This window comes from Ananas comosus, linkage group 18 (genome assembly GCF_001540865.1).
Source record: "Ananas comosus cultivar F153 linkage group 18, ASM154086v1, whole genome shotgun sequence".
Classification (NCBI taxonomy): Eukaryota; Viridiplantae; Streptophyta; class Magnoliopsida; order Poales; family Bromeliaceae; genus Ananas; species Ananas comosus.
The window spans coordinates 2087801-2159889 of NC_033638.1; the positions used below are offsets into that span (position 1 = coordinate 2087801).

The 72089-nt window shown below is 36.9% G+C and overlaps 3 protein-coding genes and 2 long non-coding RNA genes across 7 annotated transcripts; 2 read left to right on the forward strand and 3 right to left on the reverse strand.

Moving 5' to 3' along the window:
- On the reverse strand, nt 8167-10452 carry LOC109724477. The gene is made up of 2 exons (XR_002219946.1): nt 10379-10452; nt 8167-8450 (listed from the first exon to the last, which is right to left on the reverse strand). It is a non-coding gene; the product is annotated as an uncharacterized LOC109724477 (long non-coding RNA).
- LOC109723967 (ABC transporter D family member 1) lies at nt 13766-34740 on the forward strand. Its single transcript, XM_020252520.1, has 25 exons — nt 13766-14176; nt 17707-17992; nt 20296-20520; nt 21566-21763; nt 21904-22358; nt 24793-24931; nt 25027-25105; nt 25948-26186; nt 26321-26625; nt 26716-26827; nt 26906-27064; nt 27252-27351; nt 27436-27544; nt 27928-28018; nt 29519-29643; nt 29751-29900; nt 29994-30066; nt 30670-30850; nt 30941-31099; nt 31552-31713; nt 31831-32037; nt 33585-33739; nt 33864-33916; nt 34015-34093; nt 34199-34740. The coding sequence occupies exons 1-25, from the start codon at nt 14115-14117 to the stop codon at nt 34283-34285; spliced, it is 3990 nt and encodes a 1329-aa protein (XP_020108109.1). The 5' UTR covers nt 13766-14114; the 3' UTR covers nt 34286-34740.
- On the forward strand, nt 42801-53305 carry LOC109723656 (DEAD-box ATP-dependent RNA helicase 57-like). 3 transcript variants are annotated; one of them, XM_020252085.1, is made up of 11 exons: nt 42804-42864; nt 42949-43194; nt 43297-43388; nt 46825-46921; nt 47043-47123; nt 47199-47431; nt 48089-48283; nt 48461-48551; nt 49253-49375; nt 50528-50678; nt 52841-53305. In XM_020252085.1, the coding sequence occupies exons 2-11, from the start codon at nt 43177-43179 to the stop codon at nt 53047-53049; spliced, it is 1290 nt and encodes a 429-aa protein (XP_020107674.1). In that variant the 5' UTR covers nt 42804-42864; nt 42949-43176; the 3' UTR covers nt 53050-53305. The 3 variants fall into 3 exon arrangements, with proteins under 3 accessions (XP_020107675.1, XP_020107674.1, XP_020107672.1); XM_020252083.1 differs by having other exon boundaries at nt 42805-43194; XM_020252086.1 differs by lacking the exon at nt 50528-50678 and having other exon boundaries at nt 42801-43194; nt 52841-53056.
- LOC109723874 lies at nt 54734-56117 on the reverse strand. Its single transcript, XM_020252366.1, has 4 exons — nt 55968-56117; nt 55607-55826; nt 55186-55231; nt 54734-55027 (listed from the first exon to the last, which is right to left on the reverse strand). Exons 1-4 carry the CDS (start codon nt 56092-56094, stop codon nt 54911-54913), a joined length of 510 nt encoding a protein of 169 aa, XP_020107955.1. The 5' UTR covers nt 56095-56117; the 3' UTR covers nt 54734-54910.
- LOC109724526 lies at nt 63109-64863 on the reverse strand. The gene is made up of 3 exons (XR_002219956.1): nt 64664-64863; nt 63938-64003; nt 63109-63263 (listed from the first exon to the last, which is right to left on the reverse strand). It is a non-coding gene; the product is annotated as an uncharacterized LOC109724526 (long non-coding RNA).

The window sequence follows — 72089 nt, forward strand, 5'->3', positions numbered from 1 at the left end:
ATGGGTCAGTGGCAGAAATGGACCCAAGACTACAATTAGAACCCAAGAAAATAGTATCTACTCGACGGGTCAGTACTCGGTTAGCCAAGAACTATTGTGAGTCAATGACTTGTTGTCACGCCCCAGGGCTGATTTTAAAATCCTTTTTAACATCCATTACCATGTTTAAAATCAGAGTTGCGAAAATCATGCCCCTTTTTTTTTCAACCTGACCCACGTGACGTATAGACCCGCCACAAATACAAAGTTCTTCTGTCCACTCGGACAGAGTCTCCTTTGTATTTGCACGGTGTACCAACAACATCAACAGGATCACAACCACAGTCTATATTTACCAATCAACAACCAATTCATGCCATACATTTCCATACAACTAACAATTCTTAGAAATGATGCATTCCTCTAAACACTCCTTAGGCACTGGGTGATGCAATGCACAATACAACAAACATTCTATTTAAAAGTGCTCCCCACCTGGAAGCTTTGTTTTTAAACTCTAATTCAATCATTCATGTAAATCATTCGAAAACCTTTTTAAAACTATTTCCCACTCGAAAACTTTATTTTGAAAATCGACTGCCTCGAGGGGTAGAAAACCACGATGCATAATGTACAAATCCAAAACCAAGAACCCATATAACTAATATCACAGATCCACAATCTCTAATCAGATGCATAATGGAAATCATCAACTCGAACAATTCACGAATATTCAAACATCAAATATGATCATCTAACTGAACCATTTATTATAAATTACTAAATACAGGAATAAAATATAACCCGGGTGACGGTCGCTGCTGCCGACTAGCTAGATCGTCCTCCCGTTGAGCCCAAATACCAACTTCTCGCCCGAGTCACCTGGGGGAATGGGGGGTGAGAAACCGCAATCAAGGTTTTCTAGTGGGTACGACAGAGCCACGAAGGCAAGTCGTAATCACCGGAAACCAAAGGAGATAGATAAACAAAGTACAAGTACTATGATACAAAAGAGAACTATAGTAGTAATAGAAATAGGATAATAACTGAGCAAGAACGAAACTACTACTGTAACAAAAACTCAACTGAACGGATGCCTTAAGGGTAAATAGTCCAAAGTCAAACCCAATTTGAAGCTGCTATATTGGCCAGGTAGACCTCAAGCGTTGCCTGTCACAGAGCAGACACTCCCAATGATTCACGCGTCCACCGACGACCTATCTGGATACGTACACCCCTTGATTGGTGGCCAAACCAACCTGGTGTCTAGAAAAATCACGCCGAACAGAACTAACCAGAATCCGTTGATCCAAAGTGAGCTGAGCACTGTGATCAGCACTGACACACGATCACTGTGCTCACCTTTGAAGGCATCGGAATAGCCTCGGATCATCGAAAAAGTGCCCGCAAACTCGAAATAGCAGCCAAAAAGGCCCTACAGGGGCGACACCGCCGAAACGGTGGAACGGAGCCTTCCCGACAGAATTTAAGGTGAGCACGATGATCAGCGATGAGTCACAATCATCGTGCTCCCTTCCACAGGGATAGGGGAGGCTCGGGTTGCTCGGAACAGCAAGCCGCCAAGGAATAGCCCTATTTCAGGCTTCGCCGGAGCAAGCTTGCTCCAGCCGGCTTCCGGCGGCACGATGAGGTGCGCACGGGCCAGAAGTGGCTGCGGGGGAGGTGGGGAACACCGTGCTCACCTTAGCTAGCGGCGGGGAGTGACGGTGGCAGCAAGGGATGTAACAATGGCCAAGCTGAACTAGGGCTCGGGTTCAGCGGCTCCTCCCAGCGACGGCGATGGCCAAGACAGGTCTAGGACGACGGCGGCGGGTCCCCAGAGGCCGGAGGAGGAGAAGGGAGGTAGCGAGCAACAGCGGCGATGGCCCGCAGCTCCGGCGCGTCCGCCCAAGCTAGGCTCGGTCTGGAGACCGAGGCGGCGGTGCCAAAGGCGTGCGGCAGTGGCGACGACCTCTTCGGCTGGGGGGCAGGGTGCCGGAGGGTCTCGGGGTTGTCGCCAGTGCGGCAGGAGGTGGCGGTGGCAGCGCGGAGTGGAGGCGGCAGCTGAGCTCGGCCCCAGGGAAGGCGGCGGGGCAGGGCGAAGGCGGCGGCTGCGCGCGGCTAGGAGGCTAGGGTTACCTCGGCTAAGGTTAGCCCGAGATGGCGGGGGGCAGGGTGCCGGAGGGTCTCGGGGTTGTCGCCAGTGCGGCAGGAGGTGGCGGTGGCAGCGCGGAGTGGAGGCCGGAGGTCACCTGGGCTCCAGGGAAGGCGGCGGGGCAGGGCGAAGGCGGCGGCTGCGCGCGGCTAGGAGGCTAGGGTTACCTCGGCTAAGGTTAGCCCGAGATGGCAGCAATGTGGTTGCAGCGCGGCGGCCACGTTAAGCGACAGCAGCAGGCGGCGGGGGAGGTCGCCGGGGCTACGGGGGTGACGCCGGAGAGGAGAGCAACCTCGGCCTCGTCCCCAACCCGAGATGAAAAGAGGTGGAAGGAGAAGATGCAGGGAAGAGAGATAAAGGTGGCAGGGGGGTGGGGCAAGGCTAGGGTTAGGGTTTCAATGGAAAGAACCCTAGAGTGCTATAAAATGGAAAGAACCCTAAAATGCGCAAATACACCTCCACAAGCGATTTCACACGAAACGGTACATAAAATGTCGCACTTTTTGCGCAATTACCATTTTTCCATCACCAACCTCTCCTCGAACAACGCGCAATCCGTTTTCTCTCTAATCAGATCCGCAATCCGTTTTCTCACGGATTGCACCAGTGCGATCAGCACGACAGAGATAACAAATCTACGCTTTTGGTTCGCCTCGATCAATCACGAATTTGCGACGAAATCCGTTTTCTCTCTAAAAAGGCCAAATGACACACAAATACATATAAAACATGTATTTTTAGATTTTCTCGAAATCTGTGCATCAAACCCAAAACCCGTCAGTGCCAAGAGTTCCAAAATAGCTGAATCGTTCGAAACGAGCTATTGGATCGCTATGAACGGAGTCCGATACGTGCCAGAAGCCAACTTCATGCATTGGCCTCTCCGAAAAATCGAGTTACTATTCACTTTAAGTGAAACTGAAGATCGCGTAAAATCTCCGTGCTTACTCGTTTTCTCCCGAAACTTGACGAGTACTTTTGTAATTAAATTACACACAAAAATATCGTCAACAGAGAATTTAGCTACACTGCCAAAATCTCAGTCCTTACACTTGTAAGGCCATGACAAGAAAAACCCGACAAAGAGGGGGAGGGACTGATGTCACAGATATTTTTCACAAGTTTGGAAAAAAGAAAATCAAGAAAAAGAGCGGGATGTGTCGGGTTCACTTGGGAGACGAGGACTCCAAGTCCTTCAAGAAGTTTCTCCGTGGGAGTGCATGACTGACGGATCTACATTCTATTTTTTGAGTTTTTATTTTAGTCTTCTCTCTTTTTTATGTTTCATATCAGCAGTTGGAACGTAAGGGGACTGAATGATCCCTCTAAAAGAAGAGCAATCAAGTGTGTGGTGTCTAGGTTGAGAAATGTTGTATAATGTTTGCAGGAAACTAAAATCGGTGTTGTATCTCTCACTTTTCTTCGTCACGTTTGCGGGTCCTTTTTTGACAAATGCCACTACATTAGCTCCAACGGTGCTTCTGGTGGACTCCTTACCTGTTGGAGCTCACGAGTTTTCTCTTATAGGGAGATGATCAAGAAAAACCTCTCCCTCACGCTCCAACTTTCCCATCTCCGGGGTGGAGAAAGCTTCTATATCACTAATGTATATGGCCCGCCAGCTTGGGAGGGCAATGAAGATTTTCGTACGGAGCTGTTGCTTCTACGGGATATATGTAAGGGTTGTCGGGTTGTTTACGGTGACTTCAATTTTACTAGAACCCAGGATGAACGCTCAGGTAGATTGTGGAGCAATAGGGTGTCACGTATGTTCAATGATCTTATTCGGGAACTTGCACTTCTGGATTTACCTATGGTTAACCAATCATTCACTTGGTCTAATATGCAGAGCATCCCTACTCTTGCGAAATTAGACCACTTCCTCACTTCGACTGAGTGGGACAGAAAATTTCCTTTTTCGAAAGTAGAGGCACTATCCAGAATTACTTCGGATCACTGTCCGATCCTACTCTCCTTGGGAGGTAAAATAGGGAAACGTGCTTTTAGATTTGAAGAAGTATGGCTGAAGTATGAAAATTTTCTCTGAAGTTTGCCAGCTTGGCGGAAGGAAGTGGGGACTCGTGGGACTGCTGTGCTAACATTCACGGCCAAACTACGCCACTGCCGTAAACAGATACATGAATGGTGTTAGCATAGCTTTTATAATATCATGAAAGAAAAGTCAGATATTCTGCAAGAAATTCAACGCATCGATAGAGTGGAAGAACATCTTGTCTTGTCAAAAGAGTTAATAAACAGGAGGGCGAATCACAAAGATAGGCTTTTAAGTGTACTCAAGGATGAGGAGCTGCTATGGAAAACTCGAGCCAAGCTTCGCTGGCTCCGAGAAGGAGACGGAAACACAAAGTACTTCCACACAGTTGCCAATAACAGAAGGCGTTCCAATAAAATTGGCGTGGTAGAGGACAATGGGAGAAAAATATATAACGAGGAGGAGAAGTTGTACTTCTGGAGAAAATTTAAAGAGCCTTTTGTACCTGAGGATTACAAACCAGCCGCGCATGGAGATTGGAGCGAGCTTTTCCAAACCAGACGAGTTTCTAATCCTGAACAATTAACTACTCCTTTTTCTTTAGAGGAGATTAAGAAGGTTGTTTTCCGATTAGGAGGTGATAGAGCGCCTGGCCTAAATGGTTTCCCACTTAGTTTCTACCAGAGTTTTTGGGATGTCATCAAAGAGGATGTGTTCAACATTTTTTCGAACTCTATGGGGAACGTATCTCCATACAGCCTATTGATTTTCCTATCTCTGCCTGATCCCTAAAAAGGAAGGTGTTGTACGAGCCAATGATTTTCGACCTATTAGCCTACTGCATGGTTTACAGAAAATAATTTCCAAAGTGTTGACGAATAGACTAGAAGGAGTTATTCAAGAACTTATCTCTACATCCCAGTCTGCTTCCCTTAAAGGTAGACTGCTATCTGATGCTTTTGTCATAGCAAGTGAGTTGGTTGCAAGGGGTTGTAAAAAATCTATAGAGGAGGTAGGAGTGAAGGTGGATTTTGAAAAAGCTTACGATAAGGTTAATTCGGTTTTTCTTTTAAAAATTATGGAACTGTGGGGCTTCAACGCCAAATGGTGTCGATGGGTACAAGAGTGTATATGTAATACAAAGGTGGCTGTAATGGTTAATGATTCGCCTACCCAGTGGATTAAAACAAGAAGGGGTGTGAGGCAGGGTGATCCTCTTTCTCCATATCTTTTCTTACTGGTTGCTGAGTGCCTAGCTAGGATGACAAATAAGGCAAATAAAAATAATTTGATCAAAGGGATTGGACCATCCGAGGATAGTTTAGTGACACTTATCCAGTATACAGATGACACTTTTTTCTTCTGTGAGGCAAAGATGAAACACTTGAAGAATATTCAATTCATGTGAGGCTTGTTTGAGTGGGCCTCAGGTGTGAAGGTAAATAAAGAGATAACTAAAATGTTTTTCTTCGGGAATAAGCAGAGAAAAGACAAAAGACTTGCCAAACATCTGGGATGCAGGGTGGAAAAATTGCCTACTAGATATTTGGGGTTAGCACTGTCAAATAAGATGCTCCGCAAAGAGGACTAGATGGGGATCATCGATAAGAATCAAAAAAGAATTGATGGGTGGCAAGCAAAACTATTGTCAAAAGGAGGTAGGCTAACTTTGGTAAACTCGATACTTACTAATTTGCCACTACATTTTTTCTCTATATATAAGGCTCCTAAATGGGCAATAAAATGGATTGAGGCATTACACCGTGATTTTTTCTGGAAAGGCAGGGCAACTGTTAAAAGTGGTACATGTATGGTAGCATGGAAAAGTATTTGCAGAGATAAGAAAGAAGGTGAGCTCAGGGTGAAGGATCTCGCCTCGATGAATGATGCACTCATCTCTAAATGGTGGTGGCGCTTATTTACTAAACGACAACTACAATGGAACACTCTTATTAGAATCTGATATTACAATAGAAGAAAAACGTTGGATGAAGGGAGGACATTTTGACTTTTTTTCTCAATGGTGGAAGAGTGTGCTATCTACTGAGGATATCTTTAAAAGTGGCACTTGTTTTGCTCTCGGAGATGAACAGTCTATTGACTTATGGTTGGATAGGTGGTGTGGTGATGCCTCATTGAAGACACTTTTTCCTGATATCTATGATTTAGTAACTTTGAAGGATGTTCTAATTATGGAGTGTATCTCTTCTTAAGGTTGGAGATGGAGAAAAATCTTAAGAGGGGCTGAGATTGGGTTGCCTAGAGGCGATAGCAGAATTAGAGAACTCAAAGAGTTACTTTCAAGATTCCATATTGCTGACACACCCGATGAACTACGATGGAGATGGAATGCGAGTCTGTGTTTCACAGTTAAATCTGTGTATAAGTTGATCAATGACGATGGCATTCGAGAAGTCCTTCTACAAAAAGTTTGGGTACTTAAAATATCGCTTAAAGTTAAGATTTTCATCTGGCTAGCCCTGAAGAAGCGCTTACCTACAATAGATAACCTGCTTAAAAGAGGTTGGTCCAGAAACCAACAGTGTGTTCTGTGCGGCAATGAATTCGAAACTGGCGATCATCTGCTTGTGGGATGCATTTTTAGCAGATATTTGTTATTCAATATCTTCAAAGGAGGAGTTATCTAGAGGTCGATGGATGGAGTCAGGGGACTATGGGAGTATATACTGGGGAACAGTACTCAAGGGCCAGCTGAGAAGGAGCTGGCTAGTTTGGCGGTTTGTTGGTGGATGATTTGGCGAGAAAGAAATAATGTGATTTCTAGAAATCAATCTTTCGACGCCTTAGTGGCTATACAGACAAATCCGTGAAATGATAAGGGAATGAGCTAAGTTTTGCAACTCTAAGTGACCTTTTATTTTTTTACTTTTATTTATTTATGTATTTATTTTCCTTTCATGTAACTGTTTGATCCATTCGAGGCCCTACTACCTCAACATTTGTAGAAATTCATTTTCCAAATGAATGAAGCGGGTAGCGTGCTACCTTTATCTCAAAAAAAATGGATAAATTGTATGCAAGAATTAATTTTTATTTTTAAAAAAATTATGTAAACTATAGATTATTTGTGAAGTGGAATAAAATAATGGTATTGATTATAAGTCATAGACAAGTTCTTAATTGGAATTTGAGCTTATTCTCATATACTATTAGCTCTCAAATTGGCCCATAAGTTTTAAATTACATTAAATTAAAATTTGTATTATAATTACTGAATTTTTCTACAAAAGTTACAGCTTTGTATGATAGTTGGTCAAGCTAAAGCCACTCGTTAGTCCTTTTATGAGCTTTGACACTAATCTATCCATCTGTCTTTTTACATGGCTTCTAAGCTATTTACATATAAAAATATTTTAAATTATAGATGGTTTTTTCTCCTTCTTTGTCGGAGACATAAAAAAGAGAGAGGAACTAACGGAACTTGCTTGGACTTTGCACCAATTTCGTAAGAGAAAGAGAGAGGGTGATGAAGAATGAAGAGGAGAAAAATATTGCCATATTGGGAGAAAGATGATAAAGTAGATATCATCGATCATTGCTCCGGCCGTTGCGCACGGTTAATTGTTGCCGTCTACAACCACTACCCTAGTCATCGCGCATGGCCAATCGACGTCGCCATCTACGACCACTGCCCCAACCATCACATATGGCCAATCGCCACATCGTTGCCGCTACTAACTTCTAGACATAGATCTCATACAGAATTGGTATTTATATAAATATATACATAACATATAAAATATCGATATAATCATATAAAATTAGTTAGCAATTGTATATTTCTAAAAATATATAATTACTATTTCTTCGGAAGCATAAAAGAGTTGGTTTTCGACTTTTTAGCCCTTGAATCAAAGATTGTAAGGTTGTAATAATAGTGGGTCCCTTTAGGGTTGAGTGGTCCTCATAGGGGAATAATATTAATCCAAAGGCACTCATAGTGGTCCTCAAATTGTCTTTAGTCCTCCCAGAAATATTCAATACAGTACCAATAAAATTATTACTAACATTTTTTTCGATATGCATTACATCTAGATTATGTCGAAGAAGATTATCTTTCCAATAGGGCAAGACAAAGAAAATACTTTTCTTTTTCCATAGTTGTTCTTCTGCATGTGTTCCTTCCTCATCATAATTATGAGAATCAATAATAAAATCATCAGCATCTTCAAAAATAGTAACTTGATCCGCATTATGGACTTCCTTGTGTAGCTGTTGATTCATTAAGCTCCCCACTTGCTCTCGTCCCCTTTTTCTACTAGACTTGGAGCTTTTTCCATATTTATTATTGAGTCCTTCTACCTGCTGAAAAATATCAATTCCTGATGGCGAATTTGGAGCAGATCGTAACTCTATCGAACCATCAAACTCATCTTTTTGAAATCTAAAAGGATGATTTTGTTCTAACCATCTACGGTTGCCTATATAGCAAAATTTTTCTCCATATTTTAGCCAACATGAATCAGTCAAAATGCCACAACAAGGACAAGCAAAAAGTCCCTTTGTACTCCAACCAGATAGATTAGCATAAGCAAGAAAATCATTAATAGTCCAAATTAGAGCTCCTCTCATATTAAAGTTCTATTTTGTGAAAGCATCAAATGCATCAACACCTTCCCATAACTTTTTCAATTCATGAATTAGAGGTTGTAAAAAGACATCAATATCATTGCCTGGACCCTTATCACCAGAAATAATCGTTGATAATATTAAAGATAACTACTTCATACACAATTATGGTTGTAGGTTATAAGGGATCAAAACAACCGGCCATGTACTATGAGTAGACTTGAATTATCTAGCAATGGATTCAATCCGTTTAGAACGTTGAGCTCTACTTATAGAAGAATCGTTAGCTATCTCATAGAAGAATCGCTAGCTATCTCATAGAAGAATCCATCGCTATGAAATGGCATGAAGAAGGATTGACTCCATCGCTAGCTAATCCATCGCTAGCTATGTGTCATCATCTTTATTTCCTAACCATCTTGAAGTTCCACATACATGATAGTTTTCTTTGTTTACGCTTTCATTCCAATACAACATATAATTATTAGGACACGCATGAATTTTCTCATATCCGAGTCCTAATTGGTTTATTAACTTTTTAGCTTCATATGAAGATGATGACAATGAAACGCCCATCGGAAAAGCATCCTTTAATGTTGGAGTAGCATAGTAAATGATTTTTCACACCACCCATTCAAACATTTGAGATGAAAAAGGTGGAGTAGAAAAGACAATTTTGAAAAATTTGTACATCCCGGGTAAAGTTCTGGATCACAATCTTGCATTAAAGTAGCATATGAAGTTGTATCAACATTTGGCAAATGTTGTTGCGTAGTTGTTTCACTTGAATTTTCAATATAATCTGTATCGTCTATTGGATCACTTAAAATTATATTGGAAAATCCAAAAGCATCTTGGAGCAATCCTCTCACATCTTCTTGTCCCGTGATATTTTCTTGCACATTAGTGTAATCTGTAATGTTTGGGGCATGTTGAGCAGCAACACTAGAAGAAGAAGTTAATGATTCTCCATGAAATACCCATTCCATATAACCTAATGAGAATTCCTTCCATACCAAATGTTTCTCCACAACTTCTGGAGTATGTGAAGAACAATTGCAACACTTCCGACAAGGACATACAATCTTTCCTCTAATAAATAATTTTTTGATAGCAAATCTAATAAAATTAGCAACACCGTCTAAATAAGCCTTATTATTTCTCTGCTTATTAATCCAACTTTTGTCCATTTTCTTAGGTTGCGAGTTCCTTACTATATAATAGCCTAAAGACAAAAAATGATGTTAATATAACTAAACTAAAGAATGTAACTTAATTAAGTAAGGATATTACAAAAAAAAAAGAACATCAAGATAAGGTAAAATTAAAAATCAATAGGTCACAATAATAGTTTTAGAATGGTACTGAATTATCTATTTGCATAAGAAACTCAAAATGCACCGTCAAAAAGTGAATTAGTTACGTTATTAAGCGATTGGATTGCAAAGGAATGAATTAATCTTTGTAGTGCCCTATATGAGGTAACTAGTAGTAGTAATACTACAATAACGGCAACAAAGAGCAAATTGTACATTAGAATGAAAAGTATCAAATCACTCATCTTAATATATCAGTATTTGTCCAATCATCTAAAAGTTGCATATATTAAGTTTTGTAAAGAAAAAAAACTAATGATCATAAAGTAGTCAGGGAGACATTACCTTTTGAGGAAACTATATGTCCAACCAAAAATACGCGATGGATGAGTGAATTAGCCAAGTACTTTGTTGCTACCTATAATAAGAGTCAAAAAGTTAAGATATTAGAAACAATATAATAAATACACTTTGTCTCAAAATGCACAGTCCAAATTAACCTAAACATTAGATGTGTAAATACTATAACTTCACTAGAAGTAATAGTAGTAGTAGTACTTAAAAAAAAATTATCTAAGGCATGTATGGTGTGCCTAATGGGAATACAAACAGTAAAAGTTGAATGGCTAAAAAATATACAAGCAGTTGGGAGACGAAGGTGGATACCATTGTTGCTAAACTTTAATGCTTAACTAAAATACTATTTTTTGGAAACAAAAAACCAATTTGATTTCCTACACTACTTATAATTAATTTTTCCAATTCTTGCAATACATTGGGAGAGGAAGGTGGATTAAACATGATATTTTCCTCTTCTCTTCATCATACTCTATTTAAATAAAAGAACTTAAGATACATTGTTTCATAATAATTGACTAATTGAGTATTAAAATGAAGGAAAAAAATTATTCTTAGCTTTAAATCTAACACATTATATCATCTAATATTCTATTGTTTACAACCCACACGGTTTGCTCGGGCCACCAGAGTTATGTGACATTTAAATTGAAAAAACACATTAAGCAATCAATGTCCTATAAAAGAAATAAAGTTATTTACTTTTCCTCTTGCACCCATCTAAATATACGATGTAAATTAGCAAACACTAGCAAAAGTTTTGTTAAAGAAATGTCAGCGGTAAAAGACACCTCCTCCAATGGCAAAAGACCACTGTTTCATTACCCTTTATCAAATCTGAGAAAATAAAAATTATTCTCAGAGAAGAGAACAACCCAGAGTCTTTTGCTCATGCTTAAGAACTAAAAATCAAATCAGAAAATAGTTGAGGGATTATCCTACAAACAACCAAATAATTTAAAAATATTTTAGGAAAATAAAATCTTGACATCTAATTTCTATATCCCACACTAGAAAATAGTGAAAAGAGGAGAAACAAAATATTCTCTTCTTCTTCAATCTTCATGCTGCCAATTAAACAAAGCAACTCAAATTTTTTCGAAATGCATTCTTCTCCTCTAAATCGAAACTTAAACAAAAATTTAATTTTAAATCTCACAGAAAAAAAAAATCCTAACCCAGACCACCACCCAATTCCAGGAAATGGGTTTGAATCATTCATTCTTGGTGATCCTAACCTTGGATTTAAAGATTGAGCCAAAAATACTGAATAAAAACAAAATCAAACTACAAACCAAATGGATTCTTCTCGAGGCGTCAGCGTCGATGTAAGGACTGAGATTTTTGACAGTGCTACTAAACTCTCTGTTGATGATGTTTATGTGTGTAATTTAATTACNAGTGGATTCCCTGTATTTGTGGCGGATCTGGCATACTCTGGGGTCAGGTTTTTAAAAAAAAAAATTTAAACGCTTTTCCGCTGTGTTTCAAACTAAAAGGGGACCCCGGGGCGTGACAGTCGAATCCTCCTTCTCCTCCGCTCGCCTTGCTCCTTCGTCACCGGAGATGGCTAGTTGTCACCTTCGAAATAAAGAGGAAATGAAACACCAGCGAGGTGGAGAAGGGCTGGACGGCGGCAGGTCGATCTGGAGGGCCGCGGTGGTGACGACGAGGCGAGAAAGGCGCATATTCGGGAGAGAGGGCCAAACCCTTGTGTGGGAGAGGGAGGTGCTGAGAAGGGGTTGAGCGGGAGCTAAAGAATGAAGATGAAAAGTCTAATAAAAAGAAATGGCAAATTTATTTTAATAATAATAAATTAATAAGGCTCCTTTTTTTTTGGCACGCTATAAATAGCGACGCTAAACCCTAGCGTCGGAAAAATTTCGACAGTGAAGAAAATTACCGACGCTTTAAAAAAGCATCATCATAAAAGCGTCGGCATAGGCATATTTTTTTTGTAGTGATATAGCTAGAATGGCCAAAGGAATTGATCCAATAGTTAAAAATTTAGAAGCACTGATTCTTTATGCTTCCGAAAGCACAATAGTCGGACTTTTTTTAAAATATAAAATAATATAAATATTTTGTAATCTTTTATTATTCCAATGCGAAATACAGATTTTACGCTACTTTATATAAAAAATGATGTTTGATCTTTATTGTAGTTTTGTATCTATTTTAACTTCAAATTATAAATTTACTTGTACTGTTTTTTAGTTTGACCATAAATTTTAATTTTTATTTATAATTAAAATGTAAATTTATTTTAGCATAATAAATTTATATTTTAAATTCAAATTGTTAATTTAAGTTATTATTATATATTTTTAACTTAGGATAAATTACAGTTTTGGTTCTCAAACTATGAGGCAAGTGACATTTTGGTTCTTAAACTTTAATTTATTATAATTTCTGGCTTGAAAATTTTGAATTATTGTAATTAAGTCTTATAACCTATTGGCTAACTGTTAATATATTTTTGATATATAAGTGATGTGAAAGTATTGTAATTGATGATGCGGCAATAATTATAATGTTACATTAATTCTACATTAGCGATTCATCAATATTAAACCAATTAAATTTAGATTGTGGGACTTGATTACAACAATTTTAAAAATTTGAGCTAAATATTATAATAAATTAAAATTTGAGAACCAAAATATCACAGAGCGTGTAATTTATACTTTAACTAATTTATATATAATCAAATAATCAAACCTACAAAACTGTAATATTTTATTTTTTACTTTATAATTGTACAATTAAACTAAAAAGTTATCTTACAAAAAGATATTACTTTTATAAAAACTAGAAAAGTTTTTCGAAAGTCATGCATTTATTAGTTTTTTAAAAAAATATTAAATGACACATTTTATTTTTAATATTTTATGCCACGTATATTTATCTAGTTAAGATTTTGTAAAGAATATTATTTAAAAAAAATGTGGAACATAGGAGATAGTAGATACCAAAAGGATAATTAAAAAAAAATTATACGAGATACTTTATTTATTATCTATCGAATAAAATCTTTTAAAGTAAAAATATCTGACGGTTATTAGATTTTCATCAAACAACCAGGGGGCCAGATGTTATTAGGAGGCGAAAAATCTGAAATTGAAAAAAAATAAAATTCGTTTTTTTTATAATAGTATAAGATATAAGATATAAATATAGATTTTTTTTATTTTTTTTTTTATTTCAGCCATATATGGACAACGCTCTGAAACGGACGGAACGGAAAGCGAATCGAAAATTTTTTGTTTTTTATCGTATTATTATTATAATAAAATAATAAAATATATTATTATAATAATATAATAATATTACCGCCAGCTAATTCAACCGTACCGATTTGGTTGAAATATATATATGTGAAGAACTTGTGTGTAGTCGATCTCCAGTTGCCCAGCGTTTCCGGTCAAAAGAAGACCCCTTCCGGTCGATCTAGGGCATCTCGGTCACGGCTCTCCCACCCGAACCCTCTCGACCTTCATTTTTCCCTTTCCTCCAACTTCCCCTTCTGCCTCCGTAGAGACCACTCCCTCCCTCTCTCTCTCTCTGTCAGATCTTCTTCTTCTTCACTATTTGGTTTGGTTTGGTTTGGTTTGGTTGGCCACGAAAATGAATCCTCGCTCCTGCTGCCTGAAGTGGCTTTCCTGTAGGTGTATGTAATCTTCATTAATTTTCATTTCATTTCTCGCGGAGGCCGTCTGTCAGGATGCGGTCTCTGCAATTGCTGCAGCTGACGGAGCATGGCCGCAGCCTTTTGGCTTCCAGGAGGTACGCCCGCTCGCGGAACTTAGATCTTCTATTTTTTTTGTTTTTTTCTTTTTTTTTAACTAGAATTATGTGATGCACAAGGATTTAAGTGCCCATTGACAATCAGCGCGGATCAAAACCCTCCCTTATTTTTTTTTAAAAAAAATAGTAGCTGAGTAGTTACATTAATAATAGTGTCCAAAGATTTGGTTAGAATATGTAATAAGCAATCAGAATCTATTTGTGCCGAAAAATATAAATATTTCTTGGAATAGCGTGTGTTTTTGTATGCCTTACCGTGCTGGTCAGTGCTGGGCACAATCCCGTGTGGCAGTACTTAAATCCTTGGCGTGTAAATTTGTGGTTTCTAGAGTACTTTGTTGGAACTTGATGTAGCAGATGAAGAAAAACTTCTAACCACCGAATTTAAGAAGATCTCGTCGTATTATGTCAGAATTATTGATGGAGTATATATCTAATCAAATTGAATAACAGAGCCAGCTGAATAGTTCTTGGGTCCTTGTACTCTAAATTTGTCTTAGGGATCTTTTAATGGGCTCACAATTAATGAAGAAGACCTCAGTTAACGATAACTTGTGCTTATGAAGGACCTTCTGCTAGATGTATTCCTTTAAGGTTGTGTATTGATATATTGGTTAGCACTTAGCAAGGTGCCGTTGATGACATTTCTTGCCACTTCTTCTGTATCTTCCTTACAGTAAGAACTTATTATATCTCAGTACCATCTTCACCAACATTTTCCTGTGATCTCTCTCATCACTGTGATCTTAGCCGTTGTTGTTAAGAGCGTGACCAGCACATAAGTTGTGGAGGACATCAAATTGGATAGACATGTGGATTGGACAATAGATCATGAGGCTTTTTGTCATTTCTTTGTATAGTTAGAAAATCGATAAGTAGACACCTTTTATATCTAAGTCGATGATGATATAAGAAATTATTTCATTTTGATATTAGATGCAAGAATCTTATTCTTTCAAATGGTAAAATAAACCCCAACATAATGACTTATTCGACGAAATTTTTTTCGGCCATTTAATTAAATAAACTTAATTAAATTATACTTTAAAGTTTTTCATTCTGGAACATGATTGTCTAAGCTTAACATCTGTTATTTTTATTGAGAATTTGAAATTAGAAACTGAGAGTTTGAAAGATTGAGAGTTGAACATGTTGGATAATATATACATTTTTAGTTCTTAACTTTTGAAATATTTTCATTTTTTCCTCTTGATAGTTAGTTAACCAAAAATGTTGATTTATGTGATAGAAAATTATTCTTGTTTTGCTATCGGGCATGGTCGGGCCCATTTACCACTTGCGCTGGCCCCAAACATGTTAAGCGCAGTTGGTAGGAAATGGAACTTGAATACTACCCATTATATATTTGAATAGGGTCTGAAGTTGGATAGGGTTGAAAGTAACGATATAGTTGTTATGTTGGATTGAGGTCGAAAAACCAGTCCATATTATTGGAGAAAAATAACATTATATAACCATTATAATTTGGAAGTATAAAGAGTTTAGTACAAAAATTAGCTTAAGTACTGTTTATGTCAAAGCCAATGAATTTAATAGTAAGGAAGAATATCTTGATAACTTGTTTCCCATTAAATAAAAGGAAAAAAGTCGAGAAAGCAATCTGAAAACAAGAAAGGAAGAAAGTACATCATGGAGAATAATTGTAGGAGAACAAAACTAGATTAGGCCTATAAGAAAGGGCCACTAAGGATCATGGAGAATAATTGTAGGATAACAGAACTAAATTAGGTCTATAAGAGAGGGCCACTAAGGATATTATTGTATGCAGAAGGCCTACCAAATACTAATAAATTATACCAAGAAAATAAATATTGTATGGCTAAAAGTACTTAAATATATGTAATAGAAGTATATCGGAAGAGAATCTAATATTGTATAGCTAAATGTATTTAAATATATGTAATAGAAGTATCTTGGAAAAGAATCTAGTTTGGGTGGGGTAGAATCTGCATCTTCTAAACCTTCACCTGGACCTCAAATCCTAGTGTCTTAGCATCCACCTGTACACAGCTCTGGGATTTCAACCTTGATTTTGTCAGATCGATGCTAGGTAATTGGGACAGGTAATAATTCCAATATCTGATATCATCGGACCTTGTGATTCAAGGAAAAAGGATGAGATCCCTATTGTTTTCTACTGCATTCTGTGCTACTCTGAGAACAGCCAAGCTTTGCTATGGATAGTGTATGGTGCTGCTTGTGCGAGCTAAGAACCACATATTATTATCGGAAGGAACAACAAACAAGTACAACCAGCTAACAGCAAGAAATAAAACAAACTATCACAACTGCCATCACCAAAATCCCATGAGTATGTTTGAGACAACTAACCAGGCGAATAGTATCCCAAAGGCTCATTGTCCTAACTTTTCCTTGATAAAGAAGATACTAGAAAATAGAAACTTCTAGGTTTTCATTTTTTTATCTTAAAAAATTTTCAGCAAAGGGAACCTGAGTGACTTATTGTTTAGGGCTGCCTAATGCTGTTAGAAAAAATAGAGGGGACAAAAGCATATAGGGATATACTTCTCTATTTTCTGGTGGGACTGTAGAAAATAGGACTGGAGGAAATTTATCATAACTGACTCATTGTGATATGTACAACATGATTTTATTTATGGAAACAAATGGACTTTTTTTCTATCATACTTCTTTTTCACTGCTCGTAGTGCAATCTCGCCACAATCCCAAATAGTCTTTATGTAATTTCTACCAATAGATAAATCACTTGCATCGCATGTAAACTTACGCGGAGAGTACTATTGGTGAATTCACGAACATTGGTTAATCTAATATCATTCCAGTCGGATTTGTAAATGATGTGTTGGAAAGAATTGCTAAGGCAACACAATCTCATGGAGACGATTGCGTGGTATATGCACCCGCTGAGATGAGATGATGCTTCTACTACATGAATTGTTGTAAACGTTAAGTCAAGATAGAGTATTGTAGATGTGAAACTTGGTAGCTTATAGCTATAGAAAAATAGAGGGCTGATATATTTATATATAAAGATAGATAATTTTGGGTAGCAACCCTAGGAGATCCATCTTTCAGAATGCGAAACTTCAAAGAAATTACCATGCTGGTTGTAAGAACTTACCTCACTAAGCACTAATTTACTGGGGACGGATGACAGAGTCCATGCTAAAGCAAACTTCTCCTGGATGTAGTCTTGCTATTTGTTTCTTGTAATTATAACTCAAACTTATGTTTGTCTCAGCCACGTTTCATTTAAAACTTGACCTTATCTGCTTACAATTATGCCTTTTTGGTTGGTATAACATTTTTGTCATCCCCAATAGGAATTAAGAGCATTTTCCTACTTGTTTCTCTTTAGGAGAACATCATTTGTGATATTTTTGTTCATATTCTTTTGCCATGTTATTGAGGGATCCTTGTATCATGCAAGCTATGGAGTTAAGTATTTTTCTTTTCCCCTTGAAGATATCATTAATTAATGAATTACATACTTGCTGGATGAACAGGAGAACGGTTGCACTTGTGTCTGGTGCCCTACTGGCTGGTGGAACTCTGGCATACATGCAGTCGCGACATCATAAAAGATCCTCAAGACCAAATTCTTCTAATGATGTCTCCACACCTGGTATAAATGAAGATAGCTTGAACCAAAACGGTGTAGATAGTAAGCCAATTAGAGCAGCATGGCGGAAAAAAAGTGGATTGAGATCTCTACATGTTCTGGCTGCTATTTTGCTCAAGCAGATCGGCCCAATGGGCATGCGATGCCTTTTGTCCTTGGTTACTACAGTTGTAAGCATCTTTTGTTTTCTCATTTTTGTGTTTTAATCCTTCATCTTTGTGCGATTCATTCATACAACAATTTGGTACTGATAGTTAGTGAACTCTAACTAGAACAACCACTCGAATACTCAATAAATATATGGGCAAATTTTGCAATATTATCCTCTCCAGAGTGTTTAAGCATATGAAAAATAACATGCAAATAGCATGATCATATTTCTTTCTTCTGTAAATAATTGGAATGACTTGGTTGCTGATGATCTAAAATGCAGAAGATAACTACTGTTGCTAGTTTATGCGGTAATTTTTCATTTGACCTAGATCCTACCCAGCTTCATGCAGTCTCAAGTGCTAGTTCATACTCTGTAACTCTTGAAACTTTACGGTCATAATGAATTCAGTGTTACAGTTTATTGATGCCACTTTGTTAACAAGATCTATGCAGGATATTTAATACTGTACCATGCTAGTCATACCCTTCTTTCTCTTTGATAAGAAATCAGGAATCTGTGAGATTACTGTATTTTATAGCAGTATGGAATGTATACCCTTCTTTCTGTTTGATAAGAAATGAGGAATCTGTGAGATTACTGTATTCTATAGCAGTATGGGATGTTTTACTGAAATAATTATTATGGTTGTGATTCACTTCCAATATTCCAACTGAACTACAAACTTTTGTATCATGGGAAATATTTAGGTCTTGTGTGGCTTAATAAATATATGCCTGGGGGTACTTAAGAGATAAATTTATTTAATATTTTGTAGAATAGCTGGATATTCTTGCTTACATATGTATACAGTTGGATATATATAGAATCAAATAAAAAGCAAGAATATCTTAATCTATTCATTTTCGACCAGATTGAGAGTTGACAACTAATAAAAGGATTTAAGTGCCCATCGGCCCAGACCGTGCCCATTGTGTCATTTTGTGTTGACAAGATATCAGTATGATATGACCCCCTTGATGGCATGGCTCGATACCCTCTGTTCTTTGAACTTAGCGAGTAATTACATCAATAAAAGGCAAAGATTTGATAAACAGTATATACTAAGCATTTAGAATATATTGGTGCCAAAGAAAATAAGTATTTCAAGCCATAGTGTGTGGGCACACATGTATTTTTTTGTCAATGCACACATCAGCACTCCGCGCGTCACTGCACTTAGATCCTTGTGTAAATACATGAATCACTATTAAGGAAACTTAAATGTGGGCTTGGAGAAATTTTGACTCGATAAATATCATGATGTTCCACTAAAAAATAAAGCCCCACATGTTTTGACCAGGAAAGATTTAAATCCTATCTAAGAATAGGGCGAGTATCAGGAAGGAATCAAGACACTTATGGCCGATAGAAGTAATATCCCTCGACACACCAGGAGCTCCCAAAAAGTCTTGGTAACTGCCTGGCAGCCGAAACAATATGGAGAGGAGAAAATACAGCTGTAGGAGTGGAGGGAAAAGGGGAGAAGAAAGCACAGCCATAGGCTTGAGGGGACAAAAAGGGCTGCAATGGTAGAAGCCATAGAAGGGGCTAGACAAGAACACTAGACAGGCGAAAAGGAGAAGAAATAGTGCTCAATCCAGGAACGAATGATAGAAGAAAAGGCGGCTTATTTTGGCACAAGGTGAGGGTTGAGCAGGGACCACAAAAATTCTAGGTAAATTGCTTCAATAGTTCAATACCAAAGTCTGTTTAAGAAAGAGAGGCTGGCTGGGTTAAATAATCCTCAAACAAATCACATGCAAGCAAACCAAGTACAGATTGGAGAACAAACAATCGTGCAAGACTTAGAAGTCAGAGAAGAGGGCAACCTGGTTTAGGAATATAAGTAATAGATGCTGGTTGAGATACAAGGCCCAATAAGTATAAAAACCCCAAAATAAAGAACCAGATAAAGAAAAAGGCCCAAAACTTGAATTAGATTCAAGTTGACTGACAAAACCAGCTGGAAGTTCAGTGGTAAAGGAATAATGGTTCTATAGGAAGACAAAATCCTCATTCGACCATAGATCAACGGGATGCCACGCCACACCAGAAAATAAGGAACTAATTATCTAATAATAATCATTTAATAGTTCATTACTTGAAAAACCATATTCATTGTTAAAGCTTCGACTGAAGCAGAGCAAATTTGAGCTGCGTTAAATATCCATTCCTTAAAATTTAACCTTTCCCTCTTATAAATGTTTCTGTTATACATTTGCTTTCTTATTCTCTAGCTTTGGGATTTTCAATTGTTTTCCATATACTTGAACTGTCATCAAGGGAGAATAACAACATCAAATATTGAATTTGTCGCAGGTGTTGCGCACTGCTTTGAGCAATAGATTGGCAAAAGTTCAGGGGTTCTTGTTTCGAGCAGCTTTTCTTCGGCGTGCGCCAGCCTTTGTACGCTTAATTGCTGAAAATCTACTACTATGCTTTCTTCAGTCTACCTTATTTTCTACCTCGAAGTATTTGACCGGGGCCTTAGGTTTGCGCTTCAAGAACATTTTGACAGATCTTGTACATACTAACTACTTTGAGGTAATTGTGTTATTTTCTATTGAGTTTTGTGGTTCTTATCAGGAGATATCTTTCTTTGGATCCCTCATGCTGTTCTGGTTGTATTTGTAACCACCCAACTAGCTCACTATTGTTTGTAACTTGTTGGACCTAAACCATTGACCCAAACCTAAGTCCATATTACGCATACGAGTTGGATACTGCTTATATATCCAAGTATGCTCTCATCATCTTCCTTTGTGGGACTATTGGGCGTGAAACATGTTTGAAACTAAAAAGAGTACAACTTTTAGTCCAGCGATCTACTAGAACAACCACATAGAAAATCACCATCATTAACTTGCTCTTTTCTTATGTTTGATGTGTGCATTGGACATGCAGCAGACTTCAGTGTATTCCATAGACAGTTTTCGGTTCCTACTGATGCAAATAGTACACAACATCTATTTTACTAGGTTAGGCAGTCCAAATACACATAAAACTTGCTTGAAGCATGAAAATCAACTCAAATAAGAGACTCATAAATTTGGATGTATCTCAGGACGCCTGTTTTATAGACTACTGGATCAGATTAAACCCATGTTGGTCAAAAGTAGGTGACCAAAGGCTAACTTTTGTTGTGGATGATTCCCGGTTCTTGGTGATTGATCACTAGAGCTAAAGCTAAGAGCAATCTACTAATGTCTAAACTAGTCAATAGCACTTGCATCAATGAATTTCTGATAGGAATAGTATGTCTTCTTTAGGAGGTCATTGGTTCTCCAATAGCATGTTGAATCCTTTTTCTTTGCGCCCTTAACTTTACTTAATTTGCTTGCCATAATGTACATGAATTCAGCATTGAGCTGTAATTGTTAAGTAGATATTGGGTTTTCCGATAAAATGTAATATGGCAGAAGATATTTGATTATAATATTTTAACCTCGACTGGACTCATATATATATATATATATATTGTATTATTCGATTCTATGCAATATTTGATTCTATGCAAACTTATCTGATATTTCTTTGGTAACTCATTGTATTTTTCTCCTTTCCTGGTGTATCTACCTCCTCTCTACAGAACATGGCATACTACAAAATCTCGCATGTTGATGGCCAAATTACCAATCCAGAGCAACGGATTGCTAGTGATATACCAAAATTCTGCACAGAACTAAGTGAGCTTATACAGGATGATTTGACTGCAGTTTCTGATGGCATTGTATATACCTGGCGCCTTTGTTCTTATGCTAGTCCTAAATATGTGCTCTGGATACTGGTAAAGTATTTTTCAATGAAATAAATGCTTATCATAAATGACTAAATATTATTTTTTTCCTCCTCTTTTAGAGGACATTAATTTCCTATTCCCATGATGACTTAATATTCAAAGATGCTCAATTATCTTGTTGCTTACAGGCATATGTAATAGGAGCAGGTGCTGCCATTAGAAACTTCTCTCCTTCTTTTGGAAAGCTGATGTCAAAGGAGCAGCAGCTTGATGGGGATTACCGACAACTCCACTCAAGGTTAAGGACCCATGCTGAAAGTGTAGCATTTTATGGGGGTGAGAACAGAGAAGCCTCCCACATCAAACAGCAATTCAAGACCCTTATTCATCATTTGAATCTTGTTCTTCACGAACACTGGTGGTTTGGAATGATCCAAGATTTCCTTTTAAAGTACCTGGGTGCCACAGTAGGAGTTGTCCTGATTATCGAGCCATTTTTTGCTGGCAATCTGAGACCTGATTCTTCAACAATAGGAAGAGCGGAAATGCTCAGTAATATTCGTTATCATACTAGTGTGATAATATCCCTATTTCAATCGCTTGGGACTCTTTCTATCAGTTCAAGACGGTTAAATCGTCTCAGGTTTGTTTGCGACCTATTCTTTAAACTGATAAAATGATGCCATTGCTGCTACTTGCTAGTAAACTACTGAGAATGTAAATTGCTTGTATTCTTCCCAGTTCCAAGTAACATTTTTTTTTGTCTTTGCGTAGTACACCTGATTATTTTGAGCGTACTGCTATCTAAAGATATTAGGTAGTGACGAATTTCAAGTTTGCATTAACCATTAGAAACCGGGAAACCGATAGTAGAATCGGCCATAGCAGCAGGTTAGATGTGCTATAAGTTACCTCATATTTTTCTTATGTTGACGAAGCCCACCAGATGTGAAATATATGAATTGGGTCTAGAATGCAGTTATCTCACATGTGATGTGGCCATCTAGAGGTTAGTTGTGTTTTGGTTAGAGATACAGAATTACAAATAGAGCACGCTAGAACTTCTATAATCAACAATGTTCCAAAAGATGGTATGCAGTATTCATGCAGGTACCTACCGCATAGCGCATATGCAGACGCATATGTGGTCCATCTATTAAAATATTAATAAAATATTTATAGGTATTAAAAATGTATATAAATGCTTTCTAACAATGCTAAATAACTAAAGTAACAAGTCATAATTCACAGATTAAAATAATTAATTTCAAGTAAAGGACCTCATATGCGCACATGTATGACTAAACTAATAATTAGTAATTTACTCTTAATTATTAAATATAGAAATAAATAGAATTTTAATGCAAAATCATAAAATATGTAAATAAAGATCAATGTTCTAAAAAGCGTTATGCTAAACTTTTATGAAGAATAACAATTTTTTCAATTCACATCATTGGAGAGGCCAACACTTGGAAAAAATCTAGCGTAATAACATCTAACAACTACAAAATTATTTGTCAATATTTGTAAACATAATTATTAGATAGACATACGTAGTCTGACCGCATACTGCACTGCATATTACCTATGCGGTGTGGTCTATGGTCTGAACCACATATGCAGCCGCATGAACGGCCTTTTGGAACATTGATAATAAATTGTAAAAGTTGGCGTGCTTATAGGTCCTCCATATAAAGAGTTTAGTGTAAAAGCTCATTGGAGCAGTTCCATTTGAATTTATGTTCTACTTGGGAAGATTTACTTCATCAAAATGTGGATATCATAGTGAAGATTGAGTGGTTGACTTAGTCCAAATCGTGGATTATCTTTTCTGTAAGAATATTGTTCAAACATTAAATCAAGGAGAAAACACTGCAAGCCAACAGTAGCAACTTAAAAAGAATCATAGCACTTAATTAATTGGAGGCTTGGTTCACTGTTGCTATAGGTTATTTATCTAATTGAATGTACGTGGTTTAAGGGATTATTTGCCATGTTAATGAGAAGTTGATATTGCGACATATTTCGATAGGGTGTTGAGTGGAAACAAACAAGTAGATTAATTTATGACTAGTTTGATCAGCCTGTGTCCTGCTATAGGCGGTTCCCTGATTGGAATCTAATAAGGACTTTTTATTGGTAAGAATTCTTCCAAACAATCCAATTCATCTCCACAAGGACCTAGAACCTTACTCTAACACAGGTATTTGAGTTCTTAGATTACAGGCTTGAGTTATTTCTCCTCTCTTGTCCAGTGCTGAAAGTTACTCTTCTGCTTAAAGTTACTCTTGTGCTTAATGTCTTAATTCTCTCTCTAGAAGTATTATGATCTTTTCAAAGGTTATATTGGTATCAGGATCAAACAACTTATTCCAAGATTGAGTAATTGTTGAGGAATTCAATCTCAATATTAAATTAAAATTCTGCTCTTGTTGCAAGATGTTTGATCACTTCTTGTTAGGCGAAGACCTATTCACATTCTCTTGCTTGAGATTTCTGATTGATCGATTCATGCAACTGACCAACTTTTCATCTTAAAATGGAAAAAATTGTCTAATGGTATTTATGCTTTCATAAGCTTCCATAAGTTGATTGACATGACCACCGGTTCGGTCAAAGTCCTTTATTTGTTAATTTTTTCGGTACAATATCCGTCCAACCATGTAAGTTTCAAGACAGGGTATTTTATGTCACATTGTCTTGCATGAAAATTGTGAATTACTCTGATATGTTGGTTGAATTGGACTTGCTGTAGTCTGAATATCTCAGATTATGACCTAGCACTAGATTTAATATTTTGCCCAATCGACTGAATGAGTGGTTGTTATTCTAGAGTTGTGATCTTCAAGTCTTCTTGTTCAGTATGACTTGTACTCGCTTTAAATTCCTAAACTTCCATCATGGTGTAGAATCTTTTTGTGTCAACTTGATGTGCCTTATTGTTAGTGTTTACCGTTTAGTGTTTACGTTGCAATGTTTTATTTTTGACCTTAGATATCTACCAGTTGCTTAATTTTTGTAGTTCATCTTTCTGCTATATGATGTTTTACATTTGTAAGCACTTTTGTTTACAGTGGTTATGCAGACCGCATTCATGAGCTATTAGTTGTCTCTCGAGAGTTATCTGCTGTTCATGACAAATCATCATTGCAAAAAAGTTCTATTAAGAATTATATCAGTGAGGCAAATTATATTGAATTTGCCGGTGTCAAGGTTTGTTGGACTTGCTGATTGTCATAGTCGCATTTTCAGTTCACCTGATTTTTATTGATCTTCATCTCTTTGATTCTGATGCCAACTGGTTTCAGGTGGTTACACCAACTGGAAATGTCTTGGTGGATGATTTGAGTTTGAGGGTAGATTCAGGATCTAATCTTTTGATCACTGGTAACTCTTCTACTATATACCTTTTTTTTTTTTATACACTGCTTGTTCATATGGAATTTTTAATTAGTTGTATGATCTGCTACTGTTTTATCACAGAAGCATTTAAGCATTGTGTCTGTAAGCATCTTTCGGAGACTGGATAAGAGCTTATTTACAGTTTTATGGTTGATTCAGCAACTATTGATATTTCTGAGCTTTATAATACAGATATTTCCATGTGATCAGACCATTAAACAAATTGGAAATAAGGAATAAAAAAAGTAGCACTGGGAATATTTTTTTTTGTCGTGTATTGAATTTTGTTCTGTCTGAGAAGCTTACCGTATTCATCTCGTTGAATGCCAGTGTTGCTTCTGTAAGTGAATTCTAAGACGCAATGATCCCAGTTTGTTTCCTCAGAAGCTTATGTATGCTCTGAAAAAGGAGGAAGATGAAAGATGAAGAAAGCTTGGTCCTTAGTCTGAAAAAGTCTTTTATGCAGAATTTTGTGTTTCTAGGAATCTAGTTACAAACAATTTCTCATCACGTTTTTGCTTTGCACTGAATTAGTTACCCTGTATCCTCTTAGTTTACTGATCAAACATACTTCATAGAGGTTCAGTGATCTTTGATCCATTATCGAGAAGTACAATGATTAGTACAACATGGGTCTTGACAATATGCTACCTGTAGTTGCACTGTGACCTTTAATATGTATGTGCTTCATCTGATGCATCTTTCCCTTTCTGCAAGATACTATATATGCTTTAAAGGGCATTTCTATGTACATCTGCCATCTAAATATTTTGTGGTTTGCTCATCAGACATCAAATTTTCTCCTTCAACTTTGTTGGTTTGTTCAGGTCCAAATGGAAGTGGGAAAAGCTCCCTCTTCAGAGTTCTCGGAGGACTATGGCCGCTTGTATCTGGTCATATTGTCAAGCCTGGGGTTGGTTCAGATCTTAATAAGGAAATATTTTATGTCCCACAACGACCGTATACAGCTGTCGGAACACTCCGAGACCAACTAATCTATCCTCTTACAGCAGATCAGGAGACTGAACCGCTTACTTACGATGGCATGGTTGAGCTACTAAAAAATGTAATACAATTTATATGTATTACCTGTCTCTTTACTTGCCTTTTCTTTTGATCAATGTCTGTTATTATTTCTAATGCTTGCCTGATCAATAAGTTGGTCCTTAAAGACTTTCTAAAGTATTGTACATTTGGTAGGTTGACCTTGAATATTTGCTGGACCGGTATCCCCTTGAAAAGGAAATCAACTGGGGTGATGAGCTTTCTCTTGGCGAGCAACAGAGACTAGGAATGGCCCGCTTATTCTACCATAAACCAAAATTCGCGATTTTAGATGAGTGTACAAGTGCTGTCACAACAGATATGGAAGAGCGCTTCTGTTCTAAGGTTCGAGCGATGGGTACATCATGCATTACGATATCTCACCGCCCAGCATTAGTTGCTTTTCATGACATTGTTTTGTCCTTGGATGGCGAGGGGGGTTGGAGTGTTCAGTACAAGAGGTTTTAGTCCATAAACTTTATGACTTATTTTCATTATTTCGAAATAGATCTGTGGAAATTATTTAAAACTCTTTAGTCTTGATAATGTAGGGAGGGCTCAGCATTTCCTACCGAAGAGGAACCCAATTCTTTAAAATCATCTGAAACTGATCGTAAGAGCGACGCACTGGCTGTTCAAAGAGCTTTTATCACCAGTGCAAAGGTTCGGGATCTTTGTAATTATCGTCGTATTATTGTTGTAATTTTCCACGGAGTCTTGTTTATGGATTTTATATGACAGGGAAATGCTTTATCAAAATCAAAGGAGCACTCTTATAGTACAGAGGTGATAGCATCATCTCCTAAGATGGAGCATGAGATTTCACTGCCCCATGTGCCACAGTTGCAATGTTCTCCAAGACCTTTGCCTCTTAGAGCAGCTGCAATGTTTAAAATACTGGTATTTCTTGGATTTCTTCACTCACCACAATTTTTGTTGTGCATAACCATGATTATTATCGAACTCAGCGATATGTACATTAAACTCACTCTAGTACTTCAATGAGACATGTCTGAAATCATAATCTGATTGATCAAGTCGATATTATTAGACCTTTATGTTCATTCCCCTCTCTCTTTTATTCCAGATTCCCAGATTGCTTGATAAGCAGGGAGCGCAGCTGCTTGCAGTTGCTTTACTTGTTTTCTCTAGGACTTGGATTTCGGATCGCATTGCGTCTTTGAATGGTTAGCTTAACGTCATTATTTTAACTATTAAGATACAACAACAAATGAACTGGTTCATCAGGTTTACTTTATTATACTTAACAGGTACTAGTGTGAAGTATGTCTTGGAGCAGGATAAAGCAGCCTTTATCCGGTTAACTGGAATCAGTGTTCTTCAAAGTGCTGCAAACTCTATTGTGGCACCTTCCTTAAGGTATGAATTTTCTTTTTGGGGAAAGGGCAACGATGGCTTCAATTCTTTTGTTGAGATTTAATTTGTTCGGTTAAATCTCCATTAATTTTCATGACCCAAGTCCCCTTTGTTCATGTTGCGACCGCTGCACCTCCATAAGATCCAAATTAAATATTGCTATGTTGTATTTCCAGTTTACTATACCATTTGAGCTATACCTTTGTATATTTTGGTAAGCTTACTTAAGGAATAAATTGAGAATAAAATTTCTAAGGTGGAGTTAACGAGTTTCTTTCTGTTGATTTTGTTGTAAAGAAATTATATTAAATTCAACCTGCTTGCCGTTGAAAAATACAATTTGCAGTTATTTCAGCTCACCGGCTGAATGGAATTTATTCGTACAGGCACCTCACAGCGAAGCTTGCACTTGGATGGCGAATTCGTTTGACTCACCATCTACTCAAATACTATCTAAAGAGGAATGCTTTTTACAAGGTACTATTTTCCTTTTTAAGTACTGCATTTTTTTTCTTTCTTTTAGGAACTGCCATATGTTTCTTCTTCCACCTGAAATTTGAGCAGAAAATCTTCTTTGTAAATTTTTCTCTATTGGAAATGCATTGAAATGAATCAAATTATAAGGGGCTAGTATAACAGCCTCTCAATCAGCGCTCTCTAAGATTGTTTAAGTAGATGTGTAAGTGTTAACTAACAAAGTTGTTGGAGATTTTAGTTAAACTTGATTTAGATAAATGTTGCTGGACTTTGTCATTGATTTTTATTGGAATACCGGAGCCTTATTGAAAACTACTAGTCTTTATACCCTTTATTTTCGTGAAAATGAAGAAACACAAGGGAATGGTTGTTCGGCAGTTGATTAGTTTATAGTTTTGGATGACGATATTTTACTCGGACAAAAGGAAAGGAGAAAGATGTAAAGATTAAGACATACTAAGGGCAGCTGATGGAAATGTGAACTGGCTTTATTGCACTTGAACATCAGATTCCAGAGAGCTACATTTGGTTGAATCTCTAACATTGGTGTTATTTGTTTGTTTTCTTTTTCTTTTTCTTTATTGGAAAGAAACCCCAGAGCAATTTCATTAGATTTGAGGAAAAAAAAAATAGTAGAAAAGATTTAGAAGGTGGTTCATAAAGATATACCTTTTAGGTTCATTGTGAATTCGTAGCCTTTTTATGAGTCAAAGCTGAGGTCCCCAGGGTTAGGATCAAGGACAACAAACCTCCATCCAATGTTTATTTGGGAAATTTTTGCAGCCAAGATTCGGAGGGCCCAGATGAACTTTTCTTGAGCCCCTGCTTTAGTTTTAGGGCTTTTTTTCTTCACTCGGCCGAACAAATCTACTGTGCTATTTTTATTATGAAGAAAAATTGGATTATCCTTCGTAAATAAAGTATACATGTCTCTGCAGTGGTGGTTGTTGGCCCCTTGTCATAAACAACAACTACAAGGTCAGTTACATGAGTTTCATAAATTTACCTTACAATCAGAGAGAGAGGAGGGAAAGATCAATTAGTATCTAAACCGTAAGGCCAGAGGACAAAACATGGGCTCTCTTCTCTCAGATGCCACTAAAAGTGCTGGAAAAATAGTTTGCACTTTGCCTGCGAGTATTTATTTTATTTTATTTTTTAAAATTAATGGAGCTTCAATTGAGATTCTTAGTGCACAAATTAAGAGGATTTAATTAATGATCCTTTCTGTTTAATCGAACTCCGTCTTCTCTTACTGGACTTTTAGCTTTTAGATCTTGAAGTGATTAAACATTCAGAAAGTGGGTAGCAACTATATCCTGTGTTTCTTTTTGTCTCTGATTCTTCATGCTGTCTTAACAGTAGTGTGCGCAAAATCTCAACTCTACAAGCCAACCATTACTTAACACCTGTGTGGAAGTTGAAACCATGCTTGTTCCTCGCTCATAAATTTTTCCACTTTATGTTACGGATGACTAAGCTGAAGCTTCTTCATTCCAGGTATTCCACATGTCGGGGAAAAATATTGATGCAGACCAAAGACTAACTCATGATGTGGACAAGTTGACCAATGATCTTGCAGGATTGGTCACTGGGATGGTAAAGCCATCAGTTGACATTCTTTGGTTAGTTAGTTTTCCTTCGTTTTATACGCATTGCTTAGCTACTTTCTGGTATCTGGTCAGTCCTCTAAATGTTCATATATCTCTATTATTCTGGTCAAACTCGGCAGGTTTACATGGAGAATGAAGCTTTTGACTGGACGAAGAGGAGTTGCTATACTGTATGCATACATGTTACTGGGTTTGGGCTTTTTGAGAACTGTTGCCCCTGAATTTGGTGATCTAGCAAGTCAAGAGCAAGAACTTGAAGGAACCTTTAGGTATTCAACTTCTTACTATATTGTAATCATCTCAGCAAGTTCTTTACTTTAAATTGTAACTGCTTAAACATCAAATGGAATGTCTTCTGTCAGGTTTATGCACGCAAGATTACGTACACATGCTGAATCTGTTGCTTTCTTTGGTGGTGGTTCTCGGGAAAAAGCTGTGAGTTTCTTGCGCATAGATGAAATCACGCTTATCTTGAGTTGCGAATTTATCAATGGCTTATTTCCGACTGTGGAGTTAATTTTTGTTTTACTCATGGAGCTTATACAATAAAGGATCCACTTATTTGTGGAAACGAAATGTAGTAGCTCCGGAAGCATGTTGTTTACTTGAACAATTCGGGGAGTCATAAGCGAAGTCGCTCTTCTTGTTCTCTGATTGTTTTATTCTTGTGTTTCTTCTCTTTGCCTTTGGATATATGCTCGTATTTTCCCAATGTTACCTTTTTGGTTGATTTGTCTTGTTCTTTGACTGTCTTCTACCTTTCAATTTTTCTTTATATTTCGCTTGGATTGCTATATTTGTGCATATATTTAGCAGCATAAAAGTTTAAAACAGACTCACTGCTGCCAAAATATTTGGATTTTCTTGTTTCCATTTTGGCCTAACAAGAACTAGAACTCTTCTTGTACATCTGGTAAATTTGTAATTTTTATTTTTTTCTCTCTATTTTTTGGGTCTAATTCATTTGCAGACATCTATCTATGTCAGATAATAGTATCTCGAACTTTAACTCGTTTACCTGTCTTTCATATCAAACAGATGATTGAAGCAAAATTCAGAAAATTGCTCGAGCACTCGAAGCTTCTGTTAAGGAAGAAGTGGCTCTATGGTATACTAGATGACTTCGTTACGAAGCAACTACCTCACAATGTGACCTGGGGGCTGAGCTTGTTATATGCTTTGGAGCACCAGGGAGACCGTGCTTTATCTTCCACACAAGGTTGAACAATTGTGACACTAAATTTGTTTGGTTAGTTATTTCACTTTGTCTGGGTTTTTTGCTTGAAAGTTCACTTTTGTCTTTTTCCAGGGGAGTTGGCGCATGCCCTTCGCTTCTTAGCATCTGTTGTGTCACAAAGCTTCCTAGCATTTGGGGACATTCTTGAGCTGCATAAAAAGTATCTTGAACTTTCTGGTGGCATCAACCGTGTCTTTGAACTAGAAGAGCTTCTACATGCTGCCCAAAGCGGTACACCTTATTTGATTAGAAATGTTTCAAACCTTGGATTTCTCGTTGTCATTTCCAAGTTCTTAATTTCGTCGATTCATATCATAACTTTCCTGTTTAGGAATACAAATATATATATCCCTTGCATTATCTATTTGCATTTATGTTCCGGCAAAATTTGAAATTGTGTCATTCAAGACATAATTTCAAACATATATCCGTTGTACTCATAAAAAATGTGCCTCTTTAAGAAACCCTTCATAAATTGGTTGACTCCCCCTACTGAAGGGTATTTTTGTAAGAAGCTGCACTTTCGAGGGTGTATATGTGAAAAATCATGTTTTACTAGCCTATATATTTAAATATGCGAATCTGCAGGGATGTGTAAAATGCCTCTTTTGTATATATTTGAATAACTGATCATGACATAAATTTGAAAAACTTAAAGACGGTTCATCTGCTGAAACGTGCAGAAGTTACTCTTCTTGATTCTCCTGTTCCTTCCAAAGAGAATGGTACACCTGCTGAAGATCGTATTTCCTTCCAAGAGGTGGATATCGTTACTCCATCTCAGAAGCTATTGGCTAGGCGGTTAGTATGTGATATTGTTCACGGAAAAAGCCTTCTCGTTACCGGTAAGTTCACTGATGATTCTATTTACATACAATCTATGAGACTCCAACAGAAAAAAAGAAAATGTTGATCTTAAAATGTTCCTATTGTCTTGAATTTGCTTGTTTTATCTCATCAAGGTCCTAATGGGAGCGGAAAGAGTTCTATTTTTAGAGTACTTAGAGATTTATGGCCCATCGTTTCTGGAAGGCTTGTTAAACCCTCTGAAGGAGTGTTTCACGTTCCTCAGCGACCATATACTAGTCTGGGGACCCTGAGGGATCAAATTATATATCCTCTCTCACGAGATGAGGCAGAGCAGAGAATGCTTACATTGTTCAATGCAGGTAAAATATTACTTTCCGAAATTTTAGTTGATTATGTCATACTTCGATTATCTAAATGTAGGAACATAATTTTGGAAATTGGTACATAGTGATTCAAGGAAGTTTACTTAGACTTAAGCATTGTAAGCAGCTTTCATGCTCTATGTGAAGATCTGCATATTTTGAGAGTTTTTCGTGGGCATCACTTCATATTCTAATAAAACCCTTTGTCTCTTTTGAACAATTTCTTTGAAATTTGTTTGAAATTAAGTGCAAACTATTCTCTAATACCATTTTAGGACAACTAAAGTTGTCATATGCCATAAGAACTTCAACATCCCATGGTAAGGTGTTTTTGCATTGAAATATTATGTTAGCGGCACGCCACCCCATGCCATATGTTGGTACATGTGCCGCAGCATGGAAGCCACATGCTCCCCTGCCATTCCAAACTATTCCTCGCTTCATTTAGATACTATATATCAGTTCAATAAAAAACAATTAGGGTGTGTTTGTTTGGGTGAAAGTGAGGGGGAAGTGGAGAGGGGGGAAATTGTTTACGCCGTAAACTATCACTTCCGTTGTTTGTTTTGCTGTAATTTTATTACGGCTGAAAGTTGAGTTCACCCAAAATAGGGTAATTGACTTCGCCCTCCCACGGGGCGAAGTCAATTCTGGTGAAGTGCAAAGAGGCAAAGGAACTTGTTAAATTTGGTTAGGTAATGTGATCAAATTTGGTTAGGTAAGTTTTAATATATTTTGTCTAATTTGTATATTTAGAAAATGATGAAAAATGAATTTGTTAAATGTTAATAATTTTTAACTTTAGAATTTTATTGTTGCATTATTATAATTTATATGCAAACAAATAATATAATTTTTTAAAATTTTATTTTATAATTATACATATATATAATTATATACATATATAATTATATTAATTTTTATTTATTATAATTTATTATTCACTAAGTTACAAAATAGACAATGATATCACTTCGGAGGTAAGTATATCGGGGGTGGAGAGCTACACTTTTTACGTCATCTATTTCCTACCAAACAAATAACAGAACTCGCAGAACTGCACTTCCACAGTTAGAAACAAACAGCAGAAGTGAATTAATTTTCACCCCAACTCCACTTCAACCCAAAGTCCACTTCCACCCCAAGTCTACTTACGTTGAAACAAACAGGCCCTTAAACGAAACAAACTTGATGCTTCGCTTTTTATTCAATTATATAATATTACCTTTCTTTACAAGATCACTATGAGGATTGCAAGGATCAAGCTACACTCTTGTAGCAGTCTTGTGTAAAGAATCTCCAGTTTGATATCTAACTCAAAAAGTTGAGGAGTCTTAAAAATCAGCAAACTATGCTGTCCATTTACAGATCTCATTATGAAGGTCGCTGACTCAAAATCCAAAAGTTAGTATTAAATTCCCATTTTGCCGCTTATAGAACTGTAGTTCATTTAAGCAGTTGAATATAGCAATAAAATTCAGTAGCATTTCAATTGGACATCTTATGGGGAGTGTGCAGTAACAGTAATCTCGTATTAAATACAGGTGACAAGTCCAAGGCGGCTTCTCTCTTGGATGCTCACTTGAAGACTATTCTTGAAAATGTTCGACTAGTTTATCTTCTTGAGAGGGAAGGTTGGGATGCTACTCCTAACTGGGAAGACGTTCTATCGCTAGGCGAACAACAGAGGCTCGGCATGGTTAGTCAAATTAATCTTTGGTTCAACTGTCTAAAATAGAGGAAGGAATTTTGTCTTTTACTGCTATAGCCTATCCAATGTTTAAAAACTGATAGATAAGTGATGGATTTTTCCAATTTTCCAGGCTCGCTTGTTCTTCCACCACCCTAAATTTGGTATCCTTGATGAGTGCACCAAGTATGCTACCTACTTTAATCTTGCTATGTGTGTGTTCTTTTTTTTTTTTTCTGAATTTGACTAGTATTTAGATCCTTACGCACTTCTTTTTTCTACAGTGCGACAAGTGTTGATGTCGAAGAGCATTTATACAGACTGGCAAATGAGATGGGCATAACAGTCATTACCTCCTCACAAGTAAGCACCAACATTACATCAGAACATTTTTCTCATTCCAATTCACTTTTAGTTGCAAGCTATTCTTTTCTTTTCCCATCTTACTAATTTTCACCTATTATATAGCGGCCCGCCCTCATACCATTCCATTCGTTGGAGTTGAAACTTATCGACGGGGAAGGGAAGTGGGAGTTATGCCTAATCAACCAATGAATATGCTAAAAACGCTGCTTAAGTCACATTTTCAGGTAGAGATCTGTCTTAAGAGTCCGACAGGGTGCAACCAGAGGTATAAAGCAATCCACATTCATGCCGAGAATAGAGCGTCTCCGCATGTTTGGATCTCACATTGTACTTTTAGAATATTTTTATTCTTTTCTCTTCTGCTGAAATGTTTTAGCTAGAAGAACAGCAGGTGCCGCATAGAGTCTACAGGATTTGCCGAAAGGCGACTACGGTGGGGCCATGTTTTAGTTTAGATGCGTGGCACACGCGATTGGAACTATGTTATACTCAGTGGGATAACATTGTAGATAATCTCATTTATATATGTAAACATTAGCATGTGTTTCGCGCGCGCGAATATAGAAATAAAGTGGCATAAAGTGAAAGTGTAATAACACAGTTATTTAATTTAAACTGGAAATCAGAAGGCGTATTGAAATTCTTGTGTTGGTGGTCTTTTTCTTTTGACGTTGCATATGATCATATGGTTTGTAAAGAGTGAGGTATTTTTTTTGTTCGAATGGTAAAACCTTGTTTTAAAGTTAAACAAGGGAAGCAATGTCGGGGTCGGTGATCGAATATATTTATTCAAGACGATTGATTCGTGTGATGATTCTAGTTACTGAGCTAGTTGTTTGCATCGTGTTTCTGGAGATTGTTTAGTTTAGTAGCAGTGTGTTTTTTTTTGAGAAAAAAATTATTTGTAGTAATAGTTAATATGTATGGAGAACCACTCTTTGAAATAGGGTTTCGTTTAGTTCGATTTATATTATCTGAGTCTATCGAATTAGGGATTTTATTAAGTTATCATATTCTTTTTAGGTAAAGAAAGGGGTGAGTTTTATTAATTTGATACGATTAATATCTGAGGGGGCCATCATCAATTTAAATGGAATTTTGTTTGAGAATGAAATAATTTAAATCAAAGCTCATCAGAATGTGTTGTATCAGTGAAAAAATGAATAGATGTGATTCAGCCTGGGTCTGAATTTTAACCATTTGTTTCAATTCAAAGTTTTTCAGTTGGAAAATTACCGATCGTATTTGTTGCAATCCAAATCTCCTCAATTCGAGTCAAGATTGCTGTACTTTCATAAAATTTAAATTCTATTTAAATTTGAAACTTACTGTTGATATCAAAATTGAGCCGACCTAACCCACGTATGAGCCAATAAGGATACGTGGTACACCAGGAGTCGGCAATAAGACGCCAGAAGAACAAGAAGGCGGGAACTGTTGAAGATTGGGACGTAACTTTCATGAGGAGTTAGTGTAACTTCCATGAAGAGTTAGTATAACTTCCACGATAATGGTTACAATTACTTCCCCCAACTACTTTCAACCAACTAATAATGTGGGCTATAAATAGTAACTTTGAAGCTTGCAATAGAGGTCTTCGCCCCTGCGCACAAAAGACCATCTTTATTTTCCTGCATCTTTCTATTCTCGCATTTACCGCTTTCCCTAAGAGTAGTTCTTGTAATTTAGCATACTCGGAGTCTATCTGCCCTACGGGCATCACCCCTCTGTTCCCATACTTGGAGTCTGTCTGCCCTACGGGCATCACTCCCCTGTTCGTGTATTTTTTTCCATTTGCTATTCAATAGAAAGCCATCTTCGGCTCTTCCTGCCGATCAGATCACGAGTTGTTTAGCCATTCAGCTCATTTCTTAGTCGAATTCTGGGCTTCTCCTCTCTATTCGGCTCATCCCGCCGAAACGAATTTACTGTGGAGGTTTTCGAACCCGACTGATTCGATCCCTCATCGGCCGAATCGCTTGATCCGTCGTGGGCGCAAACTTCGAGGGTCACTATCCGCAGCCGTTCTTCACCCCGACGCACTCCCCGAGGAGAATTCTTGACCAGGTCAAGGGTCGGGACATTCGGCATTCAACACTTACAAAAATACAAAACTTGTAGGAAGCAAAAGGAGACCTGCAATATTACATTACAATAATGCAATGAGAAGAAAAGGGAACATAGAAATACCAAAAAGTATTATTTAGTGATATCATAAAATAGCCCCTCGAACAATAAGATGAATTTGAGTTTACCATACGAACATGCAACTAGAAAGACTGTTAATACCTCAGATAATAGACTCAACACCACAACGCAGTCAGAATCATACTTTCCACCTCTAAACGTCGTATATCATTCAAGAATAGCTCGTCATAATATACCCGATCATTCAAGAGTATGGTATTAATTTTTGTTGGTACTATCTTTGCCTACCTCTCCGGTCATGATTATACTTGGGCATCCTAGTGTATATAGATCATATAACTGATCTGCTCGAGTGTTGTCCAGTATAATATTCCCACATGATGCACAAAACTTAGGATCAAATATAATCCTTTATCATGTTAGTGTTAGATCATCATGCCCCGATCTACTAAATTTGGCATACGTTGTCTAATGTGTGTGTCCTATTATAGATCTCCACCCCATAGACCATACTAACTTTACAGTCTCACATGAACACTGTATTGATTCCTTGAATCTATATAATCACATATAACTCGTATTCCAATGCTTGAATTCTCAACTCGATCCACAATTTCTTGGACATAGCAAATCCAATACGTGAGGAAATCCGAATTCATTGTTTCAATAAAAAAATTCACAACCATTATATATACTTGCAATTGAGAGACTTACGGACCTTATTAAAGTGACATATTCTCAAGTCAAATCATACTTACCGAATACTATATGTGAAGGTCCTAAACAAATTGTTATAGTATAATATGCCCAATCACAATACATGTCTGCCACCACGAATGACGCACCTCGCACGGTCGATGGATTTTTGGTGCGTGAGGTAGTATTCATGATTCAGATTGGTATTTATATGTATAAGTGGGTATCAGGTTTTGCGGGTCCATGGCTTCCAATAGATGCAAGCATCTACTATTAATTACCCCCTTGAGATTGGGGTACCTTCGATTAGGAGACCTTCATAGATGGGATGAGTTGAATCGCGTCTCGGTTTATTGAATCCTAAGTATATGTATTAGGATTCAGTTGGATTTGAGGTTGATTAGGCCCTAAGTATATGTGTTAAGACCTAATCGATATTAAACTCTATGTATTAGAGTCTAATTGGTTCATGAGATATGGGTATGAGATCTCGGTATTCGTTCATGGGAATTAGGTATTGGTTTATGAGATTTGGGTATTGGTTCATAGGATATGGGTATTAGGTTGGATGTATGGTTCATGGGATTAAAGTCCATGAGGTTTGGTGTATGGTTTATGGGGTTTGGTCCATGAGGTTTAGTTGTGGTTCATGAGATTTGGTCCATGAGGTTTGGTTGGTTCATGGGATTTGGTCCATGAGATTTTGTTGGTTCATGGAATTTGATCCATGAGATTTGGTTTATGGTTCATAGGATTTGGTCCATGAGATTTGGTTTTGGCTCATCGGATTTGGTCCATGAGGTTTGGTTTTGGCTCATGGGATTTGGTCCATGAGGTTTGATTTTGGTTCATAGGATTTGGTCCATGAACTTGGTTTTGGTTCATGGGATTTGCTCCATGAACTTGGTTTTATATGTGAACTTGGTTTGGTTTGGGTTTGGATTTGATTCTGGAATGGGTTTGGGGTTCTTTATGTGGACTTGGCTTGGTTTCGGTTTATTTTGGTTTTGGGTTGGATGTTTATTTGGACTTTATTTGGTTAGGTTTTATTTGTGGATTTGGTTTGGGTTCTTATGTGAACTTGATTTGGGTTTGGGTTTGGATTTAGTTTGGGTTTTGGGTTTGGGTTTATTTGGGTTCAAGTTTGGGTTTATTTGTGGGTTTATTTGTGGACTATGTTTGGTTTGGATTTGGGTTTATTTGGGTTCAAGTTTGGGTTTATTTGTGGGTTTATTTGTGGACTAGGTTTGGTTTGGATTTGGGTTTATTTGGGTTCAAGTTTGGGTTTATTTGTGGACTTGGTTTGGTTTGGATTTGGGTTTATTTGTGGACTTGGTTTGGTTTGGATTTGGGTTTATTTGTGGACTTGGTTTGGTTTGGGTTCTGAACTTGACTTGATTTAGGTTTGTAGGTGAACTTTATTTGCAATTTGGGTTCGCATATGAACTTAATTTGCAATTTGGGTTCGCATATGAACTTAATTTGCAGTTTAAGTTCGTGTATAAACTTGATTTGCAATTTGATTTGGGGTCCGAAGAAATCCCCTTTTGATTTTGCCATTAGATTTGGGGTCCGAAGAAATCCCCTATTGATTTTGCAATTGAATTTGGGGTCCGAAGAAATTCCCTATTGATTTTGCAATTGAATTTGGGGTCCGAAGAAATCTCCGTTTGATTCTCCAATTGGATTTGATTTGGGGTCCAAAGAAATTCCCGTTTGATTCTCTGATTTGGATTTGATTTGGGGTCCGAAAAAATCCCCGTTTGATTCTCTAATTTGGATTTGATTTGGGGTCCGAAGAAATCCCCGTTTGGTTTTAATTTGGTGTCCGAAGAAATCTCCGTTTTGATTCCAATTTGGAGTCCGAAGAAATCCCCGTTTTAATTTTGATTTGGGGTCCGAAGAAACGGGGAATCAAATATTCCCCTCCCCTCTTCTTGCGAGGCTGTAGATGACGTCGACGAAGTTGATGACGGTGGCGTGGATCTGTTCGGCCATCGGATTTGATTTGACATTTTCGAAGAAATGTTGAAGGGTCCGAAGAAACAGGGAATCAAAGATTCCCCTCCCCTCTTCTTTCGAATGTATCAAACCGTCGGTGTTGTAGATGATGTCGATGAAGTTGATGACGGTAGTGCGGATTTGTTTGGCCGTCGGATTTGATTTGACATTTTCGAAGAAATATTGAAGGGTCCGAAGAAACGGGGAATCAAAGATTCCCCTCCCCTCTTCTTTCGAAAGTATCAAATCGGCGATGTTGGGGTGGTCGCGGCAATGTAGATCACCCATTCCATCATCAACAACTTCGAATGGGGTATTAAGAGGTCCGAAGATATGGGGAATCAAAGATTCCCCTCCACTCTCCCATCGAAGCCATCTAGATAGTATGGATGGCTACAATCGCAGGACCAAAGAAAAAAAAATAGAGGGGGGGAAGAAGAGAGATCATTTTTTTTCTTTTTCTTTCTTTTTTTTTTTTCTTTTTATGTTNTTTTTTTTTTTTTTTTTTTTTTTTTTTACCTGTTGATCAAATGACGGATTGGATGAATCAGCTCGACGATTCCTCCACCTTTTCACGGCTCAGCGATCTCTCCTCATTTTCGCGGCTCGGCGATTTCTCCTCCTTTCCGCGGCTTGGCGATATCTCCTCCTTTCAGCGGCTCGGCGATATCTCCTCCTTTGAATACTTTGAACGTGGAAATATGTGTAGCAATCTATCTCTCTTTTTTTTTTATCTATCGTCTCTGTAAAAAATTCCTCAAGAATTTGATTTCGGTTCCCGTATTTATAATGAGAGGGGAGGAGTTAGTTAGGAATTCAAAATTCGAAATTCGAATTTTGAATTATTTGTTGGATGGTTGGAGGATATTTGGGGTGTGGTTGGGAATTGAATTTTCAATGAGTTGTTGGATAGTTGGAAGATATTTTGGGAGTTGGTTGGAGGTTCGAAATTCGAAATTCGAATTTTGAATGGATTATTGGATGATATTTTGAAGTTGGTTGGGAATTCAAAATCGAATTTCGAATGGATTGTTGGATGATGTTTTGGGAATTGGTTAGGGAATTCGAAATTCGAAATCGAATTTTGAATGAGTTGTTGGAAGATGTTTTGGGAATTAGTTGGGAATTCGAAATTCGAAATCGAATTTCGAATGGGTTGTTGGATGATATTTTGGGAAATGGTTGGGGGTTCGAAATTCGAATTCGAATTTCGAATGGGTTGTTGGATGATATTTTAGGAAATGGTTGGGAATTCGAAATTCGAATTTCGAATGGGTTGTTGGATGATATTTTGGGAATTGGTTAGTGAATTCAAAATTCGAAATCGAATTTTGAATAGGTTTGTTGGAGGATGTTTTGGGAATTGGTTAGGGATTCGAAATTCGAAATCGAATTTTGAATGGGTTGTTGGGTAGTTTGGTATTCAAAATTCGAATGGATGTTGGTTGGGGATTCGAAATTCAAAATTGAATTTTGAATGGGTTGTGGGATGGATAGGTATTCAAAATTCGAATGAATGTTGGTTGAGAGATATTTTGGGAGTTGATTCGAAGTTCGAAATCGAATTTCGAATAAGGTTATTAGGATAACAGATATTTTCTGGGGGTTTAAAAATTTAAAATCGAATTTGAATATGATATTCGAAATTGAATTTTCAAAAGTGGGTGAAAATGTGGGCCATGATCCCATGAATTGGGCTGAAATTGGGCCCACTTTGATGAGACTTGTTGGGCACAATTATTCATTGAGCTGAGACGAGGCCCGAATTATTGTATAGGCTTAAAATTTTAAAGGGCTTTCATGAGGCCCATTAATTCATATTTATGAATGGGCCTATTGTAGAAATTATAATTATTGGCCCCAAAATTTTCTGACCAACATGAGACCTATCAAAATTGTTTGAGTCTGAATCTAATCGGTTTCGATTATGATTAGGATTTTTTTTTTTTTTTTCACTTCAAACAATACAATATGACTATATCATAGATTAGCGAATGTGACAATTTCACGGTTCATACGATATATCGGAAATGACAATCAATGTACTATGATACTAGCTAGTATTCATGTTCAGAGGTATCATTTGGTTCAAGAATAGGCAAGAATTGCTTAGTCTTAGAACAAGTTCAAGAATAAACAGGAACAACACCAAATTTTTATTTGAATAAAAATTAGGTTATTTTTGGGTACAAGAAAAATAATGTTTGAATGAATGAAGAGGAATAAGGTCCTATTTGGATGCATAGTTAAAAAATTCTATGGACTTTTTATTCTGTGGTTTTGGTCTAAATGAAATACGGAATTCTGTGACTATAAAAAGAATTCCACACCTTCATTTTTAAGCTGTTTGGATACATATGGTACAATTCCACAGGATTTATAATAATTAAAGTTCTAAAATTTAAAATTCAAAATTCAAAATTTAAAAATAAATAAAATTTTAAAAAATTAAAATTTAAAATTCAAATATTAAAATTTAAAAATAAACTTTTATAAATTTGAATTTCAAAATATAAAATATAAAATTTAACATTCGAATATCAAATTTAAAATTAATTTTAAAATTTTAAAGTTTAAATTAAAATTTTAAAAGTTTAAAATTAAAATTAAAAATTAAAAATAAAATATAAAAATTAAAATTAAATATTAAAATATTAATATATTTGAATTTTGAATTTTTAAATTTGAAATTAGAAGTTTGAAACTTGAAATTTGAATTAGAATATGAAATCTGAAACCTATATCTTAAATTTAAATATTGTAATTAAATTTAAAATTTAAGTTTTAAATTTAATTTTAAATTTTAATTTAAGATGTACAATTTAAACTTTAAATTTGAAATTTAATCAAAATCTATATTTAATATTTTGAATTTTAAATTTAAAAATGAAAAAATTTTAAATTAGCAAATTTATAAATTTGAAATTTTGAAATTTATTGAAATAAATTTAAAATTTAATTTAAATTTTAAATTTTAAATTAATTTAAATTTTAAATTTCAAAGTCAAAATTTCAAATTTATAAATTTGTAAATTAAATTTAAAAATTTGAAATTTGAAATTTTTAATTCAAAGTAGAAATTTAAAATTTAAATTAAAACTGAATTTTAAAATTTTAAAATTTGAAATTCTAGATCGAAATTTTAAATTTTATGTTGAAATTTAAAATTTAGAACTTGTTACATCTTTGGGGGTAAGGGTGCCTAAAAATGGTGGAATTTTCCCACAGTTAAAGTATATTGTAATTTTACTCGGTTTTTATGATATGGAATGAAGTATACTTAAAAATTACGTGTTTTATTCTTTTTTTTTTTTTTTTTTTTTTCAAACGCTTCATAGGATATAAATTCATTATGACAAAAATACTCTTCTCCTTAAACCAATCTTTGTAAAGTTTTAATTATTAAAATTGAAAATATATCATCACAAAATTAGCATTTTAAATTTGATTAATAGTTTTAAAATAATTAAAAACACATTTAGTAGAAAACAAATTAAATTAAATTAAATTATCTGCATTAGATGTAATTAATATTATTATATTTTAATACTATCATCTATTAAAATTATATTCTCTTACAAAATTAGTATTTTACTTTCAATTATTTTAAATTAAATAAAGATATAATTAATTACGCACATCTATATAAAGAATTTTAATGGCATCTATGCATAGTGTACTATAGTAATTAATTAAGCCATCTATATAAATATAAGGAATGCTTGAAGATTAATTTCATCTGAAAAAAGGATAATTAATTAAGAACCTCGAGCAGAATAATTAATTAATAGATTTTACAAGTATTGATAGATTTTACAGAACTTTTATATAGAGGATTTTGAAAAGAGGAGAGAGAGGGAGAGAGAGAGAGTAATTAATCGTCCGCTTCAAGGCAAAAAAACAAAACCCTAACCCTAACCTTGGTAGCCCTTTTCCACCCCCGGTTCTGCTCTTCATCTTCTTCTTCGTCTTCGGTAACATCGCTTTCTATGTATCTTTATCTACAGCCGAAGGAGCCGCCGCCGCTTCCGGAGGATGCCAGAAAAGGAGAAGCAGAGCCGCCGGGGTCGCCGGAGAAGAAGGAGAAGAACAGGAAGCGGAAGGGCAAATCCTCCGTTTCGGCGGAGATCGTCGAGGGTTTCAGCGTGTTCGGGTGCTCTGAGTCCGTTTCTTCTGTGAGAAACTCTAGTTCCGGGGAAGCGGATGGCTCTAATACTCATAGCAAGGAGGTGGCAATGGCAAGGGAGATCGAGGTCGGCCAAGTTGCTGATTTGAGTTTCTTGTTTAATTTCTATTTTTTGGGCTAAAGATTTCATTTTAATTTGGATTTTGTTGTTGTTGGTGTGGGGTTACAGAGAGCTTCGATTCTGCGGAAGAAGCATGGGATTCATATTTCAGGTTATAATGTTCCTGCACCGCTTGAGAGTTTTGAAGAACTGAGTTCAAGGTTGGCCTTTGTTGTTCATCACGTTAGCTGCAGTGTTGCTGATTTACTAATTTTGGATATTTGTGATATGTTTTGGATTGATAATGTTTTTACTAGATTCCATAGGAGGAACAAGTGCAATGCTGATCTAATACTAGTAGGGACTTTTTGTTTTGCATAATATTGCAAAGATTCTTTTATATGTAAGAATTAATGGTCTATTTATTCAAGATAGTTATTTTGCACTATATATTGGAAAATAGAATTATATGCTAGAACTCGACTTTTTCGTGTTGCTCTACTGAAAACGGCATTGACAATTGACATTTTTGGGCTTGCATTTTTTGTTGGCTTTATCTTTTGTGAATATTTATTTTGGGAGCCTTAGGACTGAGGTAACTTAGGATTTCTGTGATGCCTGAACCCAATCTTAACCATTGTCAACTGCATCTGTGTCACGTATCTTATATCTTAATTCATATGCATAGGATGTTATCAAAGTAGTTTATTATTGAGTTGTAAATCAAAGAGGGATTCAAAATCATGAAATCCAAAAAGGTTCTGATGACCTTTTGAGACCTCTGATATTTTTTAAAAATGTGGAAAATTTTCACATAGTTGGAAATATAAACCTAATTAAATTCAGATATGCAAAAGATTAATTGGTCATCAATTACATAACGCTGGTAGAAAATATGTTTTTTCTCAAATGTGATAGTTCAAAACTGTATGGTAGTTGCTTCTGGAAGTTAGGAACATATTACCGACCAATTCTTGTCTAAAATATTTTTGACATATGGTCAAGGATTGCCATTCCAGTCGGCATGATCTGGCATAGTCGGCATGTGCTGCCTGTGCCGACTGTGCCAACATATAAAATGGGGCGTGCGTTGGCGTGCCGTGCCGTGCTGTTGGCACATCAGATGCCCGTACAAGTGGCTCGACAATCCTTGCATGGGGTTGTAGTGAGCTGGTCAAGGTGGATATTATGATTCAAGGGTTGGTATTACCTGTGGTGTTGATTTGCCTCTCTCTCTCTCTCTCTCTCTCTCTCTCTCTCTCTCTCTCGCTCTTTTTGGTTCAGGTTGTTATCGGAAGTTTCTTTCTAAACCATTTTGGGTCATTTCCAACTTTCCATCTACATTAGTATTTCTAATTCTCTACAGCATAAAATTGTGACAACACACCTATGTAAGAATCTTATATGTTGCAAATGCCATTAGCAAATCAACTGAATATTAAGAGATCCCATGTTATGTACACTTTTTGGAGACCGACCTTTCATTTTTTCCAATTAGCATTATTGAAGTGTCTGTTGAAGCTTGAAAAGTGAAAAATTGAAAGGTTTTAGCATGGGTATAGATATGAACTAAGAATTGTAAAGAAAACATCATTTTTTAAATTAGAATAGTTTGAAAGAAAAACAAATTAAAAATTTAAAATCTTACCTTGTAAATGGTAGAGACAAACTCATACAACTTAGTTTCTTTCTCATAGGATTACCTTAATCAATATTTTAGTATGCTTTACTATAGTAGCGCATAAATGAGGGGTCTTTGTACTCTTTTTCCTTAAAAAAGAATTATTGAACGACGAGATGTCAACCAAAAGAAAAAGTTTTAAGCCCTTCATAGAAATGGCATATAGTAGAGGGGTCCAAATACAATTTTATATTTATAAAAATTTTTTTAATACACTTCGCAGTAGTTGATAGCATTTCAACAGAGGTTTTCCAAACATCTTTCTATACCAAATATAATAATGCGAAACAACAGTTTTTCTCTAAAAGCTTAAGCCGGTAGAGAATGGTGTTCTTATATTTTTTATATTTAACATTCCGGCTCACATTTGGACTCGAGACTTTTTGATAGGCCATGAAGTGGACTCGATTTAAATGGAAGGAAACCAATTATGCAAGGAGCCTGGTGTAACTCGAACTCGGGATCTCTTGCTTTGATACCATGTTAAATAATGCGAAACAACCGTTTTTCTCTAGAAACTTAAGCTGGTAGAGAATGGTGTTTTTATATTTTTATATTTAAAAGTAGACAACACTTTTATAGCTGAATTAGACAAACCATCTACATTTGTTTCAATAACATCGCACTATTCTATATAGCACCTTTTCAACCACACTACAGTCGATAGCTTGGCTAAACGGGCCTTCTACCGTCTTGCTCTGATAGGCTATCAATTCTATCAATGTTATTTTAATCCTTATATACTCTACCACCCGTGTCAACGTTATCAATTTATTGTGGCTCTATTCTATCCAAAAATAATTATCAGGAATATTACCGAGTTGAAAAGTAGACATAAATCAAATCTATAAACACCAAATTTTGTAAGAAAATCAATGAACCTAGTCCGTGACAAGCATACTATAGTATTTGGTGGTGACAGACTCAAAACCCACATGGTGTTGCAAATTTATTCAGAATGTTGCATATGGTTCGGCATGATACAACCCCCGTACCGATCGCATAGCTCACAATTCCTATTTTTTAAATTAGTAAGTAATTTTCTCAACAAAAGATATGATAAAAATACATAATAAATAGTTAGAATATTTGTTGCTAAAGAAAATAAATATTTCATGCCATTATGTGTCGGCACATATGTATTTTTTGTGACCTGCACGCATTGGCACTGTCTAGCGCTCACCGTGTCGTGCCGTACCGTACTGGCAAGTTTTCGGTACAACCATGTGCCACGGCACTTAAATTCTTAGTTTAAATGATATTTTGCAGACTTAGGATTCAATTTCATAGGAACTATTGGGTTTTTTGATTCAGTTATGTTGCAAACAATCCAACAGTCTTTGAATTTGCTAGAGAACAATTTTAAGTGTAAGATTGAAAACACTGTTGATCTATAGATGCATGTTCGCTAAATGAAATTTTTGTTGAGACGAAAGAATGCTCAAAACTCTTGTAGCTTAATTTATTCTGATGTGCTAGTAATGCAACATTGACACATAAAACTTACAATTTGGATGAATTGAAGTAATGAAGCTTTAGCAGGCTACAAACATTTCAGGACGAGCGACAATGTTGGATCTTCTACATACATCTTCATCGCCATTTACATGGGAGAGATGCATACTGAGATCAAAAGTCTGACTCAGATTTTTTTCTTTTAAACTGAAGATTGCAACTCATAATCAAATTTTGTTTAGTGACCAGTGGCAGCCTGGTATATATTTCAATGATGATGAATCAGTAATATTATGTGTTCTTATTTGGTTATGTCGTTGTTTTCATTTTTGCCATTTTATTCTTTAATATTTGTACCTCCATGGAGCTCTCTATTATATTCTCTCCCTTTCCACTGGCTCTTGTCCACTTGCAGTATTCAATGCAGGAAATTTCATTCTTGGGTATGAAGTTCCTAAATTTAGTTTTCTAACTTGGTATGCTACAAAGCTTGTTAATTTCATAATTTATTACATGGACAGGTATGGCTGCAAATCCAAGTTGTTGCAGAACTTATCTGGACTTGGATTTAAAGAACCTACACCTATTCAAAGGAAGGCTATTCCAGTGCTCCTCTCAGTAAGCTCTTTTACTTCACTGGCTCCCTTGTGCTTAATATTCGAGTCCCCCGTTCCAAAGAAAAAGGGATAATTTATGTTTATTGTAGAAAACTAGCTTGACTTTATCTGATATATTGCAGGGGCGAGAGTGCTTTGCCTGTGCTCCAACAGGTTCTGGAAAGACATTGGTTTTTCTATTTCCAATCCTTATGAAAATTAAGGTGGCATTTTTCAGTTTGGGTATTATCCATAAGAGAGACACTGGGCATACTCTAAGACTAATTTGCTGCTAACAGCCAAGAACTAAGGATGGTGTAAAAGCTGTGATTCTTTGCCCTATGCGAGAATTAGCTGCACAAACTACAAGAGAGTGTAAGAAGTTGGCTAAAGGAAGGAAATTTTATATCAAATTAATGACTAAGGAGCTATCTCGATCTGGTGATTTTGAAAAAATGCATTGCGACATTCTTGTTTCAACTCCACTGCGGTTGGACTTTGCTTTGAGGAAAAGAAAGCTCAATTTAAGTAGGTTTGTGCTAAAAGTATCAGTTCTTTGAAAGATCCTTTCTTAGTTTTTCTTTTATTTGCTGTATATAAAAGATTCAGGAACAATCTACATATGATCTCTTATGCTTCAAAATGCTAGAACGTTTAGATTTTCTCTTACCTGTAGTTTATCTTGCTTTGAAAGGCAAACTTTCTATTTGTAATTCGGTAACTATTTCCCTTGAATCTTATGAATCATGCCTGGTTCTTTTTGTGTACAAGCAACCTAACGATATTCTTGCCATATATGCCTAATGGTACAGTTCTTTTGATGTTGATCATTAATGTCATTTTCTATTACTTTGTTTCGAAAGTGAACTTGTTGTTCGAGTCATTCAAGTATTTCAAACATTTAAGAAAAATCTACACAGTTTATTGAGTTCGAAGTGTAAGGTCGATTACCGTATACTCATATATTATTTTGAATTCAACTGTGAAACCAGCATGAATATTTAGTCGATAGATGTTGCTGAACTTCTTTAATTTGTCAAAGTTACTCTTTCTTGTAAATATTCTTGGTAAATCACATCTCTTATGTTCTAAGTATTTTTGACCTTATGGTTTTTGATCATATTAGAGTTGGATGAAGAAAAAGGGATTTGGTCAGAAAATTTAATCCTTTATTTGTTGCTTGCTGCAGGGTGGAGTACCTTGTCTTGGATGAATCAGATAAGCTATTTGAGCTTGGATTTGTTGAGCAGATTGATTCTGTTGTTAAAGCTTGCTCGAATCCTTCGATTATTTGTTCTTTATTCAGTGCCACCTTGCCTGATTCTGTTGAAGAACTTGCGCGTTCAATAATGCATGATGCAGTTCGAGTCATTGTGGGTAGAAAGTGAGTATTTCCATCAAGACTCACACCTGAATTCCATTCTGTTCATCATTTATGCATGTCTTCATAGCATTTTTCTCACAATATAGTTCCTCCTGATTGTAGAAATTGAGTACCGTCTATTTTGTACTTTTCTGCTCAGTTGTTTATTTAAGCCTTATATTTGAAAGATTCTAACAGAAATTCTGCTTCCGAGTTGATCAAGCAAAAACTGGTTTTTGCTGGAAGTGAGAAGGGAAAGCTTCTTGCACTTCGTCAAAGCTTTGCTGAAGTATGCTTCTTATAATTGTCTTAGTTTTTTTCCACATTTACTTCTGAAGTAATGCTCTAGTGTATTTTGGTATTTTATGCTCATACTTAAGACCAAAAAAATGATGTATTTCGAATGAAGTAATTTTGTTATTCTTCAACAACAACCTTTTCTGCTGCTTTTTCTGTTTGGATAGTTTGTGGTTGTTGAATATCTGGTCTTGATGGACCCTCTAGGGCTGAATGCGTACGAGAATAACTTTTATGGCATAGCTCCTGTTGTTTATTAAGGGACCATTTGGTAGTTGAATGTCGAGAGGCATGAGAATTGAGAAGTTGCCTAAACTTGATATGAAGGAATAGCGAGCACGAAAGCAAACACTATACAACACAAGTTATCACCATGTAATATATGCCGATGTCCAAATAGGCCTTTAGTAAGTAATATGAGATCATTTATGTTATTGTCTGTTATTGGTGTGTTCTTTAATTGCCCGATCAATGAATTCCTTTAACTCATATAAGACTCTTTTATTGAAGCTGATGTTAAGTTCTGTTCCACCTAAATCTTTGACGAACACGTGGAGAGTTTTAGCATCACTAATGCAGCATTAGGAGAAGGCAGTTTCTATTTTTATTTTATTATTTTGCTGTTTGCTGTTCAAAGTTTCATTTTACGAAATGCTAATTAATTTTTAATTTTTAATTTTCTTTTCCATGTAGTCTCTAAATCCTCCGGTATTGCTGTTTGTTCAAAGCAAAGAAAGAGCAAAGGAACTATACAAGGAGTTAGCATTTGATGACATTAAAGCTGATGTGATTCATGCGGACCTCACTCAGCAGCAGGTACTATTTATAAAAAGAAAAATTACATTTTAAAGCATATCCCGGAGTTGATTATATCTGTGCAAAAATGCCTCTAATATTTATTATTTGACCACTTGAATTTACCAATATCTAGTTAAAGAACATTCTACCCTTTCAAATGTGTGTCCCTCTAGGTACTTTGATGATCATTTTTGTCCCCTCACCTGTTAATTTCTTATGCTGCCCCTATTAACTTAGTTCCTAAGTTTTTCATTCTAGTTTATATATATATTTGAAAAGGGTACAACCAGGGTTTCCAGTGTTGTCCTGTGCTGTCTCCCAAGATAGGGGCCACGGTACAGGGGGGGAGGGGTCTCGCAGGACCCCCATGCCGCAATACCCAGTGGGTATTGCACGAGACAACGCGATACCCGCTAGAGTATCCGGCATAGTATTGTGCCAGTTTTTTATTTTTTATTTTTTTGTGATTTGTTATCAAATCTAATCTAGAATGTCTATTACAGTATTAAATATAATAGAATATAACTAACTAAATTCGATTTATGTAATTTTTACCTAAATTAATCTAACCTAGTTTAAAAATTCTAATCTAAAATTACCTTATTTAATCTACTTTGATATCGAATCTAATTTAATCTATATTTTATATTTAAGTTCCTAACCTAATTTAGTCTATTCTAATCTTATGAAAAAACTAATATAATCTAGAATTACTTAAGCTCTTCTATTCCAATTAGAATTTGTAAATTAGCATAAATATAAAATAATTTTGATTTACTATTATTAGATATATTAGAATATATAGTTGGTTATAGTAGATTATATAGCCAATTTAATTTGACAACATCAAGAACATCTGTACCAAAATTGTCAAATAAATCTTGTATCTGCAAATGACGATATGCTATATAATCCACCATGACGATCTATGTGGAACTAAACAGCAAGGATTAAAATACCCATCGGCACAGGCCGTATTCACTGTGTTGATATTTAATGTTTTCTAATTTCAGATTCTTCAATAGACTCCAATGTTTTAATGTTAGCTGGTATTTTCTTTTGTATGATGACTTAACAGTATATTTGATCAGCATTTTTTCGAGTTGAAAATATCACTGCTGGATAATTATGCTAACTTCTTTCCATGAATTTATTGTTTTATTTACTAAGCGAGAAGATGTCGTCGACAACTTTAGAGCAGGAAAGACGTGGGTTCTGATAGCAACTGATGTCATTTCACGTGGCATGGACTTTAAGGGCATCAACTGTGTTATAAACTACGATTTTCCTGAGTCAGCTGCGGCTTATATTCACCGGATAGGTATGCAATGTGACTGATAATCCTTAGGCTTGCTCTTCTATCGTTATAACGCCTAGGAATGTTTAGCCAGTTAGACCCTTGATATGATTTTGACTGGCGGTTACGCATAATGGTAGGCCTGATCAGTCTTCATAAAGTTATTTTTGTTATTAGAAATCCCAAGGTCATTTTTCTATAAAGAGTTAGATTTAAGGATCAAATACAAATTTAGTGACTGAAGTTTTACCTTGATTCCTAGTTTGTCCTCAAAGGTTTTGTAATGACCGAGCCACTACTACTAACAACTTACTACTAACAACTTGTTGGGCCAAAATTGTCTGCTGAAAGTACTTAAGCCCCGTTATTAATAATACAGTGATAGCCACATATAAGACCGTCACATCTCCCACATTATCCACACACAGTCACACACACACACACACACACACACACACGACATCCTTGTCAGGCCTAATTGTACACAGTCCAAACTTGCCTGCGATGTGAGAATTATTTTACACTTTCGGTTGGCAATCAATCTTGCTATGATGCCGATGTTACAGCCCAGCTGCTATCACTAGTAATTTATTGAGTTCAAACCACTTGCTCAAAATGCTTAAAATTTCAATTGTTAGTAAGAGAGTTCTGGCCATCTTTAAGACTCTCATACTCTTTCACATTATCCGATGTGTGATTATTGTAGTGTTATTGTTTTAATTGTAACAATTTAGCCAGCGAAGTTTGGCTTCATTCTAAATTTTACCCGGAAAATTTAAATTCTGACAAATTCAGTTCATATAGTTTTGACTCCCTATTTCATTTTTGTCCAAAATCTAAAGTTGCTGATGTGGCAACTTTTTAGAATGGTAAAATAGCTGGACTTAATTGTTATGTGGAAGAAATTCACAAAGTAAAGTGCTACTATTGAAACCATAAGAACTACAATTTGAAATATTATGCTGGAGTTACTCGAACAAAGTAAAATGCTACTATTGGAACTATAGGAACCAAAATTTGGAATTTAAACCTAGATTTTGGCCACTTAGAATGATGTTTTCACAAGGGATAGATTTTGGTCTATGTATAGTGTCTATTAAATAAGGTTTAAAGTGCCGTGGCACGGGGGCGTGGCGTTATGTCCTTGGCACGGTACGGCACGGGCACGCTTGCGTGCCAACACGTGGCACGCTTGCGTGCCGACAGCGTGCCGATAGATACGCACGACCTCCTACTGGCACGCTTTGGCACGGATTTTTTAAAGTTTTTTTGGTTCCAATAAGCTTTTATAATGTTATTTTGAAAGATTTAGACAAATTATTATTAATTTTTGCTATGTATAGCTTATTATACTCATCAATTAACATGCATGTAAGCATTTTGTATATAAAGTACAACTATACCTGATGTAGAATAGAAATTAAAATTCTTTTGTTTTTATTTTTTTGTTTTTATTTGAAAAGTACAACTATACTTGCTGTAACATTTGAAAATTCTTTTGTTTTTAATTTTTTTAGAATTTAAAAAATTATAACAGATAAAATGACAGAAAATTTTATTTTTTCTAAAAACGTTTCAAAATCTATATATTGATTCGATTATGAAGTATAATAACTAGAACAACCAGAATAGTACCGCAATTACATCCATTTTTTTTTTTATTCTTTTAAAAAATATCTTATCAAAATTTGTTTAGGAGATCGATTTTTGTTCCCCTAATTCATCGAAAACTTCGCGGTGCGATAAATTTTAACAAAATAATTTGCGAAGAAAAAATGGATGTCTGTGGTGGAAGTGGAGGGCTCGGGCGAAGTGAAAAAATAAAAGAAAAGTAAAAAAAAGGCAATATAGATGGCCGGGCGAAGGCTCTGTATCCCAGAGAACAAAAAAAAAAAAGAGAAAAAACCAAAAAAAAAAACCAAAAAACCAAAAAAAAATAAAAAATAAAAAATAGGGCGGCACGCGGCACAGTGCCGCGGCACATGGCCGTGTGCCGCTTTGTCTCGAGCGGCACGCGGCTTGTGCTGCGGCACCCAGGGGGGGTCCGAGACCCCCCCTGTACCGTGCCCCCTTCTTGGGGGCACGGTATGGCACGCCCCGTGCTGTACGGCACGGGGCGGCACCTTCATCTTTGTCTATTATACTATTATAGATATAATAACTTAGCCTGTTATTTATACCTCTAGGTCGGTCGGGAAGAGCCGGTAGAACTGGGGAGGCAATTACGTTCTACACTGAAGAGGATAAACCATTTTTACGGAACATAGCCAATGTGATGGCAGCTTCGGGATGCGAAGTTCCTTCATGGATAATGGCGTTGCCGAAGCTCAAACGCAAAAAGCATCGTCCAAAGAGAGATTCAATCTCAACCCTTCCCGAAGACAATGAAGAATAAAGATGCAGTGTGCTAAGTGAGCACCAAATATAATAACATATTTTCCACTTCTCCCTCGTCAAAAATTTTGTATCTTAGCCTATTACATTTGTATTTTAACACATGGCCGCAGAATAACCTCCCCTGATTGCTGTGCTTTTGCTTATATCCGTCACATTGATTGTTGGTGATGCTATGTGTATTCTTATTTATTGTCTGAGTTATACATGCATGTTGATCTATTTTTTCATGTAAAGCATTTGAAAGCATTCGAGAACAAGTACTTTCACCATTGCAATGGTCAATTTTTTCAATGTCGTCAAATACTCGCTTTTGTAGTATTTGTTTTTGTTTTTGTTTTTTTTTTTATTTTATTTATATGCAAGTATAATACTTTCCTAACAGTATTATTTCTAGCCCTTGTTCCCTTGGTTCTCATTAGGGCTATTGAACTTTGAATTTGCAACTTTATGTCCATATCCTTCATATAATTTTTTGCCTTTGGTCCTAGGATCAGCTGATGTTTATGCATGGTTATGGAGAATCAAGCTAATATTGTAAATCTGATTTAATCAAGATTTTGTCTGTTGGGACTACCCTTNATTTCTAGCTTAGATTATTTTTAATAAAGGAGCAAAGCGAATAGCTTGCTACCTTTCTCGTAGTATATATATATATATACCTTTCCCTCAATATATATATATATATATATATACATATATATATATATAGAGCTAGGCTGGTATACTATCGGTAGCACGGAGGCCTCCGTGCCACCAAGTTGTTTTCAATGATGCGGCTTTCAAATCGACGATCGGCTCCGTTAGACTTGATCTATACCATTAAAAGTATTTGGAAACTAAATTTCATAATTTTTCGACATCATTTGGCTAGTGATCAAAAGGTCTCAAAATTGACAATTTTAATGGTAGATGTGATGCGTTTATTAATTTAACGGTGTAAAACAATTCAAATTTGATGAAATTTTTATAGAAAATTCTTTTCACTATTTAAAGTAAGATCAGCATTTCTGATCTTAAATTTAAATATTTTATCATCATTTTTTATGAGATTTTTATTTTCAGCCGTTCATTTTTAGACTACTTGTTTGATAGGTAAATGATGCCAAAAAATTATGAAATTTAGTTTCCAAATACTTTCAATAGTGTAGATCAAGTCTAGCTCTATATACCAGCCTGGCTCTACATATATTATATAATATACTATAATAATATATTATATCACTATAAATTATATATATATATGAGACTATTTTAAATTTTGGGGGTGTAGCATTTCTCCTCCCTTTTAAGTCTTAAGGTTCTCGTCAAGTTCAAGCACATTTACAAGCACAAAACAATGTGAGATTTGCTAGCCATGTGAGATGATGTGAAACTGTCTCGTTAGTCATGTCATTCAGACTCTAATTTAACATGTCATTTTTAGGCTATGGGTCAGTCGAGGCTGATCTCGTACTTTCAGCTAGAGATTGTTTCTGATACCAACTATAATGACTTTGCGGCCGACTAGTAATAATTTGTTCAGCCTAAATTAATGGCCCAAAATACTTAATCATAATTATTATTATTATTATTAAGGTCAATGGTCTCTTATATTTTCAATCACAATTTCGTTATCATCCGATATGGGAAGACAGAAAAATGGGTCGACACAAGGAGTTTATGCATTTTGTTCATCGTCAATGTAAAACTCGCAAAGATTTATTATTTCAATTTACAATCAATTAATTACAGAAAACTTGTTACAACTTAATTAGAAGTTCACACAGCATATTTATATATATGTTCAACGTTTAGAAGAATGTAAACAACTGAAGCAATCTTGGAGACATTGGATTTCACAAGGCGGATTTTGACGAGATTTAGACTCTTCCGATGATGGGGCCATCGAATGAAGCAGCGGAAGCTCCTGCATGAATAGCTCCCGCGCACAGCAGCTGGGTTCCAGATAATATGATCGTCAGAGTCTCCAGCGTCCTCTGCGTAGAAGAGTACATAGAATCAAAGAATTGATCGTCTTTATTGTTGTTGTCGGATTGGATTTGGTTTGTATCGTTTGGCTTGGCGAAAAAGTTTAATCTTTTAGGTTTGATTAGTCAAATTAATAAAGTGCAGGTTTGAGTTTAAGGGAGCTTACGAGGCTCGCGGGACGCCAGCTGATGCTTATCTCTTTACATGCCAACCTGCAGAAGGAAATGGTGCTGGCATCGTAAATGAACCATGCAATATATATGACCAAAACTACGCAGGTATGTGTTTTCCTTTTATCTTTTGGAGTTCCACTTATAATGTGTGGCTGATGGATGGATGATTCATTATGGATGAAAAGGCATGGATGGAGCTTTGAAATTTTGATTGTGCTATCCAACTGTAAAATATATTTTGATTTATGCATTGCTCATTTAACATTTTTTGACGGAATATTACTTTTAGAAACACGGAAACTATGTTGTTCTCGAATGATAGATTGTTTGAATCGACGTTGGATCGATATTGTTAAACATATATATGCCGAGTCCTTTCTAAGTGTTTTTGCTCGAGGGATTTGAAGTGCTTACCCCATTGCCAGAAGGGTGAGGGCCCAAGTAATGACTGAGAAAGCTGCGGCGGACAGCAAGCTTGCCGGTTTCGACCGTGAGACGTCGAGTAAGCCGGTGAGCGAAGTTGCGGTGCCGACGACCCCGGCGATGAGCGAGAATATCACGAAGAATCCAGTGGAGAGGTTGCCGATCGGAAAATATATCGGGAACAGCTGAGCCGGCGGAGTCAGCCCGGACACTGCATGCATGGCAATTCAACGTGAAATTAACTGATGATACAAGAAGAAGAAATGATTCAAGAAGCTTCTTTCGGTGCCATTTCTAAAAATGAGAGAGAGAGAGAGAGAGAGAGAGAGAGAGAGAGGGACTCGTGACTTACATGCGTGAGGCGTCTCGTCGACGCCGTAGTTGAGAGCCCAGCCGGCGATGATGGCGACGATGACGTACATTATGAGGTTGAGGAAGAGGAGGGTGACGGCAGCAGACTCTGGGCCTGCTGCGGCCATGACAGCTGATGATACAAGAAGAAGAAGAAGAAGAAGAAGAAGAAGAAATGCAGAATACTACGTGTGATGCATGATAGGTTCTCAAAGGACTTGTATACGATATATATATATATATATATATATAGAGGGAAGAAATTAATTAAAGTAGTTAACACGTTATATATGATGGTCCATTACATAATTAAGAATCTGATTCCCCAGCAAAGTGATTGTTGGGTGTCTCTCCCTTGATTTACTACAATTTATGTAAAGATGTACAAGGAGCCCCTCTGTATATATATTGGTTGTTCTGAAAATAGACTACCCAACTATGTTTTCTGTTCTTGTTTTTGAAGAAAAAGACAACACGCTATCTGTTTCATTTATTTTTAGAAATGAACTTAGTTGGAAAAACAAAAAAAAAAAAAAAAAAAAAGCGATTTTTTAATTTGGAGTCTTGGATACCAATTATAAGCCTTTGGCTGCTGGCATGCGCAAAGGACAGTCGGAGATTCAAATTACTTTTATCATTTGAATTGGGCATTTTTTTAAAATTTACTGATGATTCTGTTTAATTTAACCATATATTTTTAAGTTTTTTAGCTGATGGAGCTGTGCAGATTTCAAGAGCTAACTATTAATCTCAACGAATTCTTAATTGGTTGAATTTACCATGATAACTCGAATCAAAACAATTGAAAGTATAAAAAGTAGAGTAGAGCTATTGTGCTATCGGAAGCATAGAGGATCCGGTGCTTCCGACTTTTTGACCCTTAGATTAATTCTTTTAATCATTTTCAACCTTTGGATTAATACTATTACCCTATGAGGACCACTCAACCCTAGGGGTACTATTCAATCTTACGGGGCACTGTAATCATCCCTAACCGTATAATTCTTGATCCAAGGGTCAACAAACCGGAAGCATCAAATGCTCTATTCTTTCGATAGTATAGTAACTCTACACCAAAAAGTATTACTCAAAAGAGACTAATGTAGTTGAAGGGTCCGTGTCAAAATGGCCTATAGTCTAGGGGATCTCCATATACACATTTTGTTCCGACAATACATAGTGCAGTTATCCAAGGACTAGATAGTTGGTATTCGAAACTTCAAGTTGGAAATCTAATTGTTTATATTTTTAGCAGGATTTTTTTTAAAAAAATAAAAGTAAAAACTTTATTCAAGTGATCAATCAAACTTAGGAGAGAGAAATGGTCCACAATTATTCCTTGCCTATTGAATATAATATGCTATATAATTTAGGGTTCTCTTTCTCTTTCTCTTTCTCTTATAAGAAGGGATGTATTATATCACTCTCACCATTAATTGGGTTAAAATGGTAATACAAACCTCTGGTAGGAAACAGATGAATATAAAGCCCAAACGCGCGCGGCAAACTACGGTATTTGACAATCCAATATATGACATGCACTTCAACGCAAGTTCTGGTAAAAACAAAAAAAAAACATTAATGGAAAAAGCAAAATACTATTTTTTTTTCTTTCCTTTTTTAAAATATAAACTAGGTAGCGATAAAAGGTAAACATATTCTCTTGTCACGCTCCCGCCCCGAGTCCGCTACCGATTTGGTCCGATTCGGGGGTGGTGAACGGACCGCCGAACGGACAGCAACTCCCCTGTCCGTCCAAGGCTTAAACGACGAGATCATGTACACAAGTTCCTAGGAAATACACTTGATTACATACATGATCTAACAATGACGACGAAGCGCAAACAGTGCTTAACAACCAAGAGCAAGTAACACAAGTAAAGCATACAAGTGATAAAAGAGAGATATACTTAACTATTAAACTCATTTAACTTTATACAATTATTTCATCTTTTACAGTCTTCCAAAACATATGTACAGTCACTCTCAAAATCTCACCCTATACAACATCTACTCTCGAAATAAGTACAGGGTAGAGCTAATACAAAAGGGAGTAAAACTCTACTAATACCACTAGGGTGCTATGCCCTTGCCGCGATCCTTACCGGGGCTACTCGAACTCGGACCTGCAACAAAATGGGATGAGAATTACGAATAGTTTCCAGTGGGTTCGGCCGCAGACTCCGCCGATCTTCCCACTAGATCTAAGCAGGCACAGATAGATATGCAGATAGATAGATATTTTGCTGAATTGAAAGCATCTATAATAAATAGACAAGTGTATAAAATAAACATCTAACTATGCCTCAATCTGAAATGATGCATGCATGTGTCATAGGGTAAAGCTAAGTACCAAACTACTATGCCCAACAGTAAATGTGACACATCAGGTTACCCAATCTCTTAGCGAACTCGAGGGTCGCTCAAAATCTCACGTAAGTAAGTTTCATAGGGGAGGAGCCCAGGCTCAACTACCCCCGAAACCGCCTGCGGACAGATACGTTAGTCCAAGGGTAAATACGTTAACCCTCCTCGGGTGACAACTCCGGAGTGCACTACCTGTGTGGAGCTACCACACTACGCGCAGATAGGCAATGTGAGCTCGGTCCAATCTCATGAACTGTAAACATCCTACCAACTGGGATGATCTCATCATATCTCATCGTAGAACCCAAGTGTTCTAGTACTCAATCTCATAGTGTTCACTACACTAAAGTTTTCATGTTTCATATCAACTAGATGCCACTCGTTCTGTGTTTATTGTTAATACGCTAATTTGCAATATACTAGGTTCATATTCACATAGCATGTTCATCACACATAGGGTTAACTATCTCATGTTCAACTCCTGCATATTAGGTTCTCATTCATTGTATCCGCAAATCCAACTAACACTAGCATGTATTAATATGTAACAATTACATTTAACTCCCTATAATGCTATATCACAATATGCACTTGATCAATATGATAACTCAGACATAGGGAGCAGTTCAACTGCTTCGGGATGGCACTCCCTCACCTTTTGGTAGTGCCGCGTAGTTAGCAAACTCGACGTCGCGGTCCTCGTACGTCGCTTCAATTCCTCGGGGCAAAGCGAATCCTCAAGTACCTGTTTCGGCAATATCTTCGCACTCGCTCGTCGGATTGACGAACCGTCTTCGCCTACGCGTTCAGAGACTTAGCAAATAGGTTTACGACCTATTAAACGAGATCAAAACCCTAGCTTTCCAACAATCCCAAATCCGTGCCCTAGGTCGGCAACGATGGAGAAATCCATGGTGCGAGCTTCAATTTCGAGCTCGAGCCATCTCCTTAACCTCAATAGGTTCCATTCGAACCATCTCTAAACAATAAAAATTCCAAACCCTAGAAATACCATTAGAGGGTTTAGAGCTTACCTCTATACAAAGCTCCAAGCTTGAGGGAGAGAGAGAAGAAGATGATCTTCTTCTTCTTCTTAGTCTTCTCCTTTTTCCTTCTCTACTTTTTTTCTTTCTTCTTCTTCCTCTCCTTCTTCTTCTCCTTCTTATCTTTCTAGAGAGAGAGAGAGAGGGAAAGTGTGAGAGGGAGAGAGCAAATGAGAGGGATGGGAGAGAAGGGTGGTCCCCAAGCCTCTCATATAAGACATTTTGCAAATAAACCCCTCAACTTTCTATCTATGAAACAGCCCTGCCTGGGCATTTTCGCAGTGAGGGACCGGTCCCAGCTCGGGAAGATCGGTCCCCGAGAGCCTTCCACTCGGGCAGAGGGGATTTCGCGTTCGGGAACCGATCCCTGCCTGAGAGACCGGTCCTCGGGAGACCGGTCCTTGCCTGAGAGACCGGTTCCTGAGAGTTAGATTTTCGAGACTTAGCCAAATTCCGGTTTCTCTCGCTGGGTTAACGTTCGAGGACCAGTCCCTCCCTGCCAGAGACCGGTTGCATCAAGGATCCCCGCCAGCCCAGCCTGATCGGACCGGTCCCTCCCTGCCAGGGACCGGTCTCTGAGAGCAATTATTCTCCAGTGCAGATTTTGCACTGCTGCTCTCGCGGACTCTCCCTTAATGCACTTTATGTATTTTTAATTACCTCCGGACTTTGCAAAGCTTATACCCTCGACAATTAGTCGATTCTAGACGAAGTCTAATCCTCGGATTTCGAGAATTCACTTCCCTTACACTGAGCAACAACGAGACAAAATGGAGTTTATCATATTATTTTTTTAGACATAATTACATATGACTCCCTACTAATATATCAAATAGCAAATATATTTCTATAAAATTTAAGTTATCAGATTTATCCCTTCAAAATTCTTTCTGTTTGCAAATATGTTTTTTCGTTAGCAAAATTTAGATAATCACGAGTTAAAAAAATTAACCACAATTAGCTAAGGAATAAAATGACCTTTCTACCCCTTATATATATAATTTGTATTCTAATATTGATGTCACATTCCGAAATTTACCCCTTTTTTTATTCATGGTAACGGTGAGTCCTATGGCGGCGATAACGTCGAAAGCGAGGCCCTTGGCCGCGGTAAAAATGACGTACGCTGCGTGTGTCGCGATGAAGGCGAGGAAAGAGAGAGATAGGAGGGAAGATATATATTTTTTATAGGGACAAATTTGTAAAGACAAAATAGTTAATATTTTATGCACCGGCCGTTAAAGAGCTAATGGTTAATCGGACGGCAAGGACATATACGAACGAACCAAAGTTTTTAGAGGAATATATTTGTAAATCATAAAATTTTCGAAGGAATAAATTTGATCACTTTAAGTTTTGTAGATATTATCAGCTATTTGATATTTTTACATGCACCTTTGTAAAATTTACCCTATCTTTTGCTAACTCCAAAAGATTGGTCCGCAATATGTATAGTTACGTCATCATGAAATGGATTGAATAGTGTTTAATCCGGATCCTAATCCGAATCCGAATCCGAATCCGAATCAATGATTTTATAAGTCGGATCTAATTAACCGTATTTTGGATATTGATTGGATACTCAAATTTAAATTGGTATTCAGTTAAAATGGGTTCAGATACGGACCGGATATTAAATGAAAGGGCGATACTTTCATATTTTCTAATTATTTTTAAAGATCTATACCGTTCGTCCATTAAGGGTAAAAAGGTAAGTCTAGTAACAACCGCTCAATTGGATTTGGAAAAACGTTTTTATTTTACTTCAACTGTTTTTATGTTGTTATTTTAATTAATTAAATTATATATTTTGATAAATTAATTAGTTATTTGATCAAATTATATTTTAAACTGCATTTGGGATGTACGTGCAGAGTTTCTTAATAATGAACAATCGGTAGCAAATAAGATCATTAAAATTTTAAAAATGATTTCCATTTCAGGTGACTAAAATAACTCAAGTAAAATAAAAAGTTAAAAAATATCAACAAAAAAAAATTAGCATCGAAGGGCTCTATTTCAAAATGGCCTATAATTGGAGGGTCTGAACTATCAAGGATGCTATAGAGATAGGAATTGTCGCATGCGTCTCTGTGTATATTTAAACAACTCAATCATAAAGATTTTAAAATCTGAACCTAAATATTTAAATACAAAACTAGTTAGCTTAATTACGTATGAAAAATTTATTTTTAGAACATCTATTATTCATGCATCAAATTAAGTAGTTGTAAAAATTCACAATGATTTAGAGAATGATTATCTAAAATTTTAGTTTTTTATTAGGTAGATATTTTTTATAGGTTAGATTCAGGTTTTTCATTTTCAGGCATCTATAGATATATTAATTCTTGAGTTCTCCTATGGCCTACGTGGCGACTCCTCAGCGCCCCGCGCCGCCCCCCCACCCCACCCCACCGCTCGCCCAGCCCCTCCCCCGCTTCGCGCCCAGGACTCGCGCGGCGCAACCGAGAGAGAGAGAGAGAGAGAGAGAGAGAGAGAGATCGGTGGGGGGGGGGGGGGGGTCGCGACAGACTCCCCCTGCGCAGCGCCAGCCCGAGAGAGGAGAGAGAGAGAGAGAGAGAAGAGAGAAGAGAAGAGATGACGGGTGGGGGGCGCACGACTCGCGCCACCTCGCTGCAGCGGGAGAGAGAGAGAGAAGAGAGAGAGAGAGAGAGAGAGAGAGACGGGTGGCTGGGTTGGGTGGCGGGAGAGGGGGTTGCGTGCGATAGCCGCCCTGCGCCGCGAGGGAGAGAGAGAACGAGAGAGAGGAGAGAAGGAGAGGGCGAGGGGAGAGAAGAGAGAGTGCGGTGGGGGGGGGGGGGTTGCGCGCAACACCGCTCGCCACGCGCGCGGAGAGAGAGAGAGAGAAGAGAGAGACGGTTGATGATTTGGGGTGCCCGCGAACCGCGCCCCGCGCATGAGTGCGGAGAGAGAGGAGGGAGGGGGGGGAGAGAGAGAGAGCCGGTTGGGAGGTGACGCGACTCGTGGCCCCGCTGCGCGCGGGAGAGGAGAGAGAAAGAACGAGAAGAGGGAGAGAAACATGTTCAACACACTGCGCGCCCGCGCCACGGGCGCCGGTGACGAGAGAGAAGAGAGAGAAGTCGAGGAGGGCCTGGGGGTGGGAGAGGCAGAGAATGGGGGAGAGAGAGTGAGAGAAAGAGCCAGGGGGGGCGGCCCTGCCAATGGCGGGAGAACTGCACCACTGGCGTGCGCGCGCGCGCCGGCGTCGAGAGAGAGAAAGAGAAGAAAGAAGAGAGAGAGAGGACTCTCCTCCACTCCCCACTACCCCTCCTTTCCTCTGCCTCCCCCCCCCCCCCCCGCTCTCTGATTCCTCTTCCCCTCTCTCTCCTCCTTTTTCCTCTCCCTCCGCCTTCCCCCAGCTCGTCTATCTTTTCTCCTTCCCCCCTTCTCCCAGCGCACTGGGTCGCGGCGGTGGATGGGAGAAGCCGGGGGCGGAGGTTTTGTCACGCCCCAAACCCGAGGCGTAACAGACGCCGCATACCTGCTAAACTAGTAAGTATGCAAGGCTACAGAATCATACGGAAACTAGCAAAAAGATAATTACAAATTTTTCACTAAATTCAAATAATCATAAGGTGAGACTAAGAAATTAAATTTTAACTAAAATCAAACGAAATTCTAACATTTATAAAACTAAGCTTACTACGAATCATAAGAGAGATTCAGTCCACAAAAATACCATAAGAAACAAAGGTGGGTACGAAGAAATGAGGAAATAAAAACAGATAACAAACGATCATCCACGTAGTCTAAAGATTCACATCCAAAAATACTAGATAGAAAAACAAAAGGGATTAAAATCAAAACTAGCTACATCTAACATTCACTCGATTTCAGCCCGCCCGGCAAATCAGTCTCGGTACCTGGGTAAGCAACCATACACCACATTAGTCGGATTAAGCATACAATACAAATAAACAATTGAATACAAAAATTATTTCTAGCGACTGGTTTTTTTTAATTTGCAAAATTTTAGAAAACAAGAATTATCAAATTTAAAATTCAGATCATATTGAAACTATAACTTTACAAAGCATTTCTCTTTAAACAAATAATGAAATAAATATTAAGTCTCCGGCAACTAACTATATTATATGATCCGTTGGCGAGATTCAGAGGCACCCGAAGGCGCAAACAGAACAGAGGCACCGAAGGTGCATGTACAAAACAGAGTCACCCGTAGGCGCAAACAAAACAGAGGCGCGAATAGGCGCAGGCACCCGAAGGTGCAAAACAAAGACGAAGCTCGCTTCTATAACAAAATACATGTTGACATGGCCAACATTAGCATAGCAGAATACCAAGAGACATAATAATTCAAAATGTATCCAGTTACTAATTTACAGAACAAATTATCAGGTTTCAAAAATTCTTTTTGCTAAATGAACTTGTCAATCACAGTTGAAGCTCAATTTACAGAAATATTTAATAATATGCTCAACCCTTAATTTTAAAATCTACAAAATAAAATTTTCATACAATCGGAATATTTTCCTAAATTATCTTACGAAAAACTAACGGGTGTCCGGTCGCTTACCTCAAAAGCGGCTTCTAAGCTAAGAAGCTATCCAGTCAAAAATTGCACGAAATCAATCGTCAGAACCTAAAATAGAGATATACGATTCTCTATAAGCTATTTAAAATAAACTTACAAAGAGAACATATATACATTTAGAAAGCAAGCTTATACAAAAATTTGAATTCGGATAGACTCACAGAGGTCGACAATGTCGGCTATGAATGCATGCAAAAAGGTCAAGACGGAGCACAAAAGAGATTTAGAATAATACATTGGACGAAACTCAAATTAACAATCAGGAGGATGATGAGTTCCAAATATTAAAGTTTTCAAAGAAGCAAGATAACATGAATGAAATTTTAAATAATAAACGAAGGATCTAATGCTCAAAAAGAGGGTTTTCAGATGTTGAAACATTGATATGCAAATCAATAATTAGATAAAATTAAGATGGGAACAAAAACAATATATGCCTTATTTTAGGCATTTTGTCGAACATATAGCGGACATTCAATAAGTGTGTACAATATGTGAAGTTTTATGCAACTAGATCATATAGAGGATACAAGATACGAAATTAAACGGTTCGAACGATGAAGATTAGATATAACGAAATCAAATTTTGATGGTTTCAAATTTCAATCATCATGAGGCGAGTATTCAAAATAATAATAAAACAATGAACAAAGAGGTTGGATGATCACAAGATTCGATATAGAGGTAAAATGAGGGAAAGAGAAAAACCTTCTCGAAAATGGTGAAGATGACGGCAGGATGCCAACGATAGCGAACCAAAAAAATAACGGCCAAAGAGGATTGCGGTGGAGGCGGCTACGAATGATGGCAACGATCGGATGGCGTCGCGCGCGCACTTGCGAAACGACAGAAGTCGTACGGACGCGGTGAGGAGGAGAGAGAGAGTCGTGCGGGAGGGGGAAAAAGGTTGATCGGGTGAGGGTTAGGAAAAAAACTAATTACGTTAGATACTAATTAGGTAACAAAATGCCGCCGAGTCCCTCGAAGATTGAAAATTACGAAAAGGTCCAAACTTAATAAGAATAGAAGTCAAAACAATAGGTTTAAAAGAATGGGATGTTACATTCTCCCCTCCTAAAAGAAGTTTAGTCCTCTAAACTTAACATATCTTAGCTCTCGAAGGGCTAAACCCACCAAACCCGTTGGTGTAGCACTTTGTCCCGCATAGCACTTAGTTCTCACACTTCCGGCTGGTAATGGTCCTGATTTGTCTGTCTGTGATCTGGTTTGGACCCGACGAGGAAGTCAGGGTCAGGGAGAGTTTGTAACGGCCCCAATAGTCCCACATCGGATGGGATACTCATTACGATCAGTTTATATGAGGCCTACACGCTAGTAATAATAACTGGGCTTAAGCATTTTGGGCCGATGGTTTGGGCCCAACGAGTTATTGTTGCTAGCAGGTCGGGTCGTTGCAGGCTTAAATATAAATTTTTGTCAATTTTCTTAAAATAGAGCTGGCCGCAATTTTTGTCAATTTTTGTCTATTTTATTTTCTTTATTTCTAATTTTCTTAAAGAGAGCCTAAACATGTTTTCATTAGTGCACAACAAACTAGAAAAAAAAATCTATTTTTTTCCTACAGGCGATGAGCCAAGATTATATAAAAACTGAATTTTAAATTTTCAAAAAATTCCAAATAATTTTAAATTTTTTTTAATAATTTTAGAAATTTTAATTTAGAATATTTTTTTTATTGGGACGATAACTCTGAAAAGACAGATTTCCTATCTTTTCTTTCAACTCAGGAAAAATACGATGGGGGGGGGCTAATTCGAATCCCTCGGGTAAAATAAGAACAGCACCCACATTCAAACCCCCTTTTTTACCGGTGGTAGAGCGCGCCCCTGATAATTGCGTCTCGAAGCCTGAGGTAGTAAAAAAAAGTGGGATACTGTATTTTAGAAATTAGGAAGAAATGTTAGAAAATAGCTAATAAATGGACAAAAATTGCGCAAATTTTAAGAAAATTAGAAAAAAAAAAAAATTTTTGAATAAAAATAAGAGAGAAATAAAGAAAAGAAAGAAATAGAAGGAAGAGAAGAAAAAGATAGAATTTTAAGGAAAAATAAATATTCGCCAGCATACAAAGCAATCGAAAAAAATAAGATAACACTATGATTGTAATAACCGATCAATTAAGGTTGATTTGGATTAATTAAATTATATTTGGATTTAATTCAGATTTAAATCGATTAGAGATGGGCGTTAAGCCTACAATTTAAAAAAAAAAAAAACTAAAACCTTAAAAAAAGAGAAAAGCTAATAGAAAATATATTAGGATTAGCATCGTGGGGAAGAAGAAGATGGGAAGAGTTCGGGATACCCACTCCTCTCTCTCTCTTTTTCCTTCTTTTTTTTCCCTTTTTTCTAACTTTTTTTTTTTTATTTTGTATAGTTGTGGATCACATAAAAAAATTTAAAATTAAAATTAAAATTTAGAGCGGGAGCAGGCGTGGGCGCGAGCCGGCGTGGAGCGGGTTGTTTTTTTTCCTCCTTTTTCCCTGTGGGACGCACAATCTTTTTCCTTTTCTAACTTTTTTTATTTTGTAGGGTTGTGGATCACATAGAAAAAATAAAAAAAAAAATTTAATATTTGATATTTTAAAATATTGAATTTTAAAATTTAAAATTTAAAACTTAAAATTTAAAATTGTATATTTTACCTAAATTACTAAAACTAAAATTTTACTGTTTTAACTTTTAAATTTTAGATCCTATATTTTAGATTTTAAATTTTATATTCAAATTATGAATGCTAACAGTTTAAAACTTCTTTTTTAAATTTTAAATAATATAAAATGTTGAAGTTTAAAATTTAAAATTAGATTTGAAAATTAAAAAATTTAAACTTAAATTTAAAAATTTAAATGATAACAACGGAAATATAGAAATATATTTTTATATACTTTTATCTAAATTTTAGTAAATAATAATGAACAGTCTATTTAAAATATTTTAAAAATTTCGTAAATTTACCACCGCGAAGCTCGGGCTTTCACTAGTATCTATAGAAATATTAATTCTTGAGTTCTACTGTGCTCTACGTGACGCCTCCTCAGCGTCCCTTCTCTACCGTTCCCTCTCGTGCCCCTTCGAAGCCTCCCTGCATTGGGGGGGGGGGGGCTTCGGTGGCTCGTTGATAGGTTTCAGCGTGCTGGAGGCCGTGCTCACCTTTCGGAGCACTGCCGGCCACTTTGGCACGCGCATGAGCCCGGCGGAGTCCCGGTGCAGTTTTTTTTTGTGACTTCTGGTGAGTTCGGCAACCAGTTTTGGGAAACCGATTCCCGAGGGGCTATGATTGTGGGATTGTGAGTTAGCGATATGTGTTAGTGGGTTAGGTTCTAACCCGGTAGACCTTTCGTAGGTTCGGTTGCACCGTCTTCACAGTCAAGAGATTTTCGTCAGACACGTACAGGTGGGTACTTTGATCCGATGTCGGTACAGTGGTGCACGCTCGGTGACGTTTCCTTTACTTGTTGTTTATATCATTTATCTTATACATGTTGAGCCTTGCACCCATGCTATTTCCTTATTTACTCTACTTAGTTGTTGCCAGGTGTAGTATCATATGTAGGAGTAGAATAGACTTTATCTGTATATGATATCTGTGACGTGGTCGGTCGGTTCTCTTATGTGATCTCCATGACCTGGTTGGTCGACGTTGCATCTCCTATACTTGTGATCTGGTTGGTTGATTTGATTACATGATGACCCATGTGGTTGGTGTGCCCTAGGGGGCAGGATTGTCGGCTGGTTGCCGACGGTTGATCATTGAGCATATTGCATTGATCGCCCGATACTCGTCCCATTTCACGAACACTGGTGGTCTGATCCACCGCAAGGGGTGTTTTTTTTCGGAAAAGTGGTTGCAGGTGTCAACCCGTAAGCCCTAGAGGGGTTATATGCATGGTAGAGTAGTAGTGGCACTGGCTTGAGGTTTGCGGTGCGGACAAGGAGAGCATTGGTTTCAGATTGGATACGTTTGGACTGATTGTCCCGTTGATGCATGCATACAGTAGCTGTAGTGGTTTATCTACACACATTTCATTACTTGTTTATCTTAGCTACTGTACTACCGTTATCCATATCCTTGTTTATCTCCATGACTAGTGAGTACCCCTCGTCTTCGTCGGCTTGCGGTACCCACTGGGAGGGGAGACATGTTTACATGTTCTCACCCCCCGCCTCCATTACAGGTGACGTCGCAGGTCCGAGTGGGACAGCTGGTGAGGAGCGTGTCTAGCGTACGATAGAGCTCCGTCCCGTGTCGATTATTTCTTTACCCTTCATACTTGAATAAACAATTTAGACATATTATGGTTTAGTTTTGTTATATTATTTGAATATCTGAGTTTTCAGTTGGATTTATGAGGTAATAAAAAGAATTTGTGGAGTTCAAATGTTGAATGGTTTTCTACCCCTCGTGGTAGCGTTTCTAAAAGATAAAAGTTCCCGTGTAGGGAACAGTTTTTAAAAGGTTTTCTGTGGATTTTGTATCTTATTATTTTAAAATCTGTTATGGGTTGGAAACGTTTTAACTGATAGATGTAGATTTATGTTTAAATATTGAATGTATAACTGTGATGTGAATGGTGAATGAATGATTGTATAGTTGTTTCTATATTCATTTAGTTGTGGTTATATCCTGTTTTACATCTTGTACTTGTGCGACGCCGTGCAAATACAGAGGAGACTCTGTCCGTGTGATCAGTGAACTCTCTGTATTTGTGGCGGATCTGGCATACCTTGGGGTCAGATCTTTCAAAAAAAAAATTTTAGCTATTTCTGCTGTGTTTTCAAACAAAAATGGACCCCGGGACATGACATTAGTTTTGATCTATTTTAAGATTTAAGTTCAAATGCGAGGATAGTGGAGATATTATATATTTCTGACGAATTGAAAATTTCTGGACATAAAAAAATTAGTTAAAAAGATAGAGACATTTTCGTAATAAAATTCATATTTAATTTAAAATTTAAATTTTTATTTTGATCCATTTGAATATTTAAATTCAAATGCGAGGATATATTTAATTCAAAATTATGATAGGTTGAGAAAATTTTTAAGAAACGATAAGAAAATATTAAAATTTTGATGAGATATTTAAGAAACGTGTGGATATTATGTCACGCCCCGCGACCGCCCGCCTATTTGGCCGAGTCGCGGCGCCGCAATAGACCGCCGAACGGACAGGATTTTTCCTGTACCGCGGACAGAATCTCCTCTGTACATTCAAGGCGTCGCAATCAATATAATGTGGAAAGTTCCAACCAGGAACACATTTCAATCAAAGATTGCATAATGGAAGGTATCAAACAACATAACACATCCTATGTTATTACATGCATTCACATTCATATATTTTTACATCACAATTCTCATTTGATTCTTACACTAGCTTTCACTTAACTTCCAAATACAATCCGATTTAACATGATTATTACAACTTGATTCTTTTTATTCTTTACATCCCTAAGCAAAGCCGACTTAGGGTACCGCTATCTCTGGTCTCGGTGGTAGGGCGCTAACTATGGAGCTACGCCCTCGCCTCGCGCCGCTCACGTGGGAACCTGTACCCCCAAAAACAACACGGGGGTGAGAACTATATAAATATAGTTCCCAGTGGGTACGGCCACCCAAGGAAAGAGCTCGACCCACAGGTCCAAGGAGGCACTGCAACATATTAGTCCAACAAATATCCAACAGATATATATATATATATATGCGATAATTGAAATACATGTCATGCCTCACAACCATGCAATATGAAAATCATGCGATTTATGCAACCAATTAGTAGTTCAATCGATACTACTTTAATCCTGCTATTCAAAGGTCATTCAATTGACTTCGAAGTTATTCCACTATTTTAAATTCATATCAATTACAATTCTGATCATATGGTCTCATTTACCTTTATCAACTATCCACCCGACTCGGTCTTGAGTCAATCATTCGCGGAGTACCGCGTAAAGCCAGGCTCGAGGCGAAGGACGTCTCACTTGCACCTCAGCCTTAAGTCCACTCAACTAGGATATTGCTACAGCTCATGTGCTTGTTACCCAATCTCTTGGCTAACCCGAAGGTTTCGCCCTCAACAAACTCACCAACCCAAAATCCCATTAACCGGGAAGATACCCGCTACAACCCGGTGGGACCGTCCTCTGGGGAGATACCCGCTACAACCCAGTGATGTCGACTCCGGAGCACATCGCCCGAGGGGGAGCTACCACAACCTCGAGCAAGGACTAAAGGTGAGTATGATCAATGATCAAATCCAAAATCTTGAGGATGTCAAGTTCAATCCATTCCTTAACTTTAGGAAGACTATGCTCAAATGACCCTAACTCTAGGGTTGAAATGTCATAATATTTCCATCATTCTTTTCTTTGCATTCTTTACTATCACTTGTGTCATATACACTACTATATTCTTGGACTCATGCCACACTTGTTTTCTAAGTGTTCAACATGCCATAAGTGTTTCCACTATACTAATCATATGCCACTCGATCTAATATATATAGATTGTCCACGTCACATATCATAGTTCATATGTCATTGTTTTCCAATGTCGAGTTCTCTAATTCACCTAGAGTTTATCGACCCAAGTTCAACATGCATGTGTCATTTAATATAATCCACAATATGTCAATATACATTCATCTAGTATATTCTACACTAAATCAACATGCACTCATTCATCATATTCCACAATATGTCTACATATATATACCAACCATTCATATGCCATCCAACATGTTTCATAATTTATCAACATGCATATTACCTCTAACATATTACTATAACATTATTTTCATGCATTCATGTGACAATTAACTCATGCATTCATCTAGCATTTAACACATTATATGTCATTATGCATTTTATCTCAATAGTAAGTAACATCAACTATATGCATCAATTAGAAAACTATTACTCTTAGACATATAGGCGACCTAGTCGCTTCGGTAAGCACAACCCACCTCATTTCGCATTCCGATTGCTTGTCGACACTTGCAATCGGCCTCCTGCGACACCCGGCACCCGGTTTGGCCCGATCTCTCGCGCGACCACCGGAACGGCCTCCAATTCACGATCCGAAAATTAAAGGTCTTCGGTTATGTGTCACGATGCTTCAAATCTGTTTTCATGAGTATACGATGTCGCATCGGCCCTCCAGGCGGAAACGAAGCCTAAACGTCTGTTTCTTTAATAACTTCGCAACGGCTCGACGAATCACCGAACCGACTTTGCCAACGCGTTCGTTTACCTAACAATTAGATTTACGGAGGGTCAAATGAGATCAAACCCTCATATTTACAAAACTAGCATTTTGAATCCTAAGTTTACTACTAGGTAAAAACCCACCATTAGGGCCTTGATTTCAAGCATCAATCCTCTAATTAGCATGCTAGAATACCTCTAAACCCATTCTTAGAGCTTAAAAATCAAACTAGAGAGAAATGCCATTAAAAGGTTTGAAGCTTACCTTCAAAGCTTGCTCTCTAATGGCCAATGAGGAAGGTGAAGAAGATGACTTTTCTCCAAGCTTCCTTCTCCATCAAAACCCTCTCTTTTGGGAGAGAATTAGAGAGAGTAAATGGAGGTTTCTCTCTCTCCATCTACATGCGTGTGTGTGTGTGTTGCATTCGGCTGAGGAAGAAGAAAGGGACAATCCCCTTTTTACAACTTAGTCCCTCAACTATGCACTATTCAATCCAGGCAGTAGTTTAGCAGTTCGGAACAGTTGGAGCCCTTCTGAATGTCCGTTTGAGCTCAAATTTGACAGATAGGCTCAGTTTAATGTACTGAGTAAGAATATATTTTAAATTTTCAGTTTCGACCCCATTTGGTCACCGAAAACTGTACCGAACTGTAATCTTTATCAGATTGCTGTCGGATTTTATTTCTCACTCTATGGGTGTCAGAAAAATATGAAACTTTAAATCTAGCATCATAAAAATATTTCTGACTTATCCTCCAATTTTCATAATTTTCTGAGACTGTGTATTTTCTGCTAATTTATCTGTCCCATTTCCAACAGAAAATTCTAGATCTTCTGTTTTCATTCCGATTTCAGCACAAGTCACTTATGACTTATGTTTTATTTTTATAAATCCAATAAAAA

Excerpts from the sequence above, each read along its gene's own strand:
- LOC109723967 (XM_020252520.1), top strand. The coding sequence starts at position 14,115 with ATGCGGTCTCTGCAATTGCTGCAGCTGACGGAGCATGGCCGCAGCCTT. Across the intron at positions 25,106-25,947 it reads ATCTAATCTTTTGATCACTG|GTCCAAATGGAAGTGGGAAA; the intron begins GTAACTCTTCTA and ends TGGTTTGTTCAG. Across the intron at positions 34,094-34,198 it reads CAGTCATTACCTCCTCACAA|CGGCCCGCCCTCATACCATT; the intron begins GTAAGCACCAAC and ends CCTATTATATAG.
- LOC109723656 (XM_020252083.1), top strand. The coding sequence starts at position 42,931 with ATGTATCTTTATCTACAGCCGAAGGAGCCGCCGCCGCTTCCGGAGGAT. Across the intron at positions 43,195-43,296 it reads CAATGGCAAGGGAGATCGAG|AGAGCTTCGATTCTGCGGAA; the intron begins GTCGGCCAAGTT and ends GTGGGGTTACAG. Across the intron at positions 49,376-50,527 it reads CGGACCTCACTCAGCAGCAG|CGAGAAGATGTCGTCGACAA; the intron begins GTACTATTTATA and ends TTATTTACTAAG.
- LOC109723874 (XM_020252366.1), bottom strand. The coding sequence starts at position 56,094 with ATGGCCGCAGCAGGCCCAGAGTCTGCTGCCGTCACCCTCCTCTTCCTC. Across the intron at positions 55,232-55,606 it reads CTCACCCTTCTGGCAATGGG|GTTGGCATGTAAAGAGATAA; the intron begins GTAAGCACTTCA and ends TTCCTTCTGCAG. Across the intron at positions 55,028-55,185 it reads GCTGGCGTCCCGCGAGCCTC|AGGACGCTGGAGACTCTGAC; the intron begins GTAAGCTCCCTT and ends TCTTCTACGCAG.